Source organism: Apium graveolens, chromosome 1, assembly GCF_009905375.1.
Source record: "Apium graveolens cultivar Ventura chromosome 1, ASM990537v1, whole genome shotgun sequence".
Lineage (NCBI taxonomy): Eukaryota > Viridiplantae > Streptophyta > Magnoliopsida > Apiales > Apiaceae > Apium > Apium graveolens.
Genome location: NC_133647.1, coordinates 199,124,223 through 199,182,446, shown reverse-complemented (window position 1 = coordinate 199,182,446; position 58,224 = coordinate 199,124,223). Strand labels below are relative to the sequence as shown.

At 35.2% G+C, this 58,224-nt stretch overlaps 1 pseudogene; it reads right to left on the bottom strand.

The window, feature by feature from the left end:
• Window positions 1-13,809: 13,809 nt before the first annotated feature.
• On the bottom strand, window positions 13,810-54,078 carry LOC141716199 (uncharacterized; annotated as a pseudogene).
• Window positions 54,079-58,224: the final 4,146 nt, after the last annotated feature.

The window sequence follows — 58,224 nt, the reverse complement described above, 5'->3', positions numbered from 1 at the left end:
TTAAGCTATTCCTCATCCCTTCTGCAATTTGCTCCCACATAGGAAAAATAAAAAAGTGGACCCCACAATACCAATACCTCCTGCTTGCCCCACCCCACCCCACCCCACCCCCTTTGAGCTACTACAAATATTGTACTTATCTTTCTCTTGAGTTCTCAAACGCCATATCTTACCTCTCCACCGCCACCACCGCCTCCATCAACACCGCGCCAGAGAGTTCTAGCTAGTTGAGAAAAGATGGCAGGACTAAGCATAGTGCTAGAATCTCAAGATGCAACAAAAACAATCACAACTAGTGCTAGTAACAAGAAAAGTGCACAAGTTATTATTAACAAAGTTATCACTATGATTACCAAAACAACTCCATCTCCATCACCTTCCTCAACTCCCTTCAAACCATCATTTCCTAGGTGCACTTTTCTTGATCAATGTTTCCTTTGCAAGCGCTCTCTCTTGCCTACCGAAGACATCTACATGTACAAGTATGTTCCCTTTAAATATTACTTCCTTTTTGTACATATGTTACTAGTAACACTTACTATAATGTTACATATATCTCAAAAAGTGATTAGAAGACTTAAAAGCATACTTTCGGGAATAAATATGGAATTATGAGGAGCTCGTATTTGGAGCAATATTTGACCTTAGTGTCTAAACCGCCATTATGAGGAATCTGAATCTATGATACCATGTTAAGTTCGTGTTAGCTAGAAAAGCTAAATATGTATATTTGCGATAATATTTGATTGGTTGGTTTTATGCAGAGGAGACAATGCTTTTTGTACCGTGGAGTGCAGGTGCAAGCAAATATTTATGGACGAGGAAGATCAGCTGAAAATGACAAAGATGATGAGTGATACTAAAACTGAAACTCCTAAAAACAATAATAATGGGAGAGATAAGTTTGCAATGGCTGCAGCTAGGAGGCCACCAGCTACTTCATCACCATGCCTTCGAAAAACCAGATATAATTAACACTAGAACAAAGCTCAAGAGGCTTTTTGATCTTCACCCTTAAAAAAGACAGTCTTGCGTTGCATTTTGTTTCTTATGTTGTCTTCCTTTTAACTTCCAATAGTACTAAGGTTTAAGTGTTGGCTAGGACGGGTGAAGATCTAGAGTGAAGCTAGTTGGCTAAGACTGTCATGTTATGTCATTTCTATGTCAGTTTTTAAGAGTTTTCCCAGCTAATCTAAGCTAATCTACTACTAATATAGTATCTACTTCTAGTTGCATGTCTAATCAGTTTTAGTATTACTTAATTATCAGTTTTGCAGTTTTATATGTTGATGATTAGTATGTTAAAGCATAATCAATCACATATATCAATACATGTTTTGAATATAGCTGTGGTGAATTGCTAATTGTGTGGTTTGCTCCCTTTTCGGCTCGTTCAGTAACCAAAAGAATTGTATCGAGACTGTACATGTGTGTAGAGTAAAAGATCTTCATCAGTGTCTCTTGACGCGGTTCCGTCATATTTTAACACAGTTTCGGTTTTGAATTTCAAAAATTGAAGATATACGGTTTTGGTTTTATCTAAAAATCACAGCTAACCGTGCTTTACCCTAACGTTAGATAATGCGTTATAAAAATAAACAAATGCGTGCGTACCTAAATTTTTTTTTTAAAAAAAGCTAACCTTTTCAATTTAATAAGATATGATACCCCTATTTTTGATCACCCTGAAGCTGACAAATGGTATTATTTCATGTTGTTGTAAACTTTGGTGTATTCCGGAAATAATAATGTGAAAGTGTGCAAATATGTTGTCTGGATTATGTAAAATACAAAAACTGCAAAAGTATACGGGCAAATTATGGAAGCCCATGCAGACTCCCAATTTGTAGCAGCATTGTGAAGGGCAACGTTGATTCAATGGACTGCAGTGGACCATATATAATGCCACTCATCACTATGTCGTCGGACGCATTTCGAACACAAACCAAGAACGACAATCGACAAGTACATGGGATTTTTGTCATGTGAAATGAATACGATTTCCGGATCCTTGCATGTACTTAAATTATTAGACCACGATAACTTTTTTTGACAAAACCCTGAATCTGGGACGACAAAGGATAAACTCTTAACTACTTGATAACCGACGACGATAACTTTATTAAATAATTTTTTTTATAATGCAACTGCTATATTTCTGTACAATTCGTATATATGTGTACGTAGACCTCCATAAAAAGATTTGAAGGACTCTAACTCAGTAAATCTTAGAGCTTTTTTTCAAAAATATGTTCTTTTGAATTTTTCTTTTTAAAAATACGATTTTTTATAATTTTAATTTACAAAAGTATAATTTTTTATTTTTTTGCAAAAATCCGACTTTGCAACCCTCTGCAAGCAGATACAACCTTAAATACAACCATATGCAATAAAAAAAAATTCAGTAAATTTTCAGAGAGAAGTTGCATATGTTGCTGTTTTGGTTTGCAAACCGTATTTTTGTAAAATTTTTTAATATCTTAAAATTACTAAAAAAAAAACTTAAAAATAGTAGTTATTTGGTAATTTCTCAAAATCCTATGTCATTTATGTTTTTCAGGTTTTTTAAACATTCTAAACCTTAAATATTAGAAAAACATTCAATAAATTTTTATGCCATATATGTTTCATCGACAGTATTTCCAAATAATGTAATGCATCAAATTTTCGAATCATGATGGTGCATGATAACTCTATTTCTTCCCGGTTCTTCTCATTTCTCACTCAAACTCGATCCCAATCCACGTGACAAATGATGCGTGGTTAAGCTGTGATATAGGGGATTCTGCAAAACAAACCGGAGGGAGCTGTGTCCCCGCGACAATTCCGGTATGAGAATAAGAATGAGGTTTCTTGAAGAAGAAAAATAAGGAAAAAGGAGCTATTCAAAATATGTGTATAGTGGTGTGTGTATATGTGTAGCAGACAATATTTCTAACCCCTAAAACCCTTTTTTTGGAGCCTTTTATAGGCTCTGAAATTTAGGATTTTAGGGGTTTGCACCTCTTCATCCTAACCCTTAGTGATTCTTGGTTGGTGAGTGATTCGACGGTTCAGATGGCAAGTGGGGCCCGATTGTCCTTGTGCAACTGAGGTGTCTTGAGATTTATACATATGGACGGCCCTGTGATGTAGTTGTTCCATTTCTGGTAACATGAGATAGTTTGACATTTATGTCATTTGACACGTGTTCTGGGGACCACCTCGATTTGGTCATGGGGTGTTCTCTACTTGGGCTTTTGTATCATTTTACTTGGGCCTGATTACTTATGGTCTATCAGGGCGAAGTCTATATCTTATTTTTCATGAGTTGTAATTACACTTTGCTATCGTGTTGATTATATGTTATTCAAATTTATGACCTTATCAATATTACTTGTCGGTCTGAAGGGATGAATTTAGCATGAAATGAGCAAGATGAAAAGAGACGAAGAACGTGGCACGTACAGCTCGACTCCGACTCCCAATAAATATATATCGCACAAATTAATCGAATATGCTCAACATCAGTATCGAGGATATAACCAAGTATAAAAGATATCAAACTCGATTAAGTAATAATTAATAAAATAATATTTTTATTATATAATATATTTTTTTCAATTTTAAAATAATGGAGAAAGTATTTTTTAATTTGATAAAATAATAAATTCATTGAATTACTATTTTTTCTTGTTTTCTAATTCAGACTCTATTACTTTAAAGAATTCATAATTTATAGACCATCATTAAGGTTTCCAACCATTTTGGCGGTCTATATAGATAGAGATGTACAAAAAATTCAAATACGAAAAGTTCGTTTGATCTGAATTGGAAAAAATTCAGTAAAAATTCGATTTGAGAAAAGTCCAACTCGATCCAGACAAAAGCTCGGTCCGATACGGATAAATGCCCTGCCCGGCCGGGCCCAATCGGGCTTGTTAAAAGCCCAGATTTTATGTTAATTTTCAATAAATATTTGAATAGAATATTGAAAAAATTATGCCTTATCCAAATTTATTTTATGATTGAATATAATTTCGAACAATATCCTAAATTTCCAATAAACTCTTTAGATAACTGATAGTTATACATCTTTTAATTACACGTGAACACCTTTTGTTATATTAAGATTGACTTACCAAGATGTAAATTTAAAATTCTAAACTAATCGAAGATATAATATAAATAATTTATTCTAAATTTTAATCAGGAGTGTGTACGCATAAATAAAAGTATAAACTTACAAAAATAATACAAGAAAATTACGAAAATAATATATTATTACTAAAAAAATTAAAATAATTAATATTCAAATTATTTTAAAAACTATGGGTCCCGGCCCGGCTTGATTCGGCCCTACACGGGTGAAAACATGCCTAGTTATCTTGAACGAAATTCAACCCCACCCAGCCTGATTTAAAAAAAGCATGGCCCGGCCCGATTTCAAAATATATGGGTTTTATGAAGTCCATCCTGAATATGGCGATTTTTATGCATCTCTATCTATATATACAAATAGTACACTTTTGAAGTTAGGGGTTGGCCCATGTAACTAGTACTGAGCAAAAAACTGAAATAAAATCGAACCGAAACCAGTAAAAACCGATGAAAATCGATTCATATAAAAGTGAACTGATCCGAAATCGAAAAATTAAAAAACACAACTGAAATAGATTTTTCAGTTTCGTTTATTGGTCGGAACCGAACTGAAATAAATGAACCGGTCCGATCATTAAAATAATATATATATATATATATATTTTTAAAAAAAATAAGAATTACATATTAGTTTGTAAAATAACATAAATGTATTTTCTATATCACTAACAAGTGATTTGGACAATTATAATATTTCTATATTGTGTAAGTTTATAACCTGACTCAAACATTTTATTTATATAATGTGAATTTATGCGGTAAAAGGTCTTTTTCCATAACTAATTTTATTATAAAGTTTGGAGTTGATCACTAATTATTTCACTCATGTTCTGCTATTTTAATAAAAGTGTTAGTACAAAGTTGGGGTTTATAATTTACCTTTATCTGAATAAAAGTGCTAGTAGACTTACATTTTTAATTATATTTTAGATTTAAGTTCTATAAATTTGAACATTATAACTGTTTTTAATTTAAAATATTTTCTCGTTTTCATTTTTCGGTTTCATAACCGAAACCGAACCGATATAAACAAAAATTGGAATTTTGAAAATTAAATTTGAACAGATAATTTGGTTGCGATTTTCAATTACTAAAACCGAAGACTTTCGATTTCGGTTCTGATTTTATTCAAAAATCAAACCGGATCGGGGTTTGCTGTCCCCTGCATGTAACTAACCCTGTTTGTCCATCTTCCAGATCCTACATTTCAACTTACATAAATGAGTATATGAAAATCGAATATTAGTTAACGTAAATTTAATCGAGGGTTCACGAATATTAATTTTACATAAAATTATATACCAAAACTTTTGATTAATTTATTTTTGTTATCCTTTTCCAAAATAAAGCTAGCTTTTATTGGGAATGTTGAAACATTTTCTATACATCTATCATTACTATACTATCATAATATCGGTCTATAATTGATTAGTTTACTTGGCTGATTAATATATTTTAAATTTTTGTAAGACCTTCCAAAATACACACTTATTAACGGACACAAAACACTCGGGTGATGATATCTAAAAAAACTTCCGTCTTGTCTCTGTGACTGAGTCGGTTGTGATTTGTCTTTTAAGTCATTAGTTTTGTCATTTGTCAATCATTTGCTATAGTTTATCATGGCATTTGTTGATGGTTTATCTAATACAATGAATAGCATATCATTGGAGGAGGAGGACGACGGTGGCATCTCTTTAGATGCAACAGATCTACAAGCGGGCGAACAACAACTAGGTGGCTTTGATGCAAAATTATGTGTGGTAGCGATATTCCTATCTGAAGGTCGAGTCGATTTTCCAGCCATGCAGCAGACTATGACCGCATTATGGAAAGCTGGTATGGGTGTATATATGAAAGAGTTAGAGACGAGCCTGTTCTTGTTTCAGTTCTATCACGAAGTCGACGTGAAAAGAGTTATGGAGGGCTGTCCTTGATCTTTCAATAGAAGAGCCCTTGTAATGAGACGTATGAAAGAAGGGGAGATACCTAGATCAGTAGAACTGAATATTATGGACTTATGGGTTCAGGTGTACGATCTGAAAACAGGTTTCATGTCAGAAAGAATCCTTAGAGAGGTTGGGAATTATGTAGGTAGTTATGTACATTCATGTCCTACTAATTTTACTGGAGTGTGGAGGGATTATTTTCGAATCAGAGTCACCATGGATGTTACAAAACCACTGAAGAGAAGAATGAAAATCAAGAAGGCAGCAGAGGATTGGTTCTGAATAAATTTTAAATACGAAAATGTTCCCACTTTCTGCTTCATTTGTGGTACACTGGGCCATTCAGAAAAATTTTGCAGTCGTTTGTTTGAGGTTGCTGAAACAGACATTGTCAAACCGTCCGGACCATGGCTGAGAACTCCGTTTCGGAAGCAAGTTAAACCTGTTGGTGCAAGGTGGTTACGCAATAGCTTCGATGATGGAGACAAGTTCTCTCCGTTAACACAATTCCAAGCCCAGCATGGGGAAGAAACCAACAATCAAGATCCACTATTTCCTACACAAAAACAGGGAGCTATTAAGAGAGGAGAAAATCATGGGGATAACTTTTTTAAACATAGTCAAAAGAGCGGGAATATGGAGATAAGTAATATACAAACTGCAAGTGCTAAAATCACGGATCCAGCAGATGAGGAAACACTGAAAGTTATAGAATCTAAAAAATGTAGAACAAATAATGAGTTGGGCTTTGACATCCTCATGGGCTCAGATAACAACAATACTCTGGATTCTTTTGCAGATGTGGACATGAATACAGTACAAGTAAGCCCACCAAATTTTGCTCTTCCAAAAAACGGACCAGAGGCGAGTACTCAAGGTGGTACTCGCCTAGTATTATGAGTATTATCAGCTGGAATTACCATGGGCTTGGGACCCCATGGGCTTTTCAATTCCTTAAAGAGATAACTCTCCAAAAGCTCCAAAATTTCATATTTTTGTGTGAAACCATATGTAAGCAGACTACAGTTGACAAAGTTCGTTCAGCTTTAGGTTTTGAAGGTATGATCATGATTGAAGCCCAGGGTCACAGCGGCGGAGTAGCTTTTCTCTGGCGTAACAAAAATGAAGTTTCTCTGTGTTCTTATAGCAAAAACCATATCGATATGATAGTAACTTTGAAGGATGACATAAGGTATAGACTAACTGGTATTTATGGGGAGCCAGACAGATCAAAAAGAGAGGAAACTTGGAGTTTGATAAGAAGTTTAGCATCTCAGAATACACTTCCTTGGTGGCTGATCGGAGATATGAATAATGTCTTATCTCAACAAGACAAGAGAGGAGGCAGACCTTATCCTAATCACTTGTTGCAAGGATTTAATGAAGTTCTGATTGATTGTAATCTTTTAGACTTGGAGTTGTCTGGGTATCAATTCACTTGGGATAGAGGTTCTGGTACTAACAATCATATTGAGGTTCGTCTTGACAGAGATTTAGTGAACCCTGGCTTTCTCAGTATATTCAAAGACGCAAAACTCATAAACTTGGAAGTATCAACATCGGATCACTGTCCAATTCTGCTGGAGCCGATGGTTAACGTTACAGCTTTTCGAGCAAAAACTTTTAGATTTGAAAACGCTTGGCTCAGGGAGCCCATGTGTTATCTAATTGTCGAGGATGTTTGGAACTCCAATGATGGCTCAATGTTCAATAAACTGTCTATGTGTGCAGGGATTTTGACAGCTTGGGGAAAGGAGATCACGGGCAACTTCAAAGAGCGAATAAATCGTTCTAAAAATGTATTGAAATCCTTGAAAGGAAGAAGAGATGATCACTTTATAAAACTAGCACATGATGAAAAAAAGAAGTTGACTGAGATTTATGCCCAGAAGGAGGTTTTTTGGCGTTAGAGATCGAAACAACTATGGCTCCGTGAAGGAGACCAAAACAACAAGTATTTCCATGCTGCCTCGAAAAACAGAAGGAAAATCAATCGTATAGATTTCTTGTACGATAACCAGGGAAACAAAGTCGAATGGGGTACTGGTTTGGAACAGACAGTGGAGAATTATTTCACAAATTTATTTGCTTCAGTGGACACAAATTGGAGGGCTGTGACGGAGTATATATTGAGGAAGGTGAGTACAACTCAAAATGAGTCGCTCCTAGTTGAAGTACATGAAAAGGAAGTTAGAGACGCCCTTTTTGGTATGCACCCAGAAAAATCCCCGGGTCCTGATGGAATGATGCCAGTGTTTTATCAAAAGTGTTGGAGTATTGTTAAAAACGATGTGGTTTCAATGGTCCGAAATTTTTTCCAGTCAGGTTAGATAGATGACCAACTTCAAGGTACTAACATTACTTTAATCCCAAAGAAAACCAACCCTCTTTATATGACCGATCTTCGCCCAATCTCCCTGTGCAATGTGCTGTATAAAGTCATTTCTAAAGTGCTGGCAAATAGGTTGAAGGGAGTTATTGATTCGATAATTTCTGACTCGCAATCGACTTTTATTCTTGGTCGTTTGATCACAGATAATATAATGATTGCTTTCGAGGTAATGCATTATGTGAAGCGAAAAAGACGAGGGAAAGATTGTTGGATGGCGTTGAAGCTGGACATGTCTAAAGCTTACAACCGAGTTGAATGGAACTATATGGAGGCCATCTTATCTAAATTAGGGTTTGATCATCGTGTAATCAAACTGTTCATGAGTTGCATTTCTTCTGTGTGCTATAAAGTTTCTCATGCTGGAAAACTCTTTGGATCTATAGTTCCAGAAAGGGGACTCAGACAAGGAGTTCCCCTCTCTTCATACATGTTTTTAATCTGCATTGAAGGTTTATCTGCTATTTTAAAAGATTTTGAGAACCACAAACTCATCTCGGGAATCAAGGTGGCAAGATCAGCTCTCTCTTTAACCCACATGTTCTTCGCGGATGACTCTTACATCTTCTGCAAAGCTAGTGTGGAGTGCGCAGAAAATATCATGACCCTGTTAAATGTCTTCGAGCAAGCCTCGAGTCAAAAAATTAATGTAGATAAATCATCGGTCTTCTTTAGCGGCAACACTCAGCAGTATTTGAAGACAAAATTGAGCCAAGTGTTAGGTTTCAAAGAAGCCTCCGTCCACAGCTATTACTTGGGTCTCCCCAGTTTTGTGGGTCGTAACAAGTCGGCAATTTTTGGTTTTATTAAAGATAAGATGCAGGATCGTACCAGCGGGTGGGATAAAAAACTGATCTCTATGGGAGGAAAAGAGATCGTTTTGAAAACTACTGCTCAGTCTTTTCCAAGTCATGTTATGGGTGTTTTCTTAATGCCAATGGAGGTGTGTAATCAGCTAGAGAGTCTAATGTGCAAGTACTGGTGAAGAACTGACTTGAAGAAAGACAAGAATATACATTGCCAAAGTTGGAAACGTTTGTGCAAAAGGAAGACTCAAGGAGGTATGGGCTTTCGAAGTATGAGGGATTACAACATTGCCTTGTTAAGTAACCAGGGTTGGAGACTTCTTAAATATCCTGAAAAACTTATCAGCAAGATTTTTAAAGCCCGTTATTATCCCCAAGGCAACTTTCTGTCAGCAAAAATTGGTAGCAATCCCAGCTTTGTATGGTGAAGTGTCCTTGAATCTCAGGCAATAATAAGAAAAGGTATAGGTTGTAGGGTGGGTAATGGAAACTCGATAAACATCGAGTCAGATCCTTAGCTTCCCGTGGATAATGATCCTTTCATTCATACGAAGTCAGAATCCATTCGTGGGCAAAAGGTTTCGTCATTACTGAGTATAGAGGACAATAACTGGGATACTGATTTGGTTGAAGACATTTTCGAGGGCAGAGATGTAAGCATAATTCTCTCAATCCCTGTCGATAAAGAGGTCGAAGATTCTTGGTATTGGAGAAATGACAAGCTCGACAACTACTTAGTCAAAAGTGTCTATCTGATGCTGGAGGGAGAGCACAACGAAGCCAGCTCTGCAGCCAATTCAGGGTTCTAGAGTAAATTATGGAATTTAAAAATTCCTCCCAAGGTTAAGAATTTCCGCTGGCGTGCCAGCTCAAATTGTTTACCCACCAAAGATAATCTCATCTCAAGGAGAGTTCCAGTTAACGCGAGTTGCGCAGTTTGCAATGATCACACAGAAACAATCTTGCACACTCTTGTGCAGTGTCCATTTGCTGCTTCAGTTTGGGACAAAAATAACAAACCTATTGTCTGTGGGGAGTATTTCACTTTTGCTGATTGGCTCGAACTGGTGTTTCAGCAAAATAATACAGAGGATATTAGTAATACAGTCATGATATGCTGGATGTTATGGAAGAGTAGGAGCGATCTCATATGGAATCAAAAGAGTTTGGAACTCTCGGAAGTGCTAAAATCTGCGTACTCGATTCTTAATCATTGGAGAAGTGTTCAAGATCGAATTTTTGATCACTTCGTGGATTACATGACACCGGAAGATGGAAATGAGCACTGGAACAAACCACCTGTCAATAGTATTAAGATTAACACGGATGCAATAATTTTTGAGGAATCAAACAGCTACAGCTTCGCATGGATCGCTCGTAATCATGAAGGCTTCTAGTGGAAGCTCGTTCAAAGTGCTTGAGAGGCCGTCCAAGTCCAGAGCTGGTAGAGGTAATGGGAATAAGAGAAGCCTTAAGTTGGATAATGAGCAATAACCAGAAGAATGTCATCATTGAATCCGACTGTTTGCAGATGGTACAGGCTATCTGAAGTTCTTTCTTATGCTTTTCTTATTTAGGCAGGATGGTTCAGGATTGTCGTACTTTACTCGCACACTTATCTAGTAAACACGTGATGTTTAGGTTCGTTAAACGGTCTGCGAACAAAGTCGCGCACTACTTGGCTCGGGACAATTGTTCCATTGTTGATCGTATTTGGAGAGTGGGAGATGTCCACTCCAATTTTCAGCTTGTATTGTCGAATGATTTAAGTAATGAATAATATCTCAGCTTTTCTGGCAAAAAAAAACACCCGGGTGATGGTTTTTTCCGAGCACACAAGTACTATTAACACTACATAAATTCTCTCTAATCTTGCAATCTAATAAAATACGCACATAACCTACAAACATAAACTAAAAAAATGTTAATCCGAAAGATTATTCAGTTTCTTCTTCGGTAATATATATATTTATATATTTATGTTAAAAACTATTTGAGTGACTTAATTATTTAAAAATTTTATTTTAACTAAAATATACTTAAATATTATAAATAATTTTATTTAAGACACATATTTATTACTATTAAAAATAAAACAGGGCAATACTTGTCCAGGTTTATAGGGCACGTCCTTAAAACTTATTTGTTGGTTTTCACATGCATAATTATTATAAATACCTAATATATATATATATATATACATTCTTATTTCTTTTTACAAATTTAATTTATGGGATATTAAAAAAAATTATGAGATTATAATTATTAAAAATAGTCGTGTATTACACAAATTATAGACTAGTTCAGTAAGTGCGAGGATGACTAGATGTCGCATCTATTACATTTTTCCGTAATAATTTCCCAAAATATACACTAACATCATATTATTAGAACAATAACTGTAACAATGTTTTTATCAAAATACCCATTTTTTAGGAAACTAAATATGCCCACTCAGACAAAATGTGTCCAGCTAACTCGATAAATTCGCAAGTAGATAATAAATATATATTTTTTTAATTTTTACAAAGAATTTAAATATGTGTCATGTGTATCCTCTCATTTTATTTTTGGAATACGCATATGCATCATGCATATGACTGAGCAAAAAATTAAACTAAAATTGAAACTGGAAAATCAACGAAAACCGAAATGAATAAAATTGATCCAAAATTAAAATTAAAAAAATAAAAATTAAACTGATTTCAATGATTAGGTTTGATTTTATGTTGCAACCGAACCTATATAAACTAATCTAATATATATCTATTAAGTTAAGAATATGTAAATTTTTATTAAAATACAGTTTATGTGATGATTAGTTCACTCAAATAGCCTCTGAAATAGCTGGATTAAAAGCAATGGTTGGCCCAGAGTGGAGTTGGAAACAGATAGTTTGGTCACTGTGCAGGCTATCCGTAGCAACGAACATATGTGTTCACCATTTGGTCTGGTTGTCGAGGAGTGTCGTCAACTCTGTCGACTTTCTAACAATATCTATTTGTATTTCATTAGACGGTCTGCTAATGTGGTGGCTCATAGTTTAGCTAGAGCATCATATTTATATCCAGGTCGTAGCTTTGATAGGAATTGTATTCCTGTCGAGTTGAAGAACTCTATGTTGGCTGATGGTTTGAATTAATATATCATCGCATTTCGTCAAAAAAAAATAGCCTCTGAAATATGGGTTGAGGTTGGGCTTCAAGGGAGTATCACTATTCTTCCATAGGATAATGTTTTTGATATTTTCTACAGGGCCTTTGCTGGGTGTACTAAAGAGCAATGTACTTTGTTAACGCTGGTAGCATGGAGCATCTGAAATAGGCGAAACAAGTGTATATGGGATAAAGTGAATATGCCCACTTTTGGTGTCAAAGCAGCTGCGTTTAGTCTGATGGCGGAACGGAGGATAGCTCAAAATAAAGAAAATTCAGGTACAACTGCTAGAAGAGGGTATATATTTTTTTTAGTGTGTAACTATCTTTAAAGTTAAATAAAATATTTTTTAGCACACTTACATATCATATTATATGTATGATAAAAAGAAGAGTTATTTGCAAAATGCATCCCCGTGGTTTGGCCAAAATGCATTTTTTTTACCTATACTTTAGATAACTGCACTTTGCATCCCCTTACTATTTCGGCGCGACAAATTGCACCCTTTTCGTTAAATTTGTTAAAATTCTCAGGGGTATTTTAGGAAATTAAAATATTTAATTATAATTAGATCAATATTTAAATTTTTTTACCCTCTAAATGATACTTTTCGAAAAAATTTAAAGAACGAAAATTATAGAGAACGAAAAAATCTTTTCAAAACAATAACATTCAAAATTATCAAAAAATTTACGAAACCAAAATTAAATAAAATATATACTTATTGAATTTATTAAAAACAATTATAAAAAAAATATTTCAATTTTGAACCTTTTTATTTCGAGAAGATCTTTTTATTCTCTACAACTTCCGTTCTTTAAATTTTTTCAGAATGTCTCGTTTAGAGGGTTATAAACCTTAAATAAAGATCTGAAAATAAATTAATATTTACATTTCCTAAAATATCCCTGAAAATTTTAACAAAATTAACGAAAAGGGTGCAATTTGTCGCGTCGAAATAGTAAGGGGATGCAAAGTGCAGTTATCTAAAGTATAGGTAAAAAATGCATTTTGCCCAAACCATGGGAATGCATTTTGCAAATAACTCTAAAAAGAACATATAACATTATGGTGTAGTGGTATGATCTTGTATAGGTGAATGAAATATCACGAGTTCGATTCCCACAAACCACATCTTCTTTTTAGTAGTGGCATGATGTTGTATCCGTCAATGAAATATCACAAGTTCGATTCCCACAAACCACATCTTTTATATTAAAATTAAAAACAGGGGTAGTTTAGCCTTTTCAATGAGTCTTTTTAATCTCACTAATTATCCCCTTGTTCGAATGTACCAAAATGTATTCTTGGTTACACTTTCTAAATTTGAAAATATAATAAAACCTAAATCTACTTCCAATGATACGACTTGATCAATACATAACATTAATGATTAAATACATAGTCAACTTCAGAATTTAACCAAGGTACAAATTCATCCTAACATTACAAAGTTCCAAGCACCCCAAAATAAAAGTTTCAAATTACGTCTTAAGTTGCCATTAACTACTGATATTAGTTCACAAACCATCAAGTACTTAAATAAGTAGCTAGTAGCTGCTTAAACATCAATACTATTATCTGCACTGGAGTTGGAGTTTCCATCTGCAATAAAGTTGCCTCACACCATATCTGGCCTGTAGCAGTCATCAAAGCGACATCGAATAGCAGTCATCTCTGGGCTAGTTAATGTGTCGATGCATCTCTTCTCGGATGTAGATATAACGTCAACTCCTCTTTTCATATTGCCTATAAAGACATGTGAATCATCCCAACCTCATATTCCTCCGTCCCGTAAAAGGGAATACAAAGTTAATTTCATTCTTCAAATTTTCAAGCATAACAATAGATAAAGAAGGTAATATATCACAAGCAGAGCCAAGAAATTTCTAAAAAAAAATGAAATTGTAGGTCATTTTTTTAAGTATAGCGTGACACTGTAAAAAATCTACATTTTTTATGTCCTTGAAGTATGGATGTTAAGTACACATTTACACATTCAAGAAAATAATTTTTTTCTTCATAACAGTATTTTCAGTTGTCTTCAGGGGAACAACAAAATTCTCTCCAAAATCATCTTCACTTATATTTTGACTGGCAAATAAGTAACCTCAAAAAAGTAAAAGAGATTATACAACTTTACATAGGAAGATGAAATACTTTAACCATAGAAGCAAAAGAATGAATTGGCTCCATCATAACAAACAGAAACAAAAGGCACCAACAACAACTTATATAACAACTATAGCTATCTCGGTGTATGCAGTCCTAATGTGACAAGGAATAATTTCCACCTATGCATTTCCCATATTTCTATGCTTTTATATTTGTAAGTTTTGATCAATGCTAATTATGTGTTTCCTTGTACGTGTGCCTATTGCTACACTAGAACGAAATATTGTTCCAAAAACCAAAACATAATTGCTTAGAGAACTTAATTTAACCTCCAGCGCAGAAAATAAAATAAATTGCTTAAAGAACTCAATTAAACCTCTAGTCCATATGTACCCATAAAAAAGGACAAAAATAAGAATGTTAACCTGAATAGAATACACCACTCCATTTATTGTCAAGAAAGTTGGTCTAAGACCTTCAGTGGATACAGCACAAGCCTGCACAATTGATTCATTAACATCAGAATAGCAAGCAGAAATTAGAACGAGAAGTAAGGTTCTTTAAAAGCGTACCTGATAGTATATTTCTGCCCAAAATAAAACCAACAGTGCATAAAGTTGTGAAAAATGCAAGACTTGGCACATCAAACAATATATGCCGAATAATCTGTAAAAAAGAAGAGCATGCTAAGCTAAGGACAAATATAATATCAAGATATGAACGTGAACATATATAAATTCAGATTGTTATTAACCTCCAGCTGAAAATTCTGTGCATCTCTCCGAAACACAAAAACAACAACACGAACTGCATAATATTAACAAGAATGTCAAGAAACAAGCTAAAAACCTAAAATCAAACCAGACAGAGCTTTGATTTCAAGTGCATTAAACATGTCTGAAAACAAACCTCCGTTCACCAAGAGATTAAGAAAATGAAAGACCTTCTGAGTTGTCCAGCCATACCCTGTTACTCTTAATTGTATCCGAACCAATTGTATCTGTAATAACAAAAACCATAGTAATTACTACCACAGGATAACCTCAGATACGTTTCCAATGTAATCTCTAACTCCATTCCCTTCACACATTTACCTTTCGTCCATACACAATCATGATAAAGTAATCAACTAACTACTTATCAGCCTCTTCACAGTTATATTATTTTATAACAGAAAAACGTCTCAACTCTCAACGCTTCAATATAAAATGTCACTAATTTATCACAACTACATACATGCGCGTAGTCAGTTACCTCAATTAACTGTAATCAAAGCCTGGATTCAATCCAATACATAAACATCTCTTGCTAAATAATATATCACACCATAAAAACCTGGACTGTACACACTAACTGAGGTAATGAAAATAACAGATGAGCCTTTACTCAAGAACAGAGCTGCATTCTACAATAGAAAGGAAGAAAACAGAGAAAACCTCGAGTAAAATAGAAGGTAAAATTGAATTTTTACTAAGCAATTGCCAGAACATCAAAGGGAAAGTGGTTTGAGACTTATCTCTTCTTTTTTTTCTAATTGATATGAAACTTTATCAGTAACAAGGTTATTAGTGAGCATCTTGACATTGTAACGAGATTATACTCTGCGGACTTTACCTTTACTAGTAGTATACCACTTTTCACATTAATTTCCAAAATGCTGCGAGTAGATGGATTTGTAGCAGCATTGGAAACCACCACATCTATTTTTCCAAATTTCTGGAAAAAATAATTAATTCTCACAAGGTCATAAAACCAGGCGAACAATGATATCAAAGTAAGTATTTATGAAATTCTAAACAACTCCAGCACAATGACACAACCAAGTGACATTCATGAGCAGCATCTTTGTTTACAACATTACAGAAAGCATCAATCATTCCGAGACAGAACAAATCAGAGTACATAGTCTCAGACCATACAACCTTAGGCAAGTGAGGAATAATCTTACTCCTTGAACATATTTTGAACAAAAACAAGTAAATTTGAATTAACCTGAACTGTGGTGTCAACGAGATTCTTTCTTTGACGAGCATTGATACAGGACACACTAATCCCAATTGTGACGACCTCAATCTCGGGGTTAGGAAATGAGGACTCACACACCTCTAATCTACTAATTAAATATGCATAAACCCCGATTAACTACTAACAGGATCAACAGGATAAAGTATGAGACAAAATTACAACTACCAATCACCGAATATAACTTACAAACCCAAAATATTATTAAATAATCAATATCGATTCCGGATGGGAACCGACAGATAACCCATTATATCTTTAAACACCTCTTTACTAGGCGCGAGCTCGCTCATAACCTGTACTACATGCTCTGGCAACTGGAAGCCCTCAAAACGGTAGGGACCACCAGGTACGCTCTTACGAGCAGTGCCCCTAAGCCTGACCATCTTCTTGCTTAACTGCCATGGTTAGATTAAGACAAAACAATGAGTATAAAACTCAACAAGTAACTAAATAGCAGTTCTACAATAACAATTCTCAATATGCTTTGAACAAACTAGGGCATTCTATTTGAGCTAAACTAGGTGGCAGATTTCTGTATATTCATTTTTTTTGCTTTCTTTGAGATAAGGAAAGGTATATGAAGAATAGCTGGGCTTTCAAGAAACAAGGCTCGAAACAGGATGAAAGCCGACATTCAACACAAATCATTATAGGATCAAAATAGATCTTTCGGTAGAGGAAAGCAACAGTATTTCAAGATATAGAATCATTCATATGATCAACAATTTCAGGAATCAGGGTTCTGAGCTCTAAGCTCCACAATAACATAATCAACTCTTTTCAAAATAGTATAAACCATTTTCATTTCCAAAAATCAATTTACTGAATAAAAGTTTCAGTTCCTTTTCTTAAATAATCATTTAGAACCCTTGATTGGATCACTTATCTTTCCATTTCATTATATACGGGTGATCAGCCCGTATCGGCCTCCATTCCGGTCTTTAAGGTACCATTCGGCATAATTTCAGCCTTAAATTGGACTAGTCCCACTAGCCTCTTACCATGACTGGACTAGTCCCACTAGCCTCTTACGTCTCAATCCAATCCATCAGGAATTCATTTGGAAAACCTTGAGTTGGAAAATAATAGGTTTTCTAAAATTCATTTTATCATTACCAAGCCTTTGAAATCATTCGGACTCTTTCAAGTCGAAACTCATTCTTAATTCAGATTTTTAAAGAAACAAAGTTCAGGGAGTGAATCAAAGATACGCAAGGATCAATTCTCAAGAATTCTGTATCAAGGTTAATAAGGTACTAAATTTGAAGGATCAGAAATAACTTAGGGATCATTAGGGCGGTCAAGAGAAACAGGGTATCATTAAACAGAGTTAACCAAGATAATTAAAGGTTCAATATGATCATGGCATTATAGGAAACTTGAACAGAAAGGCAGATTATCAACGGGTGAAATCAATAGGATTATCAATAACAGGTTATCAAGAACAAAGGGTACTTCAAATCAATATCAGGGTTTCATGAAGCAAGGGTTTCATACTTTAACAGTTCAATACTCTACATGGTATGAACAACATTTCCTTTATAATCATTTACACAAGTAATCAGAGTTACTTGCCTGAAATTGCTTTCCTGAGGGTTGAACTACTGCCACCTAGTATACTTTTCCCTTTCCTAGCCCGAATGCCCTCACGCTCTGAATCTACAATAAAAATCAAAATCTTAATGAGATTCCCAACTCTCGTTCCCGGAACGATCACTCTATACGATAACTCGATTATATTCTCGAATATACGAATATAGCTTATACAAATAAGCACACAGCACGTAGCACATAGCACAATTCTGTCTCATAGTTTTCATATCCTTATATACCTAGCAATCAAAGCATACTCGCTTGACCTAGGCTATTTCTCAAATCAAACTAACACGACTCTTTTACGAGTACTAGACCCATTTACAACCAAACATTTACGTGCATACTATCACTTATATCAATCGACTTCATTCCCTTTTTTTTCTTAAATTCGAACCACATAATACAATCAACTAAACAATCCATAGATATTCACATATACGCATCCAATCATTTCATATTTGATTGTCAAAAACCAAGTTTTGACCTTAAGTTCATATGGCCTATTCGGCCTAATTACAAATACCACCATAAAATCAATCAAATACTCACTTTAATTCACATAAACACGTATCTCAATTAACAACCTTTAAAGAACCACTCTCCTTTCTTTTAATCATAGAAATCCGAACCATAATTATACATATACAATCAAATTTCTCAAAAATCACACCATACAACTTTAGTTCTAGCATGATCCAACATTTAAACTAGCACCATTTTCTTTATTAACAAATTTCGAACATAAACACCACTCAATCATGGTCATGCAAGCAAGTTCTCATTAGTCACTAAGATTTTTAGCAAAAATCGACTCAATTCTCTTTTTAAGCCTAAGACCCATTCGGGTTTATCAAGAAAACACACATGCAAATATCAATCTTGACATGCAAAGTCTTATATCACATTTTCGACTTGATTTATACCTTAACTTAGTCATTTAACTCATTCTCATCAAGATTTCCGAAGCACAAAGCCAAACATCACCTAATGACTCAACTTTAATCAAATTATTCAATCATCATGCATGCATTCACTTAATCACAAATCAATCTCTTTTAAACCCATTTTCTATTCGGCAAAAATTCAAAATTCACAATCCAAGAACCAAACAAGGACATGCACATCTTGATCCTTTTTAAAACTAACATGCCATCACGTTTAAGCCACATAAACTTAGTATTCAACAAGATTAACCCGCAAAAAAAAACCGATTCCCTCTTCTTTATTAACAAAAGCCGAAGCAAAAGTCCACAAAACCCGAAGCAAAGATTCACATGCAACCTCAATTTTTGATTTTTCTAAACACAATCATATGCACACATTCATTTACAATCAAAGGAATCATTTAATTAAACACCCACTCGATTTTTATCAAAAAAGCCAAAAACCCTTTTCCAAATTTTCAAGAAATCTTAACATGCATGCATCATTTCAAGTTTATAAATTTCAACCTTTTTATTAACAACTATCCACTATTGATTTCATGGTCAAAAACCAACTTGATCACTTTAAGAACATAAACCCATTCGGTTATATAGAAAAGCACCACATGCATCTACTAAAATTAAAGTGTATTTTGTGTAGAGTTCAGTTTTCACATCACAACTCACCACCGGTTCACCGGAGTTCATCACCGGTGGCGGTGGCTTCACGGTGGTGCCCTCATTCGAGGGTGTCCAACCATGAGCCCCCGATTTCTTAACCAAAACCAATGCAACAACACCACATGCAATCTAATTTCAGCACGTTAATCACAGAACATGAACTAATCAAGCAAGCCCTCGGTTCTTGGCTTGAAACCGAACCCAAAACACACACACTTCGGCATGCAAGCACCAATACACACATGCACATACTTCTACCTACACATAAGTATTTATCATGAAGAATTAAGGATAATTGATGAGTTTGATCAAGGAAAATGGAAGGATACCGAGAGAAATTGATGAGAGAGTCGAGAGAGAGTTGTTCGAGTGAGAGAGAGAGAGAGAGAGAGTGAAAGAAAAAGAGGAGAGAAAAGAGTGAGTGCACGACAAGAAGAAGAAAATGGGGGGAAGAAAGGAGTGTTTTATACTCCACCAAATAAGGGTAAAATAGTAATCTACTAACCCCCTTTCTAATTTGCATTTTGTTTCTCTTTTTACTCAAATGTAACAAAATTCAAAATAAAAATATTTCTCTCTCGGAAAGTCGAGAATTATTGAAAATGACATTTTTAACGCGTAGGTCTCGAAATTAGCTTTTCATCCATTACTCATAATAAGAATTTGAGCGAGCGGTTGATTTTATATGAATTTCGCAAACTCGCTTTAATAAATACCTTTTCCACATAAAAATCAATTTAAAAATGCAAAGACCCACAATTAAATTCACTTATCATTTTTAAAAAGTCTCTAAGACCTCTACGAAGATAACAGAACAAATCCCATATTTTTATCTATCTCAGATGATTTTATAAAAATGCACGAAGGTTAAATAAACCCTTATGTAAATCACATAATTCTTTTAAAATTCACAGAATTTATCACAGAACATATAATCATGCACATAGTCTAGCAATCACACGCATATAGTCACAAAATGACTCAGGTCTGATCATAGAATCTATCCCTCTTTAATCTTTATTCCCTTTTTACGCGTTCCGGGTCACGTTCAGCCTGACGGCCCGACGTTCAGCGTTTCGAATACGCTTCTCATTACCTTTGTCAATCAACACGTCTCTTAAGATGAAATACTTCATTCATTTACTTCACATATAATTCACATTTTATATTATTTTATTTCCATTTTAGGACGGGTTCCGTTCTACCTGACGGCCCGAAACCACAGCTTGACTTCTAAGCTGACTCTTTAAATTGAAACGTTTTTATCCACGCTCCTTAACTCTAGTATACAGATAAGACCAATAATCACCACTTAATCACATAATCTCATCACATAACACATACTTTACTTTCTTAATTACGACGCAAAATTCTCGGTCGTTACAATCTACCCTCCTTAAAAGGATTCTGTCCCCAAAATCTAATCTAAGCAAATAGATGGGGATACTTTTCTTTCATTTCGCTTTCTAATTCCCAGGTCGATTCCTCGACTAGTGGATTTCTCCACAACACTCTAACTAGAGGTACAACTTTATTTCTAAGCGTCCTTTCTTTTCGATCCAAAATTCGCACTGGTTGTTCCACATAGGACAAATCTGGTTGGATTTCTACCGGTTCCAACTCGATCACATGGCTCGCTTCAGCATTATACTTCTTCAGGAGAGATACATGAAATACATTGTGCAGATGTTGCATTTGCGGCGGTAGCGCTAATTCATACGCCACTTTCCCAACTTGTCGCAATACTTCAAATGGTCCAATGTACCTTGGACTTAGCTTTCCTTTCTTTCCAAATCGAGTTAAACCTTTCCAAGGAGATATCTTCAACAAGACCTTGTCTCCAGTTTTGAATTGCACATCTTTCCGCTCTTGATTCGTGTACTTTGCCTGTCCGTCTTGAGCTGCAATTAATCTCTTTCGTATCATTTCAACTTTTTCCTTCGTTTGCTGCACTAGCTCGGGGCCAATTAACTTGCGCTCACCAACTTTGTCCCAATAAATAGGGGATCTACACTTTCTTCCATACAACGCTTCATAAGGCGGCATGCCAATACTTGCGTGATAACTGTTGTTGTAGGAAAACTCAACTATGGGCAAATGATCGTCCCAATTTCCTTTGAAATCTATTGCGCAGGTTCGCAACATGTCCTCAATTGTCTAAATTGTCCTTTCACTTTGTCCGTCTGTCTGCGGATGATATGTCGTACTCATTTTCAATTTCGTTCCCAAATGATCGTGGAATTGTCGCCAAAATCTCGAATTAAACCTTGGATCTCTATCAGACACGATAGATACAGGAACTCCATGACGCATCACGATTTCATCCAGATACATTTTGACCAGCTTCTCTAATGAAAACCTTTCGTTTATCGGCAAGAAATGTGCTGACTTTGTCAGTCGATCAATTACCACCCAAATCGCATCATGATTAGACTTGGTTTTAGGTAATCCTACCACGAAATCCATTGCGATATGTTCCCATTTCCATTCAGGTATGTCCAGTGGCTGAAGCAGTCCACTTGGCCTTTGATGTTCCGCTTTAACTCTTTGGCACGTGTAACATTTGCTTATCTATTCCGCAATTTCCTTTTTCATGTTTGGCCACCAAAAATTTTCTTTCAAATCCCGGTACATCTTCGTACTTCAAGGGTGAATTGAAAATCTCGAGTTATGCGCTTCTTGCAAAATCTCGTGCTTTAGTTCCACAACATCAGGTATCCAAATACGTGAGTTAACACGGTATATCCCTTTTCCATCCTTTTGAGCTTTAATTTCTTCTCCCGTCAACTTATTCCTTTCGCGATTCATCACTTGCTCTTGACAGCATCTAATCTTTTCCAAAATTTCAGGTTGAAACATCATTGCATAAATGGCTTCACCTCCACATTCTGGAGTCTGCACCACTATTTCCATCTTTTCAAAGTCCTTGATTAATTCTTCTGATGACGTTAACATATTCAACTTTTCCTTTCGACTTAAAGCATCGGCTACCACATTTGCCTTTCCAGGATGATAGTTTATCGCACAATCATAATCTTTGATCAATTTCAACCACCTTCTTTGTCGCATATTCAGTTCTTTCTGAGTAAAGATATACTTTAAGCTCTTATGGTCCGTATAAATCTCGCACTTTTCCCCGTACAAATAATGCCTCCAAATCTTAAGGGCAAACACTATTGCTGCCAATTCCAAATCGTGCGTTGGATACTTTTGCTCGTGCAGTTTGAGTTGCCTTGACGCGTATGCTATCACCTTCCCCTGTTGCATTAACACGCATCCAAGTCCTTTATAGGAAGCATCACTGAATATCACAAATTCACCTTTATCATCTGGTAATACCAACACAGGGGCGGTTACCAATCTCTTCTTTAACTCTTGAAAACTTTCCTCACACTTTTCTGTCCAAACGAACTTCTCATTCTTTCTCGTCAATTTTGTCAATGGAACGGCAATCTTTGAGAAATCTTGCACAAATCTTTTATAGTATCCGGCTAATCCCAGAAAACTTCTGACTTTCGTCGGAGTCTTGGGTCTTTCCCAATTCATTACAGCTTCTATCTTAGCTGGGTCCACTTTAATTCCTTCTTTATTAACTACATGACCAAGAAATTGCACTTCTTTTAGCCAAAATTCACACTTTGAAAACTTTGCATACAGCTTCTCTTTTCGCAGAATTTCCAAGGAAATCCTCAATTGCTCCTTATGATCTTCCTCCGTTTTGGAATAAATAAGTATATCGTCAATAAACACAATCACGAACTTGTCCAAATACTGCTTGAACACTCTGTTCATAAGATCCATAAATGCAGCTGGCGCATTCGTCAAGCCAAATGCCATCACCAAAAACTCATAATGTCCGTATCTTGTTCGGAACGCTGTCTTGGGTATATCTTCCGCTTTGATCTTTAGTTGATGATACCCAGATCTTAAATCAATCTTTGAGAAACACGAAGCTCCTTTCAATTGGTCAAACAAGTTATCGATCCGCGGTAGAGGGTACTTATTCTTGATCGTCAACTTATTCAGTTCACGGTAATCGATACATAATCGCATACTTCCATCCTTCTTCTTTACAAACAACACCGGTGCGCCTCACGGGGATACACTCGGTCGGATTACTCCTTTGTCCAACAATTCTTGCAACTGGGCTGCCAATTCCTTCATTTCAACCGGCGCCATGCGATAGGGAGCTTTCGACACTGGTTCCGTACCAGGAGCCAATTCAATCGTAAACTCGATCTCTCTGTCTGGAGGTAGTCCAGGCAATTCATCAGGAAACACGTCCGGAAAATCTCTTACTACCGAAATATCGTCGATCCTTACAGATTTTTTCTCCACGTCCACGACATGAGCCAAATAAACTTCGCATCCTTGACGCATTAATCTTCTCGCCTCAATAACCGTTAGAAATTTCTTCTCTTGCCTCTTTCCTTTAAATATCACTTCCTCACCATCCTTGGTTTTTAACTTCACTTTCTTACTTTTACACTCTATTTGCGCCTCATGATTTGACAACCAATCCATTCCTAGAATAACCTCAAATTCTCCTAACTTAAAAGGAATTAAGTCAGCAGAAAAATGCCGACCTTCTATAGACACATCACAATCGGGACAAATCTTATTAACAACAACTTTCTCTTGATTTGCTACCTCTATAATCAAATTAGGCTCTAGAGGGTACGCAACACAATTTAACTTATCAAGAATGCTTTCAGAAATAAAAGATCTGGTCGCTCCAGAATCCATCAAAACTTTTACTTCTACTGAGTTTAAGACAAGCATACCTGCTACCACATCCACATCTTGCACCGCATCTTTCATTGACATGTTAAAGGTCCTAGCTCTGGGTTGAGCTGATGGTGCTGGGAGAGACGGCGGTCCAACAATTCTGAGAACATTAGCCTTCTGCACAGGCTCCTTGCAATTCCTAGCCATATGGCCTACCTTACCACACTTGAAACAAGCCAAATCAGGCTTCCTTATTTCATTTGAACATTCCGAAGAATAATGCCCCTTCTGGTTGCACTTAAAACATGTTATATCCAGCTTATTACACCTCCCCGGGTGTTTCTTTCCACAGTTCCTGCATTCTTGCATCTGGGGCCTGCTATCCTTTCCCGGTTGTCCAGCTTTCTGGAAACAGTTCTTCTGAGCTCCATTCCCGGGTCTAAACTTCTGAAACTTTTTGTTCTGACCTCCACCATTCTTTCCAAACTTTCCTCTGAACTTTGAACTTCCTTGCTCTTGCTCAGAGCTTTCAAACTTCCTCTTTCTTCCTTCATTTTCTCTTCGAGCAGCCCTTTCAAACTTTCTCTTTCCAGACTGTGTACATAAGGTTAAATAAACCATTATGTAAATCACATAATTCCTTTAAAATTCACAGAAATTATCATAGAACATATAATCATGCACACAGTCTAGCAATCACACGCATATAGTCACAAAACGACTCAGGTCTGATCATAGAATCTATCCCTCTTTAATCTTTATTCCCTTTTTACGCGTACCGGGTCACGTTCAGCCTGACGGCCCGACGCTCAGCGTTTCGAATACGCTTCTCATTACCTTTGTCAATCAACACGTCTCTTAAGACGAAATACTTCATTCATTTACTTCACATATAATTCACATTTTATATTATTTAATTTCTATTTTAGGACGGGTTCCGTTCTACCTGACGGCCCGAAACCACAGATTGACTTCTAAGCTGACTCTTTAAATTGGAACGTTTTTATCCACGCTCCTTAACTCTAGTATACAGATAAGACAAATAATCACCACTTAATCACATAATCTCATCACATAAAACATACTTTACTTTCTTAATTACGACGCAAAATTCTCGGTCGTTACACCAATACTAATCCCCATACCCCGTAAATCAAGAATCATCAAATTCAATCATAATAAACAGGAAAAACAATACAAAAACAAACTTGTTCAATATTACAATTAGGGTGGGAAAAACTATACAAAAACAAACTTGTTCAATATTACAATTAAGGTTTCAAGAAGCTAAAAAGACATAAAATTGCTAATATATATGCAAGTATTAAATGAATTAAAGAAAAGTGTACAAACCAAAATCACAAACATATCAAACCACAAACTAAATTAAAAACAATACAAACCCTTAAATATGAACTAAAAGTAGACAAAAAAGAAGGCATACCTGAAGAAATATTGAATTAAGTACCAAACTATAAGCTCGATTGAAAAGAAGGCCATAATTACAAGCGCTAAACCCGATGAGAAGAAACCCCAATTTTTTGAACCCTAAAACTCTAATTCGATCCAAGCCCCTAACTACTAGAACCCTAATTTGCTTAAACCCAACTGAGAAGACTCCAATCACTGAACAACTCCAGCTCTGAAACCGACAACATGTTTTGTGTGTGTGTTTGATGAGAGAGAGAGAGAGAGAAATAGCCTTAAGAGAGAGAGACTCTAGATAGAGAGCGAGTTTAGTTTTTAAATTTACTTTTGGATAAAATAATTGAGGGGTTGTTATTTTGTCTTGGGTTGCCGAAATATGTCAAAATTTAGCCGCCTAGTTAGTTTTTACTTTGCCTCCTAAATTTTTACTTCTATGATAACACTTATTTCAATATCAATGCTAACACTTTTTTTATATTACAACAGCAATTTGCTTATGCATGTGGTAACATTGGTTAACCTCTATTGCAATGTAAAAAAATGTTGCCTTTGATCAAATATTAGTGATCTAGGTAACATTTTTGCTTGTAACACCAAAAAAGGTGTTGGTATAGGCTATATATGGTGTATTGAAATAAACATCGATGCTGCAATATTTACAGACATTGAATGCATTGGTCTGGGTAGTGTGGTCTGAAGAGATGATGGCAGGTTCATAATAGGTAGGAGTACGAGATATGATGTGTTGGTTCCACGAAGAGAAACTGAAACATTGTGCCTAAAGGAGACACTGTCATGGTTGAAGGATAAGGGGTTCCAGCGGTGTGTCTTTGAAACTGATTCACAAGTCTTAGCTCGAGCATGCAAGATAGGAGATGGAAGATCGTTTTTTCATACAATTGTGAGAGATTGCATAGAGTTAAATCAACACTTTGATGAAGTGTTTGTGCATTTTACTAGTAGAATAGGGCTGCTCACGAGTTAGCAAAAGTGGCTCGTTCTATGTCAGATTATCATGAATGGCATGCTAATACTCCTCAATTTATTCATCATGTAATATGCTCTGAAACTTTATAAGTAATGAAAATACGATTCCATCAAAAAAAGAGAAATAGCTCATGCTCGTATCTACAATTTTTGAAATAGGCCTTGTGTGGCGTCCTCCAAACCCGGGTCAGAAGTTTGGGGTCCACAACACTTAATCAATATATAAACCTGTATATATATAAAATATTATTTGTAATGACCCTGCTTTACATAACCACGGATCGCAACAGGTTAAAGTATGAAAACAAGCCACCACCTTAACTTTTATTACAACGTACCATATCCCAACTAATTTAATTTACAACTGGTAAAAAAAAATATTCTTCAACCTTGCTATCTCACTACTGCCATAAGCTTTTGCTAGCTCGATCAATCATAATCTGGAATCCTAGCTCAAACATTGAACTGAGAAACCTCGCTATCAACCGTATCCTTCTTAACTGTAGAATACATAAAAAAATTCGCAAGAGTGAGCTAACTAGCTCAGCAAGTCATATTATCAATAACTGAGGTTAAACAATAATAAATGAGGTGATTCAAAAGAATCAAGTTTCCTGTTAAACAGTCAATAGAATTGGATATTCATTTTAAGTTTTTAAAACCAAGGTTAGGCTGCTAATCAGTCACGCACTAACCCCGAGCAAAGCACACAGCACTGCTCTAACTACTGGATCCAAGGCACACATTGGCCTAACTTGACCATCGATATGGTCTGACCACGAATCTGGTCCACACAAAGAAAACTATCCAATTCTAAAGCATTTCAATATGATAAATAATAGAGTTCAATAAAACCAGATCATAATCAATAACCATAAAACATTTGTAAAAGAGCATGGTAAAAATTCATAGTTACCAAAAAGGGTATGTCAAAATACATAAAAGAAGTGGCCTCCAGCCGGTAGGATAATCGAATATTAGATGAATAGTGTTTTTACAAGGTTTTAGTACTTTGATATCGCAAGGTATGGTTGAGTATAAAAGTTTCTGTATGTGTAAACAATTCTGTTCCAGTGTTTGGTATATATGATGGATATATATTTGTGGAGTAGTATCTTATTTGTGTGGTTTAGTATCTGGTAAATCAACAAGAAATGGTTTACAAAGAATAAGGCTTACGGCTCAAAGATCAAATGATGTGGCTCAGGTTCAAGGCTGAAGGATTCAAAATATGTACAGTATAAAACAGAACTATTTTGGGTATTAATAATATGTCACAAGAGAATTTAGAAATATTTGCATTGTATTTTGAGAAAGGTTTAGAAATACTTGCCTTATCATAATCGATTTCAACTTCACTTGTACTTATCTAATGACCCCATTCAACAATCACTCGTCTGTTTCTCTTATGCCTCGCTTCTATCCTCTGATCACTTGCGGTATTTTCTACATGTCAATTCTATTTTCTGATCACCTGCTTCTCTTTCTTACGCCTTGCTTACTTTGCTAGGCATCATAAGTATCTATTAATATTTAACTCATACCATTCTATTCGACATACACTTCTATCTACCCTTCGTTTTACTCAAATCCGATTAACGGATTGAAAGTTACGCTATAAACAAGTAATCACCGAACATATAGACCGACAGTCAACCAACAAGTCACATATAACACATAACACGTTAAATTATCAATGCCATCCCATTTATAAAGAAGTCTCGGGTCATAAACAGGCTTTCGGTTACTTAAAATGATTTTTAAAACATTTTTCGGAATTAAAACGGGTCGTTGGATCAATTTTGGAGTAATAAACAGGGTTCGGTTGGCCAATTCTGGCTCCGAAATAATTTTAGAATAATTATCGAGCCTTGAAAATAATTTAGAATAATATTTTAAAGCTCAAAACTATTTTTCAGAATTTTTAAATCATTTCTAAATAATTAAATCTAATTAAATAAGTAATTAAAATCAATTAATAATTAATTAAATTAATTAATCAATTAATTTTCGAATTAATTGACCAATTAATCAATTAAAAATTAACTGAAATTAATTAACTAATTAATTCAGATTTATTTTTGAATTAAAAATAATTTTCGGAATTAAAATACTAATTTTTAGAATTTTCAGAAATTAAAAATGAATTTTTATAATAAAAATAAATAGGAAATATGATTTTTAAATATTTTTAAAACAGGAATCCAACTTTTGCAAACTCTGGAAAGTTCAGGGACTGAACTTCATCGTTTTCAAAAGTTGGGGTACTAAACTGCAATTTTCCAGCCCTTCGCCGGAAAACAGTCGGGTTCGCCGGAGAACTCAACTCCGGCCTCCTCCCACCACCACAAACTCCAGATTTAATCTATACTTCACAAGGAACACAACCATGCCATCAATTCATTCTAATCATCCCAGAATTAGTCGGAAAATGATCAAGAATCTAGCCGGTTTCCGGCGAGTTCGACGAAAACTTTAAAACCTAACTTCCTCTTTTACAGACCTCGTTAATTCATGAAACTTATACGACTAGATTGCAAATTTCACAGAGAACACAACCCACTATAACACAACATCAATCTATCGCAGAATAAGAAACCCCCAAATTTCAATTAAGAACATTCATACGGGTTCTAAACCCTAATTTTAAAATTCGAAAATCAAACTCAAATTTGAACATGTTATTGAACTCCAAATCAGACGTATGACATATGAAAATCATCAGGAAAACACGCTCTACAACATGCAATCATCAAATCATACAAACAATCATCCGAACAAAAATTCATATTTTTAATAATTTTAATTCGAAAATAAATAAATTTTCAGAAAATAAACCTTTGGTTCTGCAGTGAAACAAAGCTCAGAATCTGATAGAACACTTCAAATCCTTCGTTTTGGTTACTCAAGCTTTGAAAACAGAGATCGGTAACGCCTTCGTTTTGCTGTTTGATTCTTAGAACAGTTTATGTAATTAGGATTTTTCTCTGAAAATTATAGAATTAACTATCTGCAAATGATTTTGATACGAAATAAAATACGGAAAAAGGCTATTTATAATTACGGAAAATTAGTATCCCGTTGGATCATTCCGGATATAAAATGGTACGTTTATTTGTAAAAACTGATCCAAACGGTATCGGTTTTCGAGATAATTATCCAAATCAGTACAATTTGTACTGCGGTCTTGGTCTCAGCGCCTGGTTACACGTATTACGAGGTGATAATTGTGATAGTTTAATAAAAAGCTCCTGTTTCTCGAAAAATACGAGTTTTATTGATTTACCGAAATGAATATTGTATCGAAAATGTTGCGCCGGGACCCGCGCAGGACAAACCGTACGCCGGATCGAAAAAGTCGAAACATGGAATATGCTCGGAATATTACAATTAGGTTAGGAAGGAGTTCTCGGAAAAGTTTCGGGTTCTAAAAACGTAAAAACGGATGACGTCGGTTGGTTCCCGTTTTTATAAAATAGATTTTAAATACTCGGAAAATGATTTTAGAAATTTCAGATGATTCTTATAAATCCATAACCCAACATAAAAATAATTAGGAAGATATGACAATTATCTATATTTTATTTTGGACATATAAAAATTAAAATACTCAATTAATATTATTTTTGAATATCCAAGTACAGATAACATTTAACAATTAACTCACAGAATAGATACTGTACACACATAATAATTGTATAATAGCAAAAATAATTACACAATATATCCCGGATATTACATCCTTCCCCCCTTAAAAGGATTCTGTCCTCAGAATCTCCTAAGAAAACAAATGAGGGTACTTTTCTCTCTATCACTTTCTAACTCCCAGGTTGACTCTTCAACCTTTGGGTTTCTCCACAATACTCTTACTAACTTTACCACTTTATTCCTCAATATTTTCTCTCTATTCTCTAGAATCTCTACCGGATTCTCTACATATGACAAATGTGCCTGAAGCTCTATTGGCTCATAATCTATTACATGCCTGGAGTCTGGATTATATTTCTTAAGCATTGATATGTGAAAAATATTATGAATGTGCTCCATGTGCGGAGGTAACGTTAACTCGAAAGCTATTTTGCCAACGTGCTTTAAGATTTCAAAAGGTCCGACATATCTTAGGCTCGGTTTTTCTTTCTTTCCAAACCTCGTTAATCCCTTCCACGGCGCTACTTTCAGTAGTACTAAGCTTCCTTCTTCGAATTCCATGTCTTTCCTTGATTGATCTGTTTATTTCCTTTGACGGTCTGGTACGGCTATCAATCTCTTCTGGATAACTTCAATAACTTCCTTTGTCTGCTGTATTAATTCAGGTCCAAGTATTTTACGCTCTACTGCTCCGTCTTAATACACTAGAGATCTGTATTTGCGTCCATAAAGAGCTTCTTAGGGTGACATCCCGATACTAGCGTGATAACTGTTGTTGCAAGCAAATTCTATTAGAGGTAAATGCTCGCCCCAATTTCCTTTGAAATCAATAGCACAAATACGTAATAAGTCTTCTATTGTCTGGATTATTCTTTCACTTTGGCCATCCGTCTCTGGGTGATAATCTGTACTCATATTCAATCTTGTTCCTAAACATTCTTGAAAACTCTTCCAAAATCTCGAATTAAATCTTGGATCTCGATCAGATATGATAGACACAAGAATTTCATGACGAACTACAATTTCCTTCAGGCACATATGGATCAACTTATCGAGCAAAAATCTTTCGTTTATAAGCAAAAAATGAGCTGGCTTGGTAAATCTATCCACTATAAGCCAAATAGCATCATGATTAGTTTTTGTGCTTGGTAACCCCAACTATGAAATCCATGGTGATATGCTCCCACTTCCACTCTGGAACTTCCAATGACTGTAACAATCCACTTGATCTCCGATGCTCTACTTTAACTCTGTTGACATATATAACATCTGCTAATTCATTCTGCAATTCCCCACTTCATATCTAACCACCTATAATTTCCTTTAAATCTCTATACATATTGGTACTCCCTGAATGGATTGAATACCTCGAATTATGAGCTGCCTGTAAAATTTCATCCTTCAATTCCATCACTGGTGGAATCCAAGTTCTAGAAGAAAACCTAAGAATACCTTGATCGTCCTTTTTGCGTGCACTATTCTTCCCATACTAAATGATTTATATCCTGATTCATTACCTCTTCCTGACACTTCTTTAACAATTCTGATTGAAAAGTTATACTTATACATTCTTACTCCTTTTTGGATTATGCACTCTGACTTCCAATTCCAACTTCTAGAATTCCATAGATAATTCTTCTCGTACAGTCTCTATGTTCATTCTCTCTCCTTCTTGCTCATCTCTTGCCACTACATTTGCTTTTCCTCGAGAGTTCATACTTCAACTCTTGTGGTCCGTATATATCTCACATCTTTCTCTATACTTAAAATATTTCCCAATCTTTCAAAATGAATATTATTGTTGCTTTTAATCCCCAGTTATGAGTAGGGTACTTCTGCTCATAAGGTTTCGGTTGTCTGGATGCATATGCAATAACTTTATTGTTTTGCGTCAACACACATCCTATTCCCTTACGAGAAGTATCACTATAAACTACCAAATCTCCCTGATGCTTTCAAAGTGATAAAATAGGTGTTGTAACCATTCTTTCATTTAACTCCGCAAAACTTTCTTCACCCTTCTCCATTTCATATAATCTTCTTGCTTTTCCTGGTTAACTTCATCTCGAATATTACAACTTTCAAGAAATCTTGCACAAATTTCCAATAATACCGGCCCATGATAAAACTTCTTACTTTTGTTGGTGCTTCTGGTCTTTCTTTATTCATACTATCTTTAAATTTTCTGCTGAATCCCCTTTTGTCTCCTCCTTACTGACTGTCTATACTAAGAATTATACCTCCTGCCATTAAAGTTTTCACCTGGTAAACTCTTTTTATACCGCTTCTTTCTTCTTTGACTCCTCAGCTATCATTGTATAAGTTGCATGGTTCTTCTTAATTAACACAAGTATATCCTATCCAAATTCTTCCTTCAAAATTCTACTCATCAAATTTAAATATCACTGGTATATCAGTTCATCCCACTAACATTTCTAGAATTTTATAACAACAGTACTGAGTTCTGAAAATTATCTTTGATACGTCTATAAGTTAAATTTTCACTTGGTAATATACCCAGTCTCAAATCAATCTTATAAAAATACCTTGCTTCGTTCATTTAATTAAACAAATCATTGGTTCGAGATAACAGATATCTGCTTTTGAGAGTAACCTTGTTGAGCTTTCGCTAACATATAATCTCACACTTTCATCTTTCTTATTAACACATCGTGCTAGGGCACTTTAAGGGGTATGCTAGGTCCAGTTGCTTTTTCTTCTATTTATCTCCTACATTTCCTCTAGTAACTTCTTTATTTTATCTGGTGCCATTCTGTGCGGGGCTTTGGACACTGGCTTCATTTCAGGTGTCACATCAATCATAAATGCATTTTCTTTATCTAAAGGAAATATTGGTAACTCATCTGGAAACATATCTTGAGACTGTAAAATCTTCAAGTTCGGTTTGCTCCTGACTCTTATTTATAATCGCCATAGCACTTATATTCTGGTCGCTGTAATCTTAAATCGTTCTTAACAAGTTCTTTACTTTCCTTTGTCCTTTAAACTTCTTCATGTTCTCATTTGGCGTCTTCAGAACTATCTTCCATCACGAAGGTCTACCTGGGCATCACACTTGAATAGTTAATCCACTTCTTAGAATAATGTCAAATCCTCTTATCTCAAATGATATCAATTCTTCACAGCTTATTGCCAGAAATATCGATTCCGCCATTGGTACTTACTTATTTAATAACTGCACGTTCTTAACTTGCTATTCCTTTAGTCATAAACTTATTGATTCGACAGGATAATTCATCTTATCAATAAAACCTTGAGAGATATACGATCCAATTGGTCCCACATCTTTCAATACTTTAACACATAAGGTATCCGCAATAATCTTCCACGTCATCACATCCATATTCTAAATAACATATCGCAAATTCTCGTTCTTGGAGATGTATCCCTTATTGAAGTAGATTCCTTTGACTCATAATGCATCCCTGGCTAGGGCCAGTGATTTGCAATTCTCACCATATACCCTTGTTTCCTTTTCATGCATGAGAGGTAGATGAGATTTTGCCCGCTGGGTGTATAATATGTTGACTTTTATTTAAAAAGCTCTCGCAAAGAACAACGGTACAACGAAACAACTAGAAGGATTCACAATTTTAATAAACTTAGAGTTGAAAAGAAAGAAGAAGTAATGATTTGAATATGAATAAGACAACCACATTGGTACTTAAGATGGTCAGTCTTTCATACCGTATGGCATACAGCACATGATTAGGTGGCGTCCCACCCGACTCTTCGTCATTCCGACAAAGTGTCTCATCATAACACTGTTTGTCCCAATCAGAAAACAAAACCCGAGGGGAACAATTAAATTTGAAAGGAATGCAAAATCCTTCTTTTTGATATTATCAGAAAGAATTTATTAAGAAAAGGAGTTCAGACATTTTAGGAATTAAAAAGAAATATACGCTGTAATGTTGAGGACGAGGATGGTACCATTGGTCACCATCCACATTTCACTTGTAATCATCTTTCGAGCTTGCTCAATCATTTCCCAATTGTGTCACATAACAACTTTAGAAGTATGCTAAAATGCCTTCGCAACTAAGCATTATGGTAGATTCTTACTCGTTAAGTCTCGCGTCTATAACGTCGCACCTACACGTATAATACTTTAACAATTTGATCATAATGGCATTCTTATCAGATAACCTTGAGTTTCCTCTTTTTAATTTGGAATAACCGTAAATCATTCAACATAACGATCATTTTATTAATAATATTCTTCCTTTAGAAAAGTCTGGAAATTTTCCCAATCTTCTTCGGTCATGCTCAGGCTTCCGTTTAATCAATGAATTCTTCGAACTCTGATAATTCCAGTAATTGGATGAATAGTTATTCCGTACGCTGGTTCTGTTGTTAATCCTATCAAACAATACTTGCACTCACTTCTTCATAATTGCAGGTTACCTCATTCTCCGAATTAACAATACTGAGTCTGAAACAACATCCTTCCAGATAATTCGGGTCTTTTAACAAATAAGAAACTCAAGTAGTAACTTGACAACCAAGGTTTAAAACTTATTTTATTCAAAAGGCTTTTAGAAATTTTGTGAGGAAAAATCTTTTTCGAAAACTTGTTAAAAAATTTTGAAAATTTTGAAAATCACACCTCCGGTTGTCCTTACTGTATGAGTTGGTTGTTTTCCTTCTTATGACCAGATACCAAGTTAAAGAAATGATCACCCAAAGATCCATTCACTTTCATTTATCTCCTTTCCTTCATTAGGTCTATTACTTTCCGTAATCAATGAAAACTTCCGCTGTCGTTGCACATTATCTTATTCGTAGCTTCACATTAAGGCTCCCATACTGGTAGTACTCCCGTTAACCACTTTGCAATCATTGAGTGGAACAGATTATCCAATAGTCAACAAGTCAGCTAATGTCACATAATCTTGTTAAAATGTTTATCACATCATTACAACACCATTTTCTAATCTCAAGAAATCTTCAGATCCCTAATCTCCTCTAACTCTCTCTTTTCAACACTTTTCTACTTCATTTCACAAGCTAGTCATGAGTGGCCTAATTACTAATAGCTTCTTTTAACCGGATACAGCCATCCTCCAGAACACTTGAATCTTCTTTCTAAACTCCTTCTCACCTTAATTTATATCTCAATACTCACCGTTTACTGCCGCTATCGCGTCCCTTCTCGCAAACGCTGTTGTTTCGTTGGAAAGGTTTTTAAACTAAGGATGTAGAATATGGTATATAATAGACAGAAAAGATACATTCATAGTTGAATGTTCAAAAGAACAAGAATAGCAAATGAAGGTTCTTGAATAGGTAGTCTCATATCGAGAGATGATAGAATAGCGTTGAATAACTTGGAGAGGCGCAACTATCATAACAGAAGGTAATACCGCTAATACTGATGGAAGATCAAGGCGCAAATTGAATCTGGGAGAAGATGACGATCCTTAAACGGAAGGTTCCAAACAATCAGTTGATGCAGGGAAATCAGGATCTGCCATTGCCGTTGCCTGGATATCACGTCGCTAGTCAAGAATCCCGAATCGCAACACGAACCGTGCCAGAGATATACTATACAGTCGCACTCAACCTCACAATGACCTATCTTTCTATTTCCTATTCCTAATCCTAACCCTCTACCCAATCCCGACAATCTAGGCTTGTTTCAGTGACTTATAACCTGTAGCTCTGATACCAACCTGTGGCGCCCTCCAAACCCGGGTCAGAAGTTTGGGGTCCACAACACATAATCAAGATATAAACCTGTATATATAAAATATTATTTATAATGACCCTGCTTTACATAACCACAGACCGCAACAGGTTAAAGTATGAAAACAAGCCACAACCTTAACTTTTATTACAACGTACCAATCCCAACTAATTTAATTTACAACTGATATGAAATTATTCTTACAACCTTACTATCTCAATACTGCATTAAGCTCCAACTAGCTCGATCAATCATAATCTGGAATCCTAGCTCGAACATTGAACTGGGAAACCTCGCTATCAACCGTATCCTTCTTAACTGTAGAATACATAAAAAGGTTCGCAAGAGTGAGCTAACTAGCTCAGCAAGTCATATTATCAATAACTGAGGTTAAATAATAATAAACGAGGCGATTCAAAAGAATCAAGTTTCCTGTTAAACAGTCAATGAAATTGGATATTCATTTTAAGTTTTTAAAACCAAGGTTAGGCTGCTGATCAGTCACGCACTAACCCCGAGCAAAGCACACAACACTGCTCTAACTACTGGATCCAAGGCACACATTGGCCTAACTTGACCATCGATATGGTCTGACCACGAATCTGGTCCACACAAAGAAAACTATCCAATTCTAAAGCATTTCAATATGATAAGCAATAGAGTTCAATAAAATCAGATCATAATCAATAACCATAAAACATTTGTAAAAGAGCATGGTAAAAATTCATAGTTACCAAAAAGGGTATGTCAAAATACATAAAAGAAGTGGCCTCAGCCGGTAGGATAATCGGATATTAGATGAATAGTGTTTTGACAAGGTTTTAGTACTTTGATATCACAAGGTATGGTTGAGTATAAAAGTGTCTGTATGTGTAAACAATTCTGTTCCAGTGTTTGGTATATATATGATGGATATATATTTGTGGAGTAGTATCTTATTTGTGTGGTTTAGTATCTGGTAAATCAACAAGAAATGGTTTACAAAGAATAAGGCTTACGGCTCAAAGATCAAATGCTGTGGCTCGGGTTCAAGGCTGAAGGATTCAAAATGTGTACAGTATAAAACAGAACTATTTTGGGTATTAAACAATATGTCACAAGAGAATTTAGAAATATTTGCATTGTATTTTGAGAAAGGTTTAAAATACTTGCCTTATCATAATCGATTTCAACTTCACTTGTACTTGTCTAATGACCCCATTCAACAATCACTCGTCTGTTTCTCTTATGCCTCGCTTCTATCCTCTGATCACTTGCGATATTTTCTACATGTCAATTCTATTTTCTGATCACCTGCTTCTCTTTCTTACGCCTTGCTTACTCTGCTAGGCATCATAAGTATCTATTAATATTTGAACTCATACCATTCTATTCGACATACAATTCTATCTACCCTTCGTTTTACTCAAATCCGATTAACGGATTGAAAGTTACGCTATAAACAAGTAATCACCGAACATATAGACCTACAGTCAACCTACAAGTCACATATAACACATAACACGTTAAATAATCAATGCCATCCCATTTATAAAGATGTCTCGGGTCATAACAGGCTTTCGGTTACTTAAAATGATTTTAAAACATTTTTCGGAATTAAAACGTGTCGTTGGATCAATTTTGGAGTAATAAACAGGGTTCGATTGGCCAATTCTGGCTCCGAACTAATTTAGAATAATTATCGAGCCTTGAAAATAATTTAGAATATATTTTAAAACTCGAAACTATTTTTCGGAATTTTTAAATCATTTCTAAATAATTAAATCTAATTAAATAAGTAATTAAAATCAATTAATAATTAATTAAATCAATTAATCAATTAATTTTCGAATTAATTGACCAATTAATCAATTAAAAATTAACTGAAATTAATTAACTAATTAATTCATATTTATTTTTGAATTAAAAATAATTTTCGGAATTAAAATACTAATTTTTCGAATTTTCAGAAATTAAAATGAATTTTTATAATAAAAATAAATAGGAAATATGATTTTTAAATATTTTTAAAACATGAATCCAACTTTTGCAAACTCTGGAAAGTTCAGGGACTTAACTTCATCGTTTTCAAAAGTTGGGGTACCAAACTGCAATTTTCCAGCCCTTCGCCGGAAAATAGTCGGGTTCGCCGGAGAACTCAACTCCGGCCTCCTACCACCACCACAAACTCCAGATTTAATCTATACTTCATAAGGAACACAACCATGCCTTCAATTCATTCTAATCATCCCAGAATTAGCCGGAAAATGATCAAGAATCTCGCCGGTTTCCGGCGAGTTCTACGAAAACTTTAAAACCTAACTCCCTCTTTTACAGACCTCGTTGATTCATGAAACTTATACGACTAGATTGCAAATTTCACAGAGAACACAACCCACTATAATACAACATCAATCTATCACAGAATAAGAAACCCCCAAATTTTAATTAAGAACATTCATACGGGTTTATAAACCCTAATTTTAAAATTCGAAAATCAAACTCAAATTTGAACATGTTATTAAACTCCAAATCAGACGTATGACTTATGAAAATCATCAGGAAAACAAGCTCTACAACATGCAATCATCAAATCATACAAACAATCATCCGAACAAAAATTCATATTTTTAATAATTTTAATTCGAAAATAAATAAATTTTCAGAAAATAAACCTTTGGTTCTGCAGTGAAACAAAGCTCAGAATCTGATAGAACACTTCAAATCCTTCGTTTTGGTTACTCAAGCTTTGAAAACAGAGATCGGTAACGCCTTCGTTTTGCTGTTTGATTCTTAGAACAGTTTAGTAATTAGGGTTTTCTCTGAAAATTATAGAATTAACTATCTGCAAATGATTTTGATACGAAATAAAATACGGTAAAAGGCTATTTATAATTACGAAAAATTAGTATCCCGTTGGATCATTCCAGATATAAAACGGTACGTTTATTTATAAAAACTGATCCAAACAGTATCGGTTTTCGTGATAATTATCCAAATCAGTACAATTTGTACTACGGTCTTGGTCTCAGCGCCTGTTTACACGTATACGAGGTGATAATTGTGATAGTTTAATAAAAAGCTCCGTTTCTCGAAAATACGAGTTTTATTGATTTACCGAAACGAATATTGTATCGAAAATGTTGCGCCGGGACCCGCGCAGGACAAACCGTACGCCGGGTCGAAAAAGTCGAAACATGGAATATGCTCGAAATATTACAATTAGGTTAGGAAGGAGTTCTCGGAAAAGTTTCGGGTTCTAAAAACGTAACAACGGATGACGTCGGTTGGTTCCCGTTTTTTATAAAATAGATTTTAAATACTCGGAAAAAGATTTTAGAAATTTCAGATGATTCTTATAAATCCATAAACCAACATAAAAATAATTAGGAAGATATGATAATTATCTATATTTTATTTTGGACATATAAAAATTAAAATACTCAATTAATATTATTTTTGAATATCCAAGTACAGATAACATTTAACAATTAACTCACAGAATAGATACTGTACACACATAATAATTGTATAATAGCAAAAATAATTACACGATATATCCCGGATATTACACATAGCCCGTATGCGGCAAGGGTGATAACCGGGATACGAAGGTGTCGTCCTTCTACTCTTAGAAAAGGTTACTTTTATCGTAGTACGACTGATCATCGTATGCGGTGGCTCCAACGAGGGTCCTATTCTTCCAATTGGAATTGTGATGCAATACCGTAACCCGAGCCTAGGTGCTGGGTTTACTTTTAAGGCATTCGCAGGATAATAAAATCCACTAAAGGATTGTTTTCATAAGAAGGTGTGTATCACCAAGGAAAACTATGTTCGAATAAAACGTAATTATAAGATGTTTTACGTAAGTTTACCATTACAGTCATTTTCATACTGTACATTATTATGTTGGGCATTATAGCTCACACTTGTTTTCTTAAATTGACAAAACACAACAGTGAATCAAGATGCCTACCATGAGAACCACAACCAGGAAATGGGTAGGAAATGGCCAGCTGTACCGTAGGTTGTTTGGTGCTGTACCGCAGGTAGTCCGAATAAGTTGGATTGGTTTTCAGTTGTTTTTAGTTCGGCTTATTTATACGTATGACTTATGTAAGGTAATAAACAAGAAACGTATATTTGGACGATGGACTAGCCTTACTTAAAGGTTACTCTCCGGTAAGACTTAATTACTTTTTGGTTGTAATAATTATCACTTTGTGATTTGATTTACTCTAGTTATGAATGGTTCGTTTCCAAGACAATAACCTGTAAGTGTGTGTGTGTGTGTGTGTGTGTTAAGTGTGGGTTTGTAAGGTGTGAGTATTTATATATTGTGGCGTGAGATATGTGGTTTGTAGTGGTTTAGATGGCGTGGCCTCCGAGATCCCTGACCCCGGATTTTGGGGCGCCACAATACGTTACCTATATATATATATATAATTTTTACACTTATATTTACACAAAACACTAACTCTCTCTCTCTACTACCTAGCTTCTCACCTCAAATATTAGCTCGGAATATGTATTTTGAAATATCTCTTGATAATTATCCCTTAAATAATCTACATCTACATACCATACTATACATTTCTACCTCAAGAAAAATCCTCTCTTTTCACATCAAATTTCCACACTCAAATCAGAAGTTTTATATTATTTTCCTTGCTATTTTATTGATTGTAATCACTTGCAACATCATATATATATATATCATATTTTCTCTCAGCCGACGAGTGGGTCTACATGATCGACGAGCACAAACTGCACACTCGACACATTCAAGCCGACATTCGACACGTCCAGACTGATACTCGATGAAAGTGTTTTCCGCCATGTCTTATTATCATTACATTGAATGTAATCACTTGTAATCATCTTGATATCATTATAAAGGAATTATTTCGGCCGGGTATCGTCCCACTCGTGGTTTTTATCCTTTCACAAGGGTTTTCCGCGTCACCAATTATTCGCGTCCATTTATTTTTTGCATATGTCGATCACTTTTCTTTTTACGCTTTTCCATGATTAAATCTATTAGACTTAACTTTTAACCTACAAATTTTGGTAAAAACAATTGGCGCCGTCGGTGGGAAATTAGCTAAGAGTCTATATGATTTTCAACATGGGTGATGATTCCACACATGAAGGTATGACGACAAATTAAGGTGATAACGTGGATATAAACAGAGACATGGTTTCATTCCTTACAAAGCTTCAATATGACATGAATGTTTTATTCAGAAAAGAAGGCACTCAAGACGAAGCTTGGCTCTATGAAATCATAAAACAAGGTGGATAATATAAAGTGTGGTACGACAACTAGACGTGGACGACATCTACGATGATGAAAAACAACGCCGTATGGAGGAAACTCTTATCATTCTCCTTGAGAACCCTACGAATTGGAGTACGAAAAGAAAATAACATGTCAAAGCCATGGTGCAAATCAGATTTGAAGAAGGCGGACATGAAGATTCTGAAAATTACCATCATTCTAGTAGGAAGTCGACAACACACGACTCGAGAGGCTGTTATCTTTCTTAAGTATGAGTGTGAGGCTACTCTATGAACGAAGAATAAGAGGACGACATCAATTTTATACAAAGACATACATATTTTGATGACATGTCTAGATACCAACATGATCTACACCTAAAGATGGTGTCCGACATCAACAGCTTGTCGGAATTACATATTGACATGAATATCAATACGACGACTCAGTATAAGTTAGTGACATTTCTGAAGGTGTCCAACGACTCTAACCTGAGTTGAATATAATATTTACATGAAAGGAAACTAAAAACATGATGACAAGAGCCATAACACCCACTAGTTGTTGCGATGATTTTAAAAAACTTGGTTAATGTCAGCTTAATGATAGGGGACATGGTTGTTGTTATTGGACATGATGTGACACCAAAGATGGAGTTCAATTTGATTGATTTTCTGACGAAAATAGTGAACGCCTTCGCTTGGGAACATGATGTAATGATAGATACCAACCCTGACGTGATCACATATAAATTGAATGACAACCCATACGATGTACATATCAAATAAAAACTGAACATAAATTAGTTAATCAATGACATTATGATCAACATGACAGCATGACACAAACTCTTAACATATTGATCAACATGATGGTTAGACATGCACTCTTAACATGTTAATCGACGCGATGACATGATATAAACTCTTGACATTTATGGATGCATAAATGGTCATAACTAGATTCAAGCCTATCATCCAAATAGAGATAAGATGACTTTTCTAACGGATAGGGGCATCTATTGCTACTTGGCCATGACATTTGGCCTTATGAGTGTCGGTGCAAGATTTTAACAACATGTCAACAAGATGTTTAAAGATCAAATTGGAAATGAGAAGACGACAAGTTATCCAGACTTGACGGCAAACATGTTCAAAGGAGTTGAATTGTTCTCCATTTGAAGGCACTACAAGTAATCTCTTTTCATACTTCTCTGTCATTTCTTTTTTATTCCCAGTTACTTCTAAATAAATCCTAAAAACACTATGCTAGTTATCTTCAATTTGCTAGACTTGCTTTCAATTTCTATCTTTTGCGTTGAATTGAGTTCATTTGATGCCCATAATGTCATCATGTTGTTTCATTGATGAATTTCATTAGATGTTTGGTTGATGTTTTGTTATGATACATTGATCCATGTTCCACTCATGTAAAATATAATATCGGTTACTTTATTTAGGCATGATATCATTCACATACTTATTAACGTTAACTATATTTTGGACATATCATTGATGCATGTTGTTCACATATCATGATGTCATGTTGATTCTTGTTATTTTGCCCTTAAAACTTCACAAATATTTTTTAGGCTCTCAAATTGTGATGACATAATGAGACATAAATATTTCTATATGCATCAATGTCACCTTAAATTTACAAGTAGTTGTTAAACATGCATGTCTACGTCATACGATCACAATTTCTTGTCATTATGTAATAGGTATTGAATGTTGTCGTATTAATCAATCAATACCTTATGTCCAGACGTAAGTTAGCTTGTACTTGACAAATCAAAGTAAATTCTGATTGAACATATTTCATGTTCGTATGTTATTTTTATTCTTATATTTGTTATCTTTGTTATTTCATATCTAAATGTACTTGTTTTATGATCAATGAATAATGCTTTTGTCATTAGTAATATACTTCTAAACATAAATTATTTTATAACTAATTCATCATGATATCTTCTTATGTAATTATTGCATCAACAATATCGACTAGCTAAATAAAATACATGTGAGAAAGTATGAGTCGGATGTGTGTGATGTCATCTAAAAATGATAACCAACGAGCCTACGTAAAATTAGAACTAAAATATTACCTTCAAGATTACTATGAAGACAAGACACATGAATGCGCAACATTGAGAAGGGAAATTCAAGTACTCTTCAAGAAAGGCTACATGACAGAGTACATGTCGAGATGTGAGGATGAGTACGATAAGAGGGAGACGACACCTCCGAAACGACTACCCCCACATTCATGGAACTCTAGAAACATGGTTGATCATGTAAAACACTTGACTAATACTCTTGAGTTGACATCTCCAACATCATCCAAAGACGTCCAAATATTGACATGATGACTAACTTCTTGGAAAAACTTCATTTCATATTCATTAGGTAAGTGCGGAATGTTCCACGACATACTACAACGAAATAAAAGATTCTATTGAATGGAGCAACATGAAGAAGCCTTCACAATTAAAGGTATGCTTGACAACTATGATCTCACAAGCTCTGATGATTTTGTGGCTGATTTCAATCCAAGTCTTTTGACACAATTGAACGGAAAAGTGGAGCAATACATGACATCTCCAAATGTTAATGGACATGATTGAGACTTGTCTTAAAATCGCCACAAGGGGGCACCAAAGCATACTCTATATGTCATGACTTTAAGGAGATGAACAACAAGGACATGAACGACACATTGAAAATCGGCTTGAGAACTGCAGGAATCCAGAAAGTTGACAACTGCGGAATTCCAGAAAGTGGACAACATGCAGTCACGATCTTTCACTGAATATGAACCATTTCAACAAATGTGAAGAACAGAAGACGGGAAAAATCTAGCTTAAACAAAAAAATCAATATTCTACAAGTTGAATTTCATGTATTCGATATAAGACGAGTTCCAAGAGAGTCCTATTTACAATTTAACGTCTAAGCTGGAATATGAGAAATATTTAGACATCTCAAAATATTCAATATTCCGATCATAGACGTCTCCAAACCAATAGTTGATGGAGATGACACCTTAAAAAAATCAGGAAAGTTAAAACCTGACACTAACACGACAGCTTGAATACAACAACTCAAAGATTACTTAACAAATAACATCCAACATCTCGACAAAGATGTAATAAGTGTGCTAAGAATGAAATCAACTATGATATTATTATAAGGATGTTTGGAAACTAAGCAAGCTTAAAACTAAGGCTGATTGACAGAAGATGACAACAGTAAGGAACTCGTCCATGACTTGGATACAATCGACGAATGTTATTATATGGTAAAAATATGAGTGGTCTTGTATCTACAATGAGTGCCTAAAAGTTACAACAATAATGTGTGAATTATAAAACTTCAACAAGATTACCTTATCCTAAGAAAGTTATTCTTAAATACAATCAACAGAAATGTCGGAAAATTCAGAGACATACATGATCATGCATCATTGCCAACATAACTAAAGAGGAGCTTACTACATTATAACAATGGACGAGAACCAAATCTTGGGAAGATGAAATGCAATCCATTTGAAGTCGTATCATGTTTAATGTCTTTGTAACAATCTGTTTTCAATAACTCAAGAATGGTACGTTCCTCTATGATGTACTTTCTTCTTTGTATTTTATTTTAACAAGTATGAAATATATTTGCCTTCGATAATACATGATATCTTCTTTGCAATCGATATGTATTATATGAAAGTATGTTTGATTATACATGTTCAATACAATACATCTTATATAATTTTTGCAATTTCTTAATACATATATTAGACCTATAATATGACCTTTACGTCTTGCATTTAGTTAAGTCATTTGCATTACATATCATACATGATGCAAATACATAACAAGTATGACGCATGGGGAAATACCCCACATAATAGATGAGGGACATAATATCCCAACTCTATTACTTTGAAAGGACTGATCATCCTACTACGATATATCGACAGGGGCAAACCCTTACCAACATTAAATACAACGATGGACATAACATCCTGATTTATTTATTTTAATATAGAAACTACGAATAATAGGTGAGCTTCAAGAGGGAAAGGCCTCTTAGCAACTCTACGAGTGCATGCACCGATGTATTATAACAAACAATACAACTGACATAACAATTCACGACACGTGTAATACATAACGAGAAACATAAAAAATAAGGACACTTCATAATAGTTATTCAATCGACATAAAGTGAGCAGACAAGACTCACTATGATAATTCTTTCACTATCTTGGGATGATAACATGACTAAGATATAATTGTCAAATCGAATATGTTGACAAAATACTCATTAGACGAGAATATATTTTCTCTTGGTAAACCATGTTTGTATGTGATCTAAAGATCATGCACTTTGCAATTACCTTACGTCCATAAGGACTTTAAATTATACTGCAATACTACGTCTGGTAAACGTGTACAACGAAGTTATGACTTGACAAATGAACAAGAATAAGATATGACAAACTAATACAAAAAATGGTTATAATTGAGAATTAAGCTAGCTGTGGTTCATTATATGACAGTGACCTCTTCAAGATAAGTGCTCAATATGGAATTCACAAGGTCCTACTAACAGCCTCGTGAAGCATACATAATTGTGCAACATCGATATCGTACTTGAAAATAAAAATATTACAGGATGACAATCACCTGACGGAAAATCTTTTAGTTTATACTATAAAATGATTAGTTTTGCTTCAACTAGCAAATTACAGCATCAACGGAGATAAACAAAATAACAAAAAGAAATCAAAATGATGGGTACATTTCTAAGACTTCATTTCAGCGTTTTCACTACCAAGGTTATCAAGATCGTCTATCGGGAAGGCATCATCCGGGAAAGACTCATTATAGATCTTCATTGATTCAACAATATCCCATGATCTCCATTCTCATATATATCTTCAAAATTGAAGCAACCTAATTTGGTATTACACGAATCTTCTCAGAACAGTTGGCTTCTTTAGGTTGCAACAATAGTGACATCAGGTTAGCTTTTTTTCTAACTTTTGCACTTTCAAATCAAGTATGCTTCATATTGGACTGTTGTTATATGTTTCGCACATTCTCCACACCTTAAGAGCAACGACTTCCTTCAAACGAGATTAATGAACATGGCGAGCAAGTAAAGTATCTTGAACAACATACATATATGAGACAAAAACGAGTACAATTAATCAACAACATCATGAAGACTACAAAAGTGAGGCAACAAGTAAAACACCCAACAATTTGTGACAAACGAGATCGAAGAGTACACACATATGCCGATTTTACAAACATCGCAATATAAAAACAACTTGAATGCAACTTTGCGTAACTCCAAACAACCGAGAATGTTCACATCATTGCGAGACATGTACAATGGCTGGACAATTGGTTTATGATAAACTAGATAACAACAAGCACATCTACGTGCAAGTCTACTCGGCAAGGTTTGATTACTTCATCGAAATAAAAAGTCAATATGAAGGTACATACTTATCAAGACAGTAACTGCACGACCTAAGAAGATCAAGACATTACAACGATAGATCAAGAAAATGCACATACAACTTGAGCCATAAGCCGAATAGATGAAATATTAGATCAAAAATTTAAGAGAAAACTATTGCAAAGAAGTTAATATATAACTCATGTATACATCAACGTGTATAGAAGTTGCACGCGTCAACCTGATAGTAACTTGGCATGTGGTATTTCGAGTCCTGGTTAGACAAGAAACATATCTATAATCAAATCGACTGAAGTGTGTGTGAGAGCAAGTTATTCTTTGAAGATGGTGACACTAGACTTAGAATTGACATGAACAAGGATTGAAGATAATTTCATTGGGTATTGAACACTTCCAATAAAATTAGGGGCAAATGTTGGTACCGGATTTTCACCCGTCAGGACATGAAGATTACTAAACATGATGACTTCGACGTAAAGAGTTTCTGCTGACACAAAAGGAACCAATGGGAACAGTCGACACGACGGGAGTGGGGTAGATGGACGGGAATAGAACAACAACTAAACTAAATCAAATAACAACCCTTAAAAATAGAAGGGAGGTTAAACTACATCTCCTATTTTCCAGCAACAAGCAGCAAGGATGTGGCTTAATTGTAGCAACCTGTGAGCTATATGAGGATGGTTAAACAAGATAAAATGGGGAGATAATCATTATCTACATATACACACACTTACACAATTTTACTTGGATTAGAACTCTACTTCATCTCCTACACCCACTCTCTTCAATATCCACACCTTTTGTATAATCTCCATATGTTACCCGTTAGAAAATGAATAACACACAGGGGGCGAATGTGTTTTACTATTTTTAAGCTTTTCTTGAATATTTTATGGTTGAACAAAATAAATTAAATCTTGTAATGAAAGTGTGTTCATGCATAAATTAAATTTACATGAATAAAGAACACATATCTTCAAAACTCACTTAATTTTATATTAAAATTAAGAATGTTTTGCTACAAAATTTCTAGGCTCTTTGTTGATAAAGAGCTTAGCTTCTCCTTGGGAGAGTTACAAGATTTTCTATCTTAAAATGTTACTTCTGACTAAAAGACCAGTGTTAACTTTATAATTTAGTTAACTGATGGTTTACACAGAGTACAATAAGACATACTATTAGCTTTTGTAAATAGTCACTTGTCTTTTCCATTTATAGAAAAATATATCTTCTATTTCTGGCTTAGCATATCTTTAGCATCCTGTGATTATTTTGATCTTCCTTTGTCAGTTAATCTTCACCATTTATCTTGCACATCCTTCAAGCTACTTTTTGTAGACTTGTCAATCCAGCTGTTTGGATTGTTTGTTGATTGTTAATCTTGGATATTGAACTAATCTGCAATTTTGTACTTTGAGATTTTACCCCGAGATCTCCAGTTTGATCTATAGAGAACTTGACATCTCGATAAGTATATTGGCTTATCGAGATCTCTAGTACTCTATAGTTAATTTGGCTTGTAGAGATCTCCCATTTCTCTATAAGAGAATTTGGCTTGTCGAGATCTCTAGTCTTCAAATCTTCACTTTGACTTATCGATATCTTTGAGTTCTCTAGTGGCTTATTGACTTATCGATAACTCAGAGTTCTCTAGTCAAATTTGACTTGTCGATAACTCATAGTTCTCTAGTAAATTTTGGCTTATCGACATCTCTGAGTTCTCTAGTGGAATTTGACTTATCGATAACTCAGAGTTCTCTAATGAATGTTGACTTGTCGATAACTCTGAGTTCTCTAGTGAAGAAATGACTTATCGATATATCCAATCTTCATGTCCTTAATTTGGATTATCGATATCTCTGAGTTCTCTATAAGCTTTCCTGAGTTCTCTATAAGTCATTATGGAGTTCTCGAATGACTTCTCTATAACACTAAATCTGTGACTTGTAGAGATCTTGACTTAGAATATTTTTCCTAAAACAGATTTATTCAACTCCAAGCTTCTTCATAATTCTTCTGAAGCATGATCTTCTTGATCTTCTTCCAGATAGAATTCTTAGGCTTGACACTGTTTATAGAAAAAGACTCCAGTCTGCTCTTTTACATTTTTACAGACTTTAAATATTACAAGTAGAAATGCAGACTAAGATTACAATACAACTTACTTAGGGTTGTCAATTTGACTTAGTCTTGTTAAGGTACAGGCATGTCTTGTACAACAATCTCCCCCAATTTGTGAGAAGTTTGCTTAACACAAATTCATGCCTGTTAACAAGACTAACCCCAATTTTAAAATGATGGAAAATAAAATTAATACACAAAGCTTAATAGAATTACAACTGTTGTACAACATAAGATTTACAAAGTTCAATGGTTACAAGTATCAGGTAAAGACAATTTTTGTGTCTGCTTCTTCCTTGAGAACATTCTTCAAGTGATCAAGAATTTCCAATTCTTCTATAATAGGTGTTCCACTTAGAGCTTCTATAAGTTTTTGTCTTGCTTCCTTGGGATAACCACTCTCTAGCAAATCTATTATAAATCTTGAGAATCCACCAGTTTTGATGTTTAGAAATTTCCCATCCTTAGAGATTCTGCTCATTCCTTTTGCTTTAAGCTCTTCTGATCTTTTTATAAACATCTCAATTTCTTCATCATACTTCCTCCTTCTCTCTTCAGCTTCAGCTTCAACTTCATTTCATTTTCTTGTTTCTTCCCTTTCAATCAACCAATCAGCTATAACTGATCTCCATTCCCTTGTGGCAGTATCCTTGTCCTTTAACAAACTTATTATTCTCTTAATTTCTGTGGGAGAGAGAGAATTCATTAGATCACTGCCAATAAAAGTGAAGGAACCATCTTCATAGAAAATTCTAACTTCTCTGAGTGATACAACCCAGACTCTGACTATTTCCTCAACAAGTTGTTGAAAATGATCTTCATCTGAGATGCACCAATTTAGAGGTAGGAAGTCAGATTGTTTGAAATAGTTCTAGATGGCCCTTTTAGTGACTTCAACTTTCTTTGTAAGCTTGACTTTCTTAGGCTTTCTCTCAACAGATTTAAGATTGACTTTTAGTGAGGGCTTGGTTAAAGGTAGGGTTGAGATATTCTTGAGACTTGTTTCGCTTGTGGTGATTGGAATTTTAAGAAAAAAATTGGCTGTTTGTTTGTACAGAAATTTTGGATTTGAGGTGGTTTGATGTTTGAGATAGTTGATGTTATAGGTTGAGCTGAGGTTTTATATAATTGTGTTTGGATTTTTAGGGTTTTGTGTGGTTCTGAACTATCATGTCTTCTTTTACTTCTTCTCTCATCAGTTCTCTTCTTCTCATCCTCCTTCTTCTTCTCACCACTCTTGTTGCCATATGGCTTAGTGGACTGACTTGGATTTGAGCCAGAAGGATTTTGATCATCTTTCTTCTACTCATCATCATCCAAATCATCCTTGTTGATTTGAGTTTTGGGCAAGTTGGCTTCTACATTATTCAAGTATCTTCTCAACAGCTTTATCATCTCCTCATCTTCAACAGATTTGTTCCTTTTTGTTTTCAGCTTAGTTTCAAGAGTCATAATAAGCTTCTTGTTGGCCATGACACACTACTTAAGAACTTGGAAGTGTTTGAAGTGTTTGGTAGTAGGACAGATGTATGCTACTCCCTTGCTAGGCTATAGATAAGCTTCTGGGAAAGCAGCCACTTGTGCATTCTTCAATTCTGTTAGCAAGAGAGTGTCTTCATGAATCACTACTCTGACTTTGTTTATCAGAATATCTAACTCAGATGCCCTCCTAGAGATAAGACATTTGAGGGGACACCTGCATACATCTGTCTACCCCTGAGTCATTGATGTTGACCACTATCCTTCTTTCCTTGAAGTTGTCTCTTGTCACCAAGATCACCCTTATTGAGTTTATTGTCCTGTCCAAGACTTTCTTGTAAGTGAATAAATTTTCATTGAAAGAAGCCCTGAGTGCCTTAAGCAATTCATCAAATTCCCTGCTTAGACTGGGACCCTCAACTGCTTTAAAAAGTCTCTCCATTCCAATATCAACTTCTTGACTTAATCTCTTTTCAGCACCTTGGACATGTTGAGTATATGATCTTGATTGTGCCAGCCTAGCCTCTATCTCCCCCTTAGTCTTGTTGGCAGTCATGAGCAGTGGAGTAAAAATTTCAGGCCTTACCTGTTCAGGTAGAGAAGGTAGAGGTATGTTGAGTTTGCCCATGATGGCTCCCAAAGCTATAGAATTCTGTATTTGAAGATGCTTATGAGAGTCCACCAAGGTATGGATATCTATCTGTTGGCTCTTGACAAGAGATGTTAAGGCTTGAACTTATGCAGTGAGAGAAGAGTTGGAGTCTTGCAGTGCTGAGACTTGAGTCTGTAGAGACTGATTTTGCAAATTTGTTGAAGTGGATCCAGGCTGATAAGAGCTGCTAGATGTGCCAAAGTTGTCTTCTACAACCTGTTTGATGCCTTCCATTAGCAAAGCTGAAGGCTCATATCTGCTCTGGTAAAGTTGATCCAGCTTGACCTTAGTGTCATTAAAATGAGTGATTTACTGTTGGACCACTGTATGGAGATTGATGAAAGATTGTTTGAGATTTTTTGACTTCCATCTATATTGTAGTAAAATCCATCCATGACATCTGATCAACAAAATGCTTGAACTTAGAGGTGATCTGTACTTGAGATGGTATAAATTCATCCATCTTATCCTTCACCAGCTTCCTGATTTTATCCTCATGACTAGTTATTTTGACTTCAAGAGCTTTACCAAAAAGGTGAAAAGCCTTGAGCTAAGCTTTGTGCACTTTTGTAACTGTATCATACACTTCTTGTGGAGTCAAGACCTTTGCATTGCTTCCAAGGATTGTAACATACTCTTCCCTGAATCTGGCCAAGACTAGATCCATCTCCAACATAAAATCTTAGGATATCCAGGAATCCACATTACCATCCCGTTCTTCATCATTCACAATCTTCTCCTACTGTTTTTCAACATCTTCATTATAAGTGAGCATGATGGCCTGATATTCTTGATTGCTCATATCAGAAGTGAGTAGATGTTGAGATATGTTGGCCAGTCCAGAAATCTGCTCTACTAGTAGATCATCTACAGAAGTTGGTTGAGATCCAGATTCTTGCAGCCACTGAGAGAGAACGTGAGATTGTTGAGGTTGTGAAGTAGATGGTTCAGAAAACACCTGTGACTGGAGTTACATTTTTACTCACAGATTGCTCTATGGTTATGACTAGTTGTTGTTCCACACTAGTTGTGGGAACCTCCAATTGAATTGGAGGGGATTTGACTGGGTTACTGCCATGTGCACCAGTCTCAAACCCTTGTGTGTCTTGCAACATATTGACACTTAAATGTGCTATACTTGCCTCTTCTATGACAGGATCATTGGCAATTGTACTCCTAGCATAAACTGCCAAGTAAATTTCTTCTAGAGTTTTAAGGGAAGTTGTCCCTACATGAGGAACCTCCAATTGAATTGGAGAGGAATTAGGTAGCTCCCCCTCATGAGTACTACCCTCAAACCTAATAGTCTGTGAAGACTGATTTGCACATGAAGGTGCATTTTGAGTTTCCATGGGGTCTTCAGTAAAAAATGATAAATCCCCCATGTTTGTGAGCAAGGTTTTTTGAACCAAGTCACTTGATTTTTCTTGCACTTGAGAAACAGATTCAAGTGCGGTATGGGAAGAAGAAAATTAAGAGATTAGAAGTTGTTATTCAGAAGTGAGTATTGGCAGCTCCCCCTGAATGGATGAGGGAGCTTCAAAAGATGTGCCCTCACCGTGCGTGCCATCCTTATTTCTTCTACCATACACTTGAATTACTTCTTGTGCAGGCTGTGGAGACTCACTACTAGGTGCTTTTACAACTACATCCTGTTGGGAGGATACAGAGGAGGCTTGAGTGGTCATCTCAGTTTTCTTACTCCTTTTGGATCTCTTGACCAAAGGTGACTCTTTTTCAGCTATATCCTCACTACTCTCAGTTACAACAGTTAAGGTTGCCCCCTTTCTCTTCTTTTTACTCACCTCATCCTTTTGAGAAGATGAAGTGGTTGGTTGCCTAGCTTCTAAAGGTTTTGAAAGAATGGTTGCAGCTTGGGAAGATCCCTGTTGGTGTTCTTGTGCTTGTACTTCCATAGGTTCAGGGATCATAGCTGTGCTAGATTGTATGTTAGATCTAATGTCAGTCATAGGGTAAGGGTAAGTCCTTAACCTCTCCAACATAAATGGAGTGATTTTCAGACTTACATTTAACTTATTCTTTGTAGTAAGTGAGCCAAATATTATTTTGGATACTTGCTTACAATTGATTATTTTTGTGCTATCTATACCATTCAATAAGTGTATGTATGCTACTTAATGATTTAAAATGGACATAATAAATCTAGGAAAGAAAATTTCCTTACCTCTAGCTGAAAGGGGCATTGTTAGCCTGGTTGTAAGTTCTTCCAGGACCAACAGACCAACATTCAAGTGTCTGTTGTGGGCAATTGAATACACCAGCTTTTTCACAACACTTGAAATGTTGTCATACCATGTTTTCCTGCAAGTGAAGGCCCTTGCCACAGAATCAAAGATGAAAGAACCCCTCCTTCCTTAGATTGGTCCTATTTAAGCTTAACAGGTTGATTCTTCCACCATAATTGATGAAGTCCATAAACTCAGTTAGCTCATCAGGAGTTGGCACCTCCACCAGATTCTCAGTTGGCAACCCCAAAGCTCTATTCATATCTTGGTCATTGAATTCTATCAGTTGGCCTCTAATTGTACATGTCACCACCATAGAAAGAGAATTGTCATTCATATCATTCCTCACTACTGCTGTAGTCCAGAATTCATGCAACACATCTAGGTACAGGACTGGATTTGCAATCAAAGCTCCTGCAAGGTAAGACTCAGATAAAAGTTTCACAAACCCCTTGAAACTGTCAGGAGCTTGGTTAGTATCAGTAAAAGCGAGGTAATTGGATCCTTTCTCTGGAATAGAGGATATTGCAACATTGACTGCCATTGTTGATTAATGAGAATGAATGGGTAAGAAATTTTTTTGAGAAAGGAGTAAAACTGAGAGAGAAATCGGTTTTTGCTTGAAGGGCTAGGTCACTTGAGATCTCAAAAATTGTACGTATATATATATATATGTGTGTGTGTGTGTGTGTGTATGTATCTAGAAGTCTGGGTGTTTATAGTAAAAGCAAATGACTTGTCGAGAACTCAAAAATAGACCTTTGGAATTTGTCTATCGAGAAGTCATTTTAAGAAAAGAAGAACATATCGAAAAGTCATTTTAAATTACTCTTATAGAGAACTTAAAATTGACTTATCGAGATGTCAAATAAATACCCATTTTGTCCAAAAATGGACTGACTAATTCCAACTTCTATTTGAATAAATTTAAAATAAAATTAGAATAAATTTTCCAAAGTATTTTACCAAAATAATTTATTAAATTAAATTATTTCAGTTCTGAGTTATTGATAAGTCAAAAATTATACTTGTAGAGAACTCTGTGAATTAACACTACTAGAGATCTCTACAAGGACTTATCAATAAGTCATAGTTAAGCTTATCGAGAAGTCACTCGAGAAGTCATTAAATTGACTTGTCGAGAACTCACTCGAGAAGTATTAAAATGACTTGTCGATAAGTCAGTTAGACTTATCGAGAACTCAGTTCTCTATACACTTTTGATCAATTTAATTCTTCCTTGTGTTAATTTCACACATTAAGAATGCAGATCAACACCTGAGCAGTTTTCTTAGAATTTGAAAAATTCCAAGTTAAATTTTGAATTTTGAAAAATAAATATGCTGAGATTTCTGAAATATTATAATTCATATTTCAGTTAATTTCCAATTAAATCAAATTAATTTTGATTTACTGGAAATTACTCTGCTGCAAAATATTAGCTGAGTTCTTGCCTTAGGATGAAGAATTAAGCATTCCAATTTCACCTACAAGTCTGGTGAAAGTTACTTCATCCAAAGGTTAAGTAAAATTGTCAGCTAATTGTTTTTCTATTGGAACAAAAATGAGCTCAATGGTACCATTTGTAGCATGTTCTCTAATAAAATTGTACCTTATATCAATGTGCTTTATTCTAGAATGATTAACTGGATTAACTACTATGGATATAGCACTAGTATTGTCACACATGATAAGAATTTTGTGTAACACTAGGCCATAGTCCATTAGTTGATTTATATTCTAAAGCACTTGAGCACAACAACTTCCTGCAGCTATGTATTTAGCCTTCGCTGTAGAAGTTGATACAAATTGTTGTTTCTTGCTATACCAGGATACAAGTCTTTTTCCAAGAAATTGACAGCTCCCACTAGTACTCTTCCTGTCAACCCTGCATCCAGCAAAATCTGCATCTGTGTATCCAACAGCTTCAAAACCAGTTCCCTTAGGATACCATAATCCCAAGTTTGGAGTTCCCTTTAAATATCTGAAAATCCTCTTCACAGCCACCAAATATGATTCTTTTGGATTGGCTTGAAATCTTGCACACAGACATGTAGCAAACATGATGTGTGGTCTACTTGCAGTTAAGTAAAGCAATGATCCAATCATCTCTCTATAACTTGAGATATCTACACTCTTGCCCTTTTTATCTTCATCCAACTTTATTGCAGTAGACATAAGTGTAGATACAGGTGAATAATCAATCATACCAAACTTTTTCAATAAATCCTTGACATACTTAGTTTGGCTGATAAAGATACCATCACTTCTTTGATTGACTTGAAGTCCAAGAAAGTAATTCAGTTCCCCCATCATACTCATTTCATATTCACTTTGCATAAGCTTGGAGAATCTTTGCCAAAGCTTCTCATTTGTAGAACCAAAGATGATATCATCCACATAGATCTGAACTAGGATTATATCCTCACCATATTTCTTGTAGAAGAGAGTCTTGTCTATGGTACCACTAGTAAAATCATGCTTCAGTAGGAATTCTGACAATGTATCATACCAAGCTCTAGGTGCCTGTTTTAGTCCATATAGAGCCTTGAGTAACTTGTGAACAAAATTTGGAAATTCTGGATCATCAAATCCAGGTGGCTATTGCACATAAACTTCTTCTTTTAGTTCACCATTCAGGAAGGCACTCTTGACATCCATTTGATACACTTAAAATTTGGGTGTGCATCAATTGCTAGAAAAATCCTTATTGCTTCAAGTCTTGCAACTGGAGCAAAAGTTTCATCATAATCAATTCCTTCTTGTTGTGAGTAGCTTTTTGCAACCAACCTTGCTTTGTTTCTGGTAACTATACCATTTTCATCCATCTTGTTCCTGAACACCCATTTTATTCCAATACTGCTTCTATTCTTTGGTGCAGGAACCAATTCCCAAACTTTGTTTCTTTCAAACTGATTCAGCTCTTCCTTCATGACAGATATCCAATCAGGATCTAGTAGAGCTTCATCAATTTTCTTAGGCTCTACTTGAGACAAAAAACATGCATGTAGGTACTCATTAGCAGTTTCACTTCTAGTCCTCACACCAACAGTAGGATCACCAATTATTGCTTCTCTAGTGTGACTTCTATCCCACTTTCTTGTATGGGTTTGTTGACTTGTGCCTTCGTCACTTTCTTCATTGTTGGTATGACTACTAGATCCTTCTTCTCTTTCTCCCCCTGAGTTTATGCTATCAAATTCAGGTGTTTGAGATGAGCTTCCATTTCCATGATTTTCTTGTTCAGTAGACTCCTCATTTGTCTTCTGTTGTGCATCAACTTCATCTTCCCCATCAGAATCACTATCAATGTTGAGGTTTTCAAATACAAGGGCTTCAGCTTCATTATCATCAAGGCATTCCAAGGTTGGACACTTGTCATCATCAAAAGTCATATATGTGCTTTCCATAATCTTCTTTTGGTCAATCACATAAACTTTACAGGCTGTTCTTTCCAATGAATATCCCGAAAAATTGCTTCAAAGACTTTTGAGTCAAATTTTCCCACATATACAGAGTTGTCTTTCAAAATGTAACACTTGCTTCCAAACACATGAAGATGTTTTACAGTAGGCTTTCTTTTAGACATGATTGAGTAAGGTGATTTGCCATGTGCCTTGTTAATAAGATATCTGTTCTGAGTGTAACATGTAGTGTTAACAGCCTCTTCCCAGAAACTTGTTGGCAACTTAACATCTTGCAGCATTGTTCTAACAGCTTCAAATAATGTTCCGTTCTTTCTTTCAACTACTCCATTTGATGAAATGTTCTAGCATATGAGAATTCTTGAATAATGCCTTTACTTTTGCAGAATTCACTCAATGTTACATTTCTGAATTATGTTCCATTATCACTTCTCAATCTTTTTACACAATTATGATCTTCAGCCTGTTTTCTATCTTCTTGATGTGTTCAATTATGATGTGTGAAGTTTCATCCTTAGAGTGCATGAACTCTACCCAAGTGTATCTTGAGAAATCATCCACCATCACAAGTGCATATTTGTTCCTTGAAATTGATAAGACATTTACTGGCCCAAACAAGTCCATGTGAATGAGCTGCAATGGTGCACTTATAAAATTCACATTTTTGACTTGATCTTTTCATTTTTCCTTTCTGACAAGCTTCACAAACTTCAACTTGAGCAAATTCCAGTTTAGGCATGTCTCTTACTAACTCCTGTTTGACCAAAGTGTTAATTATCTTGGAATTCAAGTGAGACAGCTTCTTATGCCAGAACTTGCTTTGGTCATCCGATGCCTTGGTGTAGAAGCAACAAAATTCCATCCTTATTTGTTGAGTCTAAGTCTGCAACAAACAAGCTTCCTTTCCTTGCTCCTTTCAAAGCAACTTCACCAGTTTTCTTGCTGATAAAAGTGCATTCTTCTTTGTTGAATAAAACTTTAAAGTCTTTGTCTGCAAATTGGATAACACTGAGAAGATTCACTTCAAGACCATCTACCAGTGCTACATCATCAATGACAACATTTTCAGAAATAATTTTACCATATCCCATTGTGAATCCTTTGCTGTTGTCTCCAAAGGTCACCAAAGGGCCAGCTTTTCTCCTCAAACTGTGATAGTAGGGCTTTATCACGTATCATATGCCTGGACATCCACTATCTATGATCCAGATGACTTTCTTCAATTTTGCCTGCACACAATGAGTTTTTAAGTGTGTTTAGCAACC